The following is a 72,089-nucleotide window of genomic DNA, read 5'->3' on the forward strand; positions in this document are numbered from 1 at the left end:
ATTGAAAACTGTTGTTTGAAATATTCTACCAAACAGCCCCTTAGCTTTTGTAAAACATTTGAAGTTTAAATCTTCAATTACAAATTAAGAAAGAGAGAGGGGGGGGGGATTCACCATAAAACCGAGTTGAGTAATTTTTTTTTTTTTAATTCATTATATGGCAATTTGTAAAAACATTCGTGTGTATTTTTAGTAGCGTAACTTATTTAAAGAGTCATATGTCTTGTTTAACTAGTGTCTATGGACAATTTTATTAATCATTACATAATGGTGTTGATGTGTACTTTGGACAAAGGGCCTAACAGTAGAAGAAGCCCAACAATATAGAAAATGTGAGAAAGGGAAAATAGTAAGGGAATAAGGAAGCAAGCCTAGCAGGCTGAAATGGTAGAATTGATGGCTAACAAGCCCACAACAATAAAAAAGAGGTAAAGATGTAAACGGGCCGAGGAAGCCCAAAGAATTAAGTAGTAAGCCCATGGAATAAAAAAAGGTAAAGAAGGGATAAATGAGCCGAGGAAGCCTGGGAAATGAATTAGTAAACTCAATGGATCGGCTTAAAGGCCAATAAGCTCAAGAAGTAAAAAGAGGTAAGGATATGGTAATTGGGTCGAGGAAGCCTAAAAAATCTAGCAAACAACCCATGGGAGTAAAAGAGGTAAAGAGAAAGTAACGGATCGAGGAAGCTCGAGGAATGAAATAATGAAATGGGTTGGCACAGCAAGAATGTTAGCCAACAAAGCCTAAAAGAGGTAAAGATGTGAAAAGTGGGCCTAGGAAGCCTTGAGTAAAAGATTGACAAAGAAGTAGGCTGGCACGACAAGAACGTCAATGGACAAGTTTACGGGATAACATGAAGTAAAAAGGAGGGTAAAGCTATAGCAAGCATGATGAAGTGATATGGCTGGATCAATAGTCAAGAGGCCCACAGACACAAGAAAGAAAAACATGGGCTCGACAAGAAGATGAAGACCTTTACCCAAGCAACGCCCAATCCAAAGAAAGGATGAAGGGCAGGTAACATGAGCCTAAAAACCCACACTTCCTTTATGCCACAAGAGATAAACACTAACCAGAACGTACAACAAAATCAAACAAACAAGGAGGCAGCAGAAATGGTGTGAAGGACAAAAAGAAACAAATTCAGATAGAGTGGAGTATGCACAAAGGACCAAGGTACCACCTACTTGTATCCAACCAATACATGGGAGGTGGGTCATAGGTCAATGTATTCAGAATGTATGGTTTGGTGGTGGGGAGAAAGAAGGGGTCTATGTTGAGGTTCCCGCTCAAACTTTTTTGGGGAGAGATGTCCTGCTGGGATGGCATCTCACCCAAAAGAGGTAAATGTGGGTTTGGATCACTTGATGCATGCCATAGAGGTAGGTAATGGCGAGGTTTGATCCTTATCCAGATGAGGGAAGTGAAAAACAGAGAGAGGTAAGAAACAAAATAAGCAATTTTGTCTGGGAATGAAGAGTGGTGCAACCAACACATTCAAAGTAATGGTAGTGGTTGAGTAGCCGGCAGGCCAATGGGCAGTCTTGGAAGGATATCCGTAAGGAGCCAAATGCAGTTAATGGGTAAAAATGGTAAATCCCACCACGACAAATAGTATAAAAAGCGGTAGTTGTGAACAGTAAAGGGGGATGGAAGGAACAAAAAGAAGAAGAGGTAGAACAAGAAAGAAAAAAAGAGAAAAGAAAAGAAAATACAAAAACTAGAGAGACATGAGTGGTAGGAATAGAGGCATGCATCAATAGACTACCTTTTTTTCTCTCTTTCTTGACATACCCACTCTTTGAGAGATTGAGGATTGGAACTTAAACCATTTAGGCCATTTTTCCAAAGTGCGTAACTTTTGTGACAAAAGCCTTCTTTGAGGTTACTCACATTGGGGATCAGTTCCCTTCTTGGGCTTCCATTTGCTAAGAAGCTAATCTTACTTTTCTAGCAGATAAGTTTTTCTTTTATGCTTGTTAGGTGATTAGTTTACCGTTCAGTTATTAAACTGTTTGCTGTAGCGTTATTTTTACTATTGTACTCTTCTGCCATAACTTTATTAGGCCACTTTCCCTTGTTTAGGTGTTAATGTTATTTGTTTAGTATCATAGTTATTCTGCCATACCATATTCCTGTTATAACATTTATAACAGTTATTTCTACTATGGGCATGCCGTATACTCAATACCTCCGCTAGGTCGCGTACATATTGGGATGGCTGGACTTGTGCACAAACTGGCCTAAAGTGAGTTTCATTTAGGCCAGCCCCAACTCTCTTACCTCAGAAGGGACCAAAGCTCAACAACACAAAAAGGCCCACCACAAATGGGTTAAATGAGATTCCTTCAAACTAGCTTAGGGCAAAAAATTTGTTCCACAAAACTAAAAAAACTATCCTCGATATTTAACTATTTTATGAAATATTAGCTCTAAAATGAGATTTCATTGTTTAGGTAGAAAAAAATATTATGGAAAGTCGGTAAAAGTATTTACATCAGCTCGTGCAAAAATTGCTATCTATTTTAACATAAGAACTTACTCTTTTTATTTTACCTAACTACTTTTCAAAACATTCATATAAAATTATTTATTCTAAAAACTCTATTTAAAAAAAATCGAATTTTATTAATTTTTTAAATTGTTTCTCTCTGCATATATTATGGGTGTGTTTGGATAGAACTTATTTTGCTGAAACTGAAAACTGAAAACTGAAAATACTGTAGCAAAATAAATTTTAAAAGTGTGAATAGTACAGTGGGATCCATTTTTAATGAAAAAGTTGATAAAAAGTGTAATTTGTGGGTCCGTGAACAGTGCATATGTGCACTGTTCACTGCAGAAAGTCAACAATTGCGGTTACTGTTCATTGAACAGTAACCGCAATACTACAAATGAAAACGCGTGAAAAAAAAAAAAAAAAAAAAAAAAACAGAACGCAACGCAACGCAACTTAAGTCCAACCCAAACACACACTATAACTATCATCCACTCTCTACATTTATCTTGGGAAATGCAAAGAAAGGAAAAAAAATTTGAAATTCACAAATATTGTAGCAAAAATGCATTTTGGGGTTAGATTTGGCCTTGATGCCATTTTACAATAGTTGATGCCAATGAGATAAAAATAAACGGGTATGGTCAATATAAAAATAAACTCAAAATATACAGGGTCAAAATAAAAATTTTAAAACTTAAAAAGGACGAAATTAAATTAAAGCAAAAGCCAACTTTTAGTTTTAGATTTTAGATTGAACTGTGTGGAAAGTATAAAAGCTAAGGAAAAGTCTGTCCCAGTTTGGTGAGATTTTTTTTTCTACTCTTTCAAATCTCTCTGCTTCACTTTCACAGTTTCTCTCTATCTCTCTCTCTCTCAAACTTTTACTAATTTCACAGCAACCCTCGCAACAAGTTCAGTTTTCTCAGAAGAACTATGAGATACCTTAGTGCATTTAAGGTTCAATGGAGCCTTTTGTTAAGCACTACTACTTGAACTCTCAGTTAAAATTATATGCTTTGAGTTCCAAGTTGTCCTCTTTTGTAAATTCTCGGAGCTTTTATTTTTTGGGTACTTGGTATTCTTTTGAATATTCAGCTGGGTTCCTCTAATTTGTCGATATTAAGGTAATATTTGCAAGATCTTTATTTATTTTTGTTTTACTTTCTTGCCCTTTAGTTTTCAGTTCCGTTTAGGCAGTTTGAGTTTATATATCTGTGGTATTTAATGCTCTTAATTAGTTACTTAATTGATTTAATAAGTATGTTTCATTGTTATGCAAGTGTGTGATGTGTAAATGGTAAAATTTTCATGGAGATCTGGTTGATTTTTCATTTTTATGATTTTTATTTTCTTGTTTGTGGTTGAGATGTACAAAATTACAGTTTTGATATTTGAACTAAAAACATAATGATGTAGGGACTAAGGAAATTCTTAGGTAACATTTAACTTGATTATAGAAGTAAAATGGGGAAGGCATTTTTCTAGGTGAAGTTTGGATTTATTTATTTATTTTTTTATTCTTCCATTTTCTGTTTGTTGGATTAGGAAAACTAAATTTTCCTGAAGAGACTTATTTGGATGTTCTTTGCTTAACAATTTGCAGAGCGTTAAAGTTGATTAGAGTTACTGTGTTAGTGAGGGTAGAAATCTACTGGGACCTATGTGCTTGTTAGCGTGACAATAAATTTTAGCATAATGGGGCATTGCCATGAAAGTGGTGCCAATGTTGGTCCAATGGAGATAACTAACCTTTTATTTTTATTTTTAAAATTTTGAGTTAATTTCTGAATATCAGAGCATTGCATGGTTGGCAGAGTTGTTTGAATTTATTACTAAATTATACATTTTCTGTTTGACCTGATTTATGTGTGTGCATGTTTTTGAGTGGCAGTAAAATGTTTTACACCTTTTCAGCTGACCAGATAGTAAATAAAAGATATCATAATTTTCAAGTTTATCATTGTTAATCATACCCATAGAACCTATAATCTAAAAGAGGGCGACAGCTAAGAGATTGGAGAACTATACGAAATGACTGCACCATGTACAATCTACATGGGTAAAATCATGATATTTTCTATTTTCACTGCGAAGGGTTTAGTGTGTTCACCATCACTTGTGATTCTGTTACGAATCTTCTTGTTCCAGGTGAAAACTGCCTCATATCCAAAATTTAAGTATATGTGCCAACATTTTGACCTCAGTATAGACAACCTTATCTTCAGTTGGCGAATACCTGAGCTATCTGAGAAGATATGGTCAGCTTGCATTCAGCTGATATGAAGGCTATACAGGTTCTGCTGATAGACTACTTCACAATTTTCCTCTTTGGAACTAGCATGCAAATCTCTTTCTTATTTTTTCTTTAGCGTTTCTTCTATTGTCTAGTTTTGATTTGTCAATTTGCTATGCAATCATATTGCTAAAACCTGAACTTCACCACACAGCATTCCAAACCCCAACCTCAAATCATCAACCCCCCCCCCCCCCTCTCTTTTTGTACTGCATTCCCAAATGTAATATTCACTACATGTTTGTTCAGATCATGTTTTAAAATTATGTTAGTACCATTTCACTTCTGACAAGTGATGCACACATTTTTAACCACAGATAGACATCCATGAGACTTATTTATGATAAATTGTAGCGAATGATTTCATGTTGCTATAGAATCGATTTTTTATTTTTATGTATCGTGTATCATACAATACATGAATGCTCTATCAAATTCATAAAAATTTATAAAGGAAAATAACAAATACCTCCCTTGAGGTTTCAAGAAATGACACTCACCCTCAACCTTTTATAAAAAAGACAACCCCCCCCCCCCCTCCTGCTCCTCCCTTCGCAGTTTGTGATAAACCAAAACCAAAGAGATTAGTCCTGACCTTCTATCGTCAACAAAAAAATTCCTTTTATTTTATTTTATTTTTTATTATAAAGATTATAACCGTTGACCACTGAGAGCTTCCAATGATTGACAGCCTTTGCCACCCTGAATCTTTCCTTCTCCTTTGGAAACTTCACCACATTAGAATTAGCTTCCACCTCTTCCTCTTCAATTGAATTGTAATTCATGCGGATCCTGATGTGACTACCTAAGGCCTTCCCACATTGGTACCTCTTATTGCAGAACTTGCACACATATTGCTTCTTTTGCTCTTTTTTCATTGGATTAATTTGACCGGTCAAATAAAAAAGAAATTGATTAAAAAAAAAAAAAAAAACATAAAAAGGAAACTAAGTCTTACCTCAAATCTGCAAGAGTGCTACATTCCATGATATTGTTCCACCAAGAACACCAAAATGATGAAGCATAGGAAGTGAGAAGCCCAACCAGATGGGGAAGTTCAGCAACATATCAAACCCACATAAAGGGTCCTTTAAAATCCATTTTCATTCCATGTACTCTCTCTCCCCCTCCTGAATGTTAATGATTTAAAGCATTTGAAAAGATAGTTCAAAATGGGTTGCTAATGATGGCAAGAAAAAGAAGGCCTTTAGAAGAACAGTCAAAGCACAACCATGACTATTTCTCTCTCTTTTTGCTGAATGGTTTGGCCAACTCCCTTCCCTTTTCCTCTGTTCAAAATGACATTTTATGTGTTTCTGATGAAATATAAATTTAGTTCCACAATAACTCAATCTACACTTCAAACTTCATAGTCCCTCTTAGAGTTTAAAAAAAAGGTATGAATAAGCAAAAGAAAAGGTTCTTTATCCTCTCCCATTCATACACATCTGAAGAGAAGAAATTGGTGGATTGCCAAGTTCATTTTGCGCCATTGAACGTACACAAAGTGATGTAGGACAAGGGGGAACGACAAAATCTGATTTAGAACACCAGAGGCAGATCTGGTATAGCTTGGGTTTTGAAGAATTAGGGTTAGGTTTTGGTGGGGAACAGACTAGAAATAATAGGGAATATAGGTTTTAAAAGGGGACAAAGATTAGTAGGGTTTGGGAATGAAAACAAAGGCAAAAATCAAAATTTGGTTGGCTGTAAACAGTGATGTGAACAGTAATTGTGAATAGTAAAATTAAAGAAAATTGATAAATTCTAGGCACCACGCATAGACTTCTTTTTTTTTTTTGATAAGTAAGAATGTTATATATACGAATGGCTACTCTATGCATAAAAAAACATAGAGCAAACCCAGAAAGTACAAGGAGGAAACAAAGAAAAAGCAAAAAAGAAAACCAAACCACAAATTAATTACAAAGAGAAAGAGAGCTAATGAAAGAAGGGAGAGAATCACTAGTCGTGAGTCCTCAAGCCTGAGACCAATCAAAAAGAGTCCCACTAAAAGAAGCAAGCATCTGATCACCGGAGCTAATCAAATCTTCAAAAATCCGCCGATTCCATTCCTTCCAAATACACCAAAAGATACACAACGGAACTAAATTCCATATCTGAGACGAGTGTTTCCCCAACCAATTCCACCAGCCAAAAAGCAAATTTGGGATCGAACTAGGTACAACCCAAGACAGGCCAAAAGTTATAAAGACAAAGCTCCATAACCGATAAACCATCTCACAATGAAGAAGTAAATGATCTACCGACTCTCCACAATGTCTACACATAATGCACCAGTCCACAAAATGCACCAGTCTCCTCAATCTTAGATTATCACCCGTTAGGATCTTATTCCAAGCTACACACCAAACAAAAAATGAAACTCGCCTAGGGGCCTTTACTTTCCAAATAGCTTTCCAAGGAAAAACAATTGAAGGAGAATTCCTTAATTTGTTATAATATGACCGAATATCAAAATCCCCATTAACCTTCAACTTCCATCTCATCCGGTCTCCCACATCCATAGGAGGAGTATTAGCTCCCAACATACAAAGAAAATGCAGCCCTTCCTCCATCTCCCAATCATTAAATTCTCGAATAAAACGAACATCCCAAATTCGTCTGTCCTCCTCCCCCTGCCTTGGCAAGGAGGCTTCAACAGATATCTCCTTATCAATAGCAATACCATACAACCTTGGGAAGGCCAAGTGAAAAGGTTGACCCCCACACCACCCATCCTGCCAAAACCTCACTCTATTCCCTAACCCAACAACAAATTGACAATTTTTACTAAAATCCTCCCATCCCATGTGAATACCTCTCCACAAACCACACCCATGAACTCCCCTACCCAGTTTTGAGGTCCAACCCCCCCACTCTTCCCCATATTTTGAAGCCACCACCCTCCTCCATAGCTGATCCTCTTCCTTCCCAAACCGCCACAACCATTTCCCCAATAAGGCCTTATTGAAAGTAGTAAGTTTCCTTATCCCCAAACCACCATTAGCTATAGGCGCACAAACTTTGTCCCATCCTACCAGATGAGTTCTGCTATCACCCCAAAGAAAATCCCTTTGTAGCTTTTCAATTCTATTAGCCACATGAGTAGGAATTGTGAATAGCGATAGAAAATAGGTAGGAAGACTAGATAGTGTACTCTGGAGTAACATCAATCGACTCTCCTTAGACAAATATAGCTTCTTCCACCCGGCTAATCTCCGCTCAAATTTTTCCAAAATAGGATTCCAAATTGAAGGGGAATTATGTGAAGCCCCTAAAGGCATGCCAAGATAAGACATAGGCAACTTTCCGACTTTGCAACCCAAAATTTCAGCCAGGGCATGCACATCATCAACCTCCCCTATTGGAACCATTTCACTCTTATGCACATTAACCTTCAAACCTGTTACCACCTGCAAACTAAGTAACAACAACCGAATATGAAGGATTTGCTCCACATCCGCATCACAAAATACGATACTATCGTTTGCAAACAGTAGATGTGTAACACATTCCCCACCACCCCTCCTACCTTCAACTTTAAAACCACGAATCAAGCCGGCTTCCTCCACTCTTCTCAACATCCTACTAAACACCTCCATCATAATCAAAAACAGCATAGGAGATAGCGGATCCCCTTGTCTTAAACCTCTTGAACTGCCAAAAAAATCAACTGGAGACCCATTAATCAAAACAGAGAACTGGACTGTGGATATACAAGTACGGATCCATTTACACCACTTCACTCCAAAGCCCATTCTATGCAACAAATTCAACAAAGCCTCCCAATTCACATGATTGTAGGCTTTCTCAATATCAAGTTTACAAATGACTCCAGGAACCCTACTTTTCCCTTGACTATCCACACACTCATTCGCAATAAGAACCGAGTCAAGAATTTGTCTCCCACCCACAAAGCTATTTTGAGACTCAGAGATCAACTGATCTAAACCCACTCTCAATCGATTTGCCAAAACCTTAGACAAGATTTTATACACACTCCCCACCAAGCTAATAGGTCGGAAATCTCTAATATTAGAGTTCTTTTTAGGAATTAATGCAATGAAGGTAGCATTAAGGGATTTTTCAATCTTACAATGTTGAAAAAACTCTTCAAAGACCGCTAAGACGTCTTTCTCCACTACTCTCCAACAATGATGATAAAAAGCCATAGTAAACCCATCCGGACTTGGAGCTTTATCCCCTTCCAAATCACGTACAACTTGAAGTATCTCCTCCCTCTCAAACTTCCTTTCAAGCCAAACCCTCTCCACATCCCCAATACGATCAAATTCCAAACCCTCCACAAAAGGCCTCCATCCCTCAGTCTCCTTGTACAAAGTTTTATAAAATTGTACTACCTAATTAGACACCTCGGATTCCTCCTCAAAAACCACCCCATCCACCTCCAAAGTCCTTAGATGATTAAACCTTCTATGAGAATGAGCCATTTTGTGAAAAAACTTGGTGTTATTATCCCCTTCCTTGATATATAACATCCTAGATTTTTGTCTCCAGGAAATTTCTTCCAAGGAAAGAAGATGTTCCACCTGGGACCTCAAAGCTACTCTATGGCCTTTCTCCCCATCAGTGAGACCAAAGTCCCCTTCCTTGGCGTCTAATTTTTTCAGATCCTCCAATAATTGTTTCTTCTGACGCTCTACATTACCAAACTCTCGGCGATTCCATTGTACAATGTCCTCTTTCAGAGCCTTCAATTTTTTTGCAAGCATGAAACTAGGTGTACCCACAAAAGAATGCCGATTCCACTAGAACTGAACTCTATCCACAAATCCCTCCGTCTTCAACCACATATTTTCAAATCTGAACGGACTTTTCCCCCTTGCCATTCCCCCTGCCTCCAAAAGAATAGGACTGTGATCTGAGATAGGACGTGGTAAAATCCTTTGAAGAACATCTGGGAAGTGGTCCTCCCAATCTGGAGTGACCAATGCTCTATCAATCCTAGACATCGCTGGTTGATCAGTGCCACTAGACCATGTGTATCTACTTCCGTCTAAAGGCAAATCGACCAAGTTAAGATCCTCAATAAATTCAGAGAATTTTTCCATAGCCAATGTCAAACGTGCCTCACCCCTACGCTCACTAGGAAAGCGAACAATATTAAAATCCCCAAAGCAACACCACGGTAACCTCCAATATTGCTGAATACCCACAAACTCATCCCACATGTGACCCCTCTCAACATTCTCATTTGGGCCATAAACCCCTGAGCATGTCCATATAAAACCGTCCCCCACCCCTTGCCACTTAACCGAAACTGAGAAAATGCCAACCATAACCTCTACCTTCTCCAAAACCCTTTTATCCCACATAAGCAAGATACCACCAGCAGTTCGATCAGCCTCCAAAACAGCCCAATCCACATATGGACAGCCCCACAAACTACAAACCAACTGTCTATTCATGCTAGCAATTTTCGTCTCTTGTAAACAAACAACATTGCACTTCCACTCCCGCAACAAATTCTTCACCACAAGTCGTTTTTGAGGATCATTTAAACCTCTAACATTCCACGAAATCATTTTTATCTTCATAGACACTAAACTATCCCCAACTACTGACACCAACACAAAACCACCCTTTATCTCCTCTCATAATTCACCGAGCATATCAAGTTTTGCAACTCTCTACATCCCTTGTTTTTGGACTTAGCCACTTTTTTACTACTCATTTCTCTCTTGTGTAACACATTGGCTGCTTCCATCTCAGTTTCTAGCCTCTGTAAGAGAGCAATGCACAACTTCTCATGTCGAGTCGTTGACAACCCAACCAATTTACTGAGCCCAGGAATTCTGTGCTTCACCCAACTAGAAATATCTACCTTATTCTCAATACTCAATACCTCAGTGGCCTCCTCCAATTCTTCCAAATTTGTTGACACACCCGGATCAATGATTTGCAGAGGTAAACAAACTGACATTTCATTTTCACCAAAACCCACAGAAAAATCAACTGCATCCCTTGCAAGCATAACCTCCCGAGGAAAGCTTAAAAGCTCCTTACTAGAAAAAGTATTAACCTCCTGACCCGATACTCCAAAACCCATCGACCCAGCTCATAGAAACTCCAGAAACTAATCGGGAAAAGGAGTTCCGATTCATCTCGGCACAAAATCGAGAATTACTAACCTCTTAGCTTTAGAAATCAACCCACCCGACAGCTTAATATGTCCCAACAAACTGTTCCGATCAGAACTGAGCCTGAAACCCAGCTTCAGTAGAATCCCAGTGCACCTCGACTCTTCCACCGGCGAAACCCAACGCTGAGGAACAGACAAAACTCCTTCTGCTAGCTTTTGTACCGGGTCCCCTAAAGGCAACACCTTCGCCGGCTCCAGCGAGAGGCATGTCGGAGCTAAGGGTGATGAACCCAGCTCACAAGTGGCCTGGACCACTTCCGCTACTGATATCGGCAAGGTGGGGGGCTGGGTGAGCCAACTCGGGCTCACCTGGACGCAAGACCCACTCCCGCCATGAACTTCCAGTATCGATATGGGAGAGATTGAGCCCAAGTCAACCACCGGAACCATCGTCGCCCTCCGTGTCGGTAGAGAATCAATCGCCGAGCTCGCAGGTAGCACACAAGCACTCGTACCATATGATGTGGAGCTCGGGCCTGATATGTTTGCCTGAACCTTACCACCTTCCATAAATGGGCCCGTAGAACTTGGGCTGGGTTTATTATAGGAATGCTTGGAGCAAGCCCCTGCCTCAAAAGAAAAAGGGTAGGCAACAGTGGGCCTGAGCAGCTCTTATCAATACCCAAACAAGGTGCCTGGGCTTCAGAAAACCCATTGTCCATACCCTGAATGCCAACCTGGGTAGAAAGATCCTCCCGTGCCACCCACTTTACAGCTTGCTTATCACTCCTAAAACGTTGCCAAGACACCCGCCTCTTACCAAATTCATTTACTTCCACAATCAAACCTTTCCTTAACCAGCTAGACCTCCTAACTTGACGCTCCCTACCAGAATCAACCTCTTCCAAATTCAAATTATTCAATCTGAAATTATTTTGTTCCGGGATTTTCTCCTTAACCTTGGCATCTCCATTAATACCATGGTGACTCCCCTCCACACCACCCACGGCAATCGGTATAGCCTTATTAGTCGGAACTTCGAAAGCCACCACCTGAATCCCATCTTTGTCTCTTGGAGGCGGCATAGTGTTCTCCACTACTTGAATCTTCTCTGTCTCTTTAATGGGGGCTGGTGCGCATGCTTCCTTCCTTGCATAGACGCTTTTACCGTTTCAACAAAAGACCGAGAAGGGTGAATCTTTGAACCCAACTTAGACTTGTACGATAAAGCTTTTGGACCACCCAACGCATAATGAGAAGGTTCAAGCATTATCCTTAATTCAATACCAAAGGCCCTCCAACCTTGTTGTGCCTTGCCTGCAGGAATAATGACCGACCTTCTCATCCCGCCAACTTTTAACTCTGTTACTAACAAATATTGCCCAAATGAGTTAGAGCCCCGTAGCACTGTGTATGTAGTGTCTCCTTCCCTGAGCGTGAAGAAGTGTTTGGGGTTAATCTCAATCACTGTGTGTTCCAAGCTTTGCATTAACCATCGTGCTGCACTCTTACCCATAAAAACTGATTGCATGAAATACTTTCCCCGTTCATAAATCCTAAGGGAGAAAAAGTTCCCCCCTTCCTCAACCACCAATTGAAACAGCTTCGATTCAATAAAAAAAACTGTGAAATCCACCCATAACAATCCAAGACAGACGTAAAAAATAACCGGGAACAATATTTCTGACTAATTTGAGGTAGCCGGGCCTCTCACTTAGGGTTCCTTGGCATCACACCTTGGAGAAGGTTGCATCACACAAATCATAAAAGAAAGCTTCATAGGTCTTAAATTTAGAAAATATTAATCATTAACCAACTCAATAGAAAGTACTACAACTCTTTAAATGGAAAACTAATACCTAATCCTAGTTGAATTAGGATTTCTTAAAACCCTAATGAGACTTGGACTTGGACTCCTTAGGCTTCTACTACTAAGCCCGACTAAATAACCAACCTTAAAATAAAACTAAAGTAAGGCCTAGTGGACTATAGCACAGCCCATTCTTGAATATTAGGAAATTACAGAATTTCCCTTGATACATAAAATAAAATAAAATATAATAAATCCTTCTCATTGCCTCCTACATCACAAAGGCCAGAGCCATACCCTGATCTATGACCAGATATTAATATACATTGTTATGAAATTGGTATACATTATATACAATTAATAATCTATTTTATAATCATTTATGCAATTATATATAACAAATCTTACTAAATAAGGTAATTGGAAATATATAACATCTACATTCAAATTATTTACACTTTAAAAATAATAATATATAATGTAGAATAATATTCTTTTTCTTTCTCATTAGATTCAACATTGTGTCCAATAATCTTCATCTCCATAATCCAAATCAATGTTAGCATCATTTTTGTAATATTTAAACATCATCTCCATCATTGATAGCCTATTCTCCTTAGAAACAAATTAAAAGCTATATTATGTTGGTGGGCTCCACAATCTAGTTCAATCTCATAATTTTGCATGCATATTAGAAGATTCATATATCGTGTATTAAAAGCTATATTATTGAGTTGGTGGGCTTCACAATCTGGTTCAATCTCATAATTTTGCATGCATATTAGGAGATTCATATATAGTGTATCATCTAATATTAATTACCATGGGTGCTACCATATTTGTGTTATATTCCAAAATGACTTGTGTTACTAGGTTGGTTTTGATAACATTTGTTGGCTCTAATACCATTTGTCACTTGGGAAAGTGGCAACTACATTTGTGCCATACCTTGAAAGGGCTAGCCACAATTGAAGCTATCTGTAATCGCGTATATAATCCAAATCAACTTAGTATATGCTTGGAGTAAGACTCATTACACTGCAAAATTTATTGCAAATCCACACAATCTGGGTGCTTCAATAACCATGTGGAGCACACGCATGATTTGGTGCTCCTTTTGTTACTAGATGTGGTTGATATAAAATTATTTTCAAACCTTAGTTTGTTGTTTTGTTCTTGTATACTAGGGCTTTCTCCTTTTATGTTCGATAGAACTTTATTACATACAAAAGAAAATATATGGTAAATGGACTACATAATAACTTAGATGAGTTGGATATTAATCATAATGTTTTATTAATATATTTGCAAAATTCAATTAAGACGGATACTTTTTGCGCATACTTATAATGGTTGGTCAGAAATTATGGCAAGCAGTTTTTACTTACTAATTCTGGGACAGTAAACTCAATAAACTTCATCTTGCAAAAATCAAAATAGAGAACTTTGCTTTTCAACCCCAATAGTGGTGCGTGTCTGTTCCTTAGGTTTTATTAGTAGTAGCATGAGATATCTTGTCACTAAAATGAAAAGCACTTCTATGGATCCATAGAGCACGCAAGAAATACAAGCCTCAACGCAAGTCTCTCATGAGTCCCAAGTTGACCAACTGAACCACACAACTGAGGCTCCTGTAACAGATTCAGGTTCAGTATCTGCTTCAAGCAATGATAGCAAAAAAGTTTCTCGCCAAGATATTGAACTTGTAAGACAATCCATTCCTAGTTACATTTATCTGTTTTTTACTTTTCATATTTTTGTCTATTCAAATTATCTTTGAAATGGATCTCAACTAATCTATTTCTCATCTTTGTGTTGATAAATTCTGCAAATGGCCGTTGTAGGTTCAGAATCTAATAGAGCGGTGTCTACAATTATATATGAATAGAGATGAGGTGGTTAAAACCCTCTTGAATCGTGCAAGGATAGATCCTGGATTTACAACTCTGGGTAGGCAGCATGAATCCTCGCTACAAGTCTGTGACTTGTTTTTTATATGTTATATTAATAAGTTGTTATTGTAGCAGTGTTTGGTTATAAAAAATTATCATAATCAAGGATTTTCGATTTGTTATTTTCAGTGGAAGAGCTATAATTTTGTTTTGGGTTGCTACTAGTGGGGTGTGAGTTAATGAATTGGAAAATTGGTAATATTGTTATGACAAAAAATTAGAAATATTGTTCTCACTTTATGGTTTTATTTTTTGAAATAAGAATCTGACCTACAAAGTAATTAAAAAGTATTATCATTATTTTTACATCTTAAGCAGCACCATAGTCACTTCAGTACTATGTCAATTCACTTAAGAAACACCTTTATGTCAATTTTTTTTGTTTTATGTCAGATTTTTTACCAATTTTATAGGGTGTAGATCCAATAAAGCTGACTTTTTGAATTTCACTTGTCACTTCAGTACTATTTTCAGTCATCTTATCAATTCATACAAATTTTTTATTAGGTGGACCCCACAATAAATCATCATCCCTTTAATCATTATCTATTTCATTCAGTATGGCAGAAGTTGGAAGAAGAAAATGCTGATTTCTTCAGGGCCTATTACATACGGCTAAAATTGAAAAAACAAATTCTCCTCTTCAACCATCTGCTTGAGCATCAGTATCACCTGATGAAGTATCCTGTACCTCCAAAGGTTCCTTTGGCCCCTATACAAAATGGGATACATCCCATGCCCGGTAAGTTCTTACCTTACAGTGATATGGTTGTTTAAGAGCACAAATTACCCTGTTATATTAATGCAAGAGTAAACAGTGATTTTTCAGAAGCTATTTCTGCATTTCCACTTACTAATGAAATATAAGTTGATGACTATCTAATAACATTTCCTTAAATAAGTTTGTTGTAAGATGCTTTTGTTAATTCTTATCCTCTGCATGCTATTTTTGAAAACATAATTCCTGTCAGGAAACATTGTATTGTAGTGTCTGCTTTCCTTTATTTTTTCCCCTTGAATCTCTGGTTGATAAACAGGAATTGCCATTGGGGTTTCTTTTGCTTCATTAGAGTTTTGGGTAAAAACTTACTTTGCCCTTGAAAATGTGGTTCCTTGATGGTTTTCATAGGAGCATTTTAATTAATGGAAAGACAATGGTGGCTAAAGGTTCTGATCAAGACCAAGAGTCAACTGTAATATGTTATGTGGTTTTCTTGTATTATTGTTGTCATAGTTATTCAACACCACTTGTTTGCAGTGCAGTTAATAACTTGCCTATGGGATACCCCGTACTACAGCAACCTTCATTTCCAGCAGCAGGTCAACCCCATCTGGATCCAATGGGTTGTGGAATATCAAGCTGTCATGTGGTTAATGGAGTCCCTGCACCGAGCAATTTTCATCCCATTCGGATGAATTCTGGGAACGAGTGAGAACTTCGAGCTTCATGACAATTCATCATTGATTACCTATTCAATTAACAGTACTTATTATTGTTGGTCTATGTATTTCAATTTATTTGGGTTCCTTTTCTATGAATATTATTACATCAATTCTATGAAATTTCTAATGGTTTGATTAATAAACTATGAGTTGCATGTTCATGCAATGATGAGTTTGTGTGAGAGTTTTTTCAGGGAAAATAGACATGTTTGGAGTACATATCCATTTTGATGTTAAGTTTTTAGCTGAAACAACAACCCAATTAGAAAGGTTTCACACTTCCGTTTAAAATTACATTGGTCATGAACATTGGCCTGTCCATGATCAAATCTTATTAGACAATGAAGACTTAATCTCAATCTTCCTTCTTTCTAGATAAGCATTTTGCATGATATAAGTTCCACTAATGGTAGCTGCTTTTGTCCTTGTCGCAGTATGGTGATGGAGAACAGTGCTGCTGATGTGGCTCCTATTATTCCACCAAACAGCACCATGTCATCCATGTCAGAGATGCCTGTGAGTCCTGGATCAGTGGCGTCCAGTGGCCATTTCCCCTTTACTGCATCAGAAATATCAGGAATGGGGGTAGAAACATCAGCACTTGATACAGCATTTACATCAGATGTGGTAACTTCAGTAGGATTGCAACTAGCACCAGATGGCCCTGGAAATTCCAGGTCACTAGATCAGATTCAGTGGAATTTCAGTCTATCAGATCTAACAGCAGATTTGTCGAACTTAGGAGGTAATTTGTAGTTCATCTTTATTAGTTGAGAGATAATATCTTGTGGAAAAATTCCAATGGTTGAATGTATTACTGCTGCAGTAGATATTTATATCTTTTAATGGTTGCACACACAAGGTACAAAGAATATTCACATAAAAAAAAAAATTAAATAAAAAGAGGAATGCAATGAAGTTTCTCATATCTTTTGCAAAAATGCCAATGGTTGAATGCATTACTGCTATAGTAGATATTTATGTCTTTTAATGCTTGCACACACAAGGTAAAAAGAATATTCACATAAATAAATAAAATTAATAAAAAAGAGGAATGCAATGAAGTTTCTCAATAAAAAAAGCAGGTTTACATATTAAAATGTAGAGGTTCCTGAATTAATATGAACTATTTGTTACTCTCTTCCTTTTCTGAGTAGCATAAAGTCATTTTGTTATTAATTGAGACAAAATTTTGCACAATTCTTCTGGCTACTTGGTAATTATGTAACATCTTTCAAATCACATAATGTCTTGCAAACTCCAGTTTGCACCTATTAATGCTAATTGATTTTGTTAGGCCTGAATGATTGTGATTGATGCTGATTGAAATTGATTGATGCTATTAGATAGGATAAAGTATCGATTGTCCAAAAAACTTAAGCTACTGATTGATGCAATTAGAGAATTTGATTGCTATTTGATTTTTATTTTAATATGTGACGTAATTTCATTTTGAAATTTTTTTCTTTCCATGATTGGTGTAATTAGGGATCTTATTTTAAAGGGCCAAACATTTACTGTTGACAGTTGATCATGGATTTATACAATTATGGTTAGAAGTTTTCTTCTAGTGCTTGGTGCTGTATCCAAGCTACCCTAGGTGGTGATTTTTTGGTTTTCATCTCATGATGTTGATTCCAAGCAAGCCATTGGTGATAATTTTTAAGTTTTATCCCTTTATTTTGTTCTCTCTCTTCACAACACCCCCCCCCCCCCCTTCTCTCTCCCCTGCCCCCCAAAAAAAAAAAGTTCCACATGAAAGTTTATTGTCTTGCATCAGTTTTTGTATCATAGCAAACATTGACCCATCAACGACCGCCTCCCTAACACCAACAGCCAAGACACCATAGCTGACAACAATTGACCCATTTTGTTATGATCCTAGTTGCTAAGTGTAAACTTAAACATGTGTATATAAATTCTTGGACACTCCTCTTGCAAGCCGGTTTGGGTGAGTTATATCCATGAGTTTGTAACATTTTGTATCAGTGCCAGCCACCACCCTAAGTAATTGGGTGTAGCTCATTGAGTATGGGATCAAATGAGTTGTGGCTTTGTGGTCGGATCCTAGAGAGGGCAACCTAGAGGCTAGGTTAAAATTACTGATAGGTGAGTAGAGTCACCAAAAAAGAGAAAGAGCTACCATTGGGTCAATGTCGCTAGAGTGAGCCATCGTGGACGTTGGCTGCAGAGTATGATGGTATGTTATGATTCTAGTGTCTCACATTGCTTTAGTGTTAACTTAAATATGTGTATATAAGCTCTTGGACACCCTCCACTTGCAAGCCAGTTTTTAAGGGTGAGTTCTATTCATGGGTTTGTAAAACATTTCCTCACCTTTGATCAACTTTGCAGCCTCTGTGAGGCACCCAAATTAACCCACCATAGCCACCTTGACTTGGCCACCCTCTCACTGCAAATCCCAGGAAAATTGCCGTTCATCATGGCCATCATTGATTTCCTTCTACCAAAACCCATCATAACCCCCTAACTGCCTCAACAGTACCCCAAATCATCAAGCCCAGCCACCCATTCATATCACTAATCAGCTAGCATAGAATCAAACCATACCACGTTGAAATCGGCTAGTTCACTGTCAACACCATGTTTGTTGGAAACATCAAAATAAAAAAAAAAAAAAATATATATTTACAATATGTTGAGCTCTAATGGGTTTTGGGCTTTTTTGTCAACTCTTGACAGCCCAAAATTACCATTAATTATATTTAATACCACTATATAAATATGGCCTTATTAATAAATTATATTCCAAGACTTTATTATACATACAACCCTTTCATAAAATATTTGTAGTAATACAAAGTCATGAATGTTGACTGTCACTTTGAAAATCAATATATCTTAATCCTTGAGTACCCAGTTTAATTTTTTAAGTTATTCATCATATATTTATGAAATCCAATTTCATAAATATATACTTTAGTAACTCTTTACTAAAGTGATTAGCCATAACACTTTGAATAATCGAACCCATTAAATTTATCTTGAGGGAATATTTTACATCTCTGTTAAGAGATTATGAATTCTATCTTGAGAATATATGTTTCTTCAACACTAAATGTGGCTGTCCAACATACTGAGGTTTTGATCGTAACTTTAGATCTTACTCTTGATATATCAAAGCAATCTACACTTCATGATCACGTTCATTATTCTCTCAGGATTAAGAATTGATGTAAATAGAAGTCATGAGATTTATTATTCATTTGACAATTGTTAGTAGAATTATAAATCTCATAGTAATCTAGTTCAATATGTCTCAACACTTAAAACATATCAACATATCAACTAGAGGTCTCCACTTCCATGATCAAGACAAATCATCTTAGTTGATATGTTATAGTCTTCGCAGATGAAATGCCCAATTTTATGACTGATTACGAACTAAAATTCTAAGTTTACAAAGAACTTATGACTTATATCTTCTGTGACTAAATCATATACTATGCATCTCATGGACTTTATTACACAATGTTCAAATATTCATGTTATCATTATTTTAGATAATAATAAAATAACTTTATTAATCACGACATAATTTCGTAAATAATGTCATACATAGTATCATATAATAGGATTTAAAGGGCACATATCCTAACAATCTTCCACTTGCCCTAAAGACTATTGTGCACTAATCTAACTCCAATTCCCTTTAAATGTAACTCAAAAGTCCTTTGAGGCAAGACTTTGGTAAAGGGATTTGTTAGATTATTTGCACTATCTATTTTTTCTACTACTACATCTCCTCGAGCAACAATGTCTCGAATGATGTGGTACTTTCTTTCAATGTGCTTTTCTTTCTTGTGATTCCTTGGATCTTTAGATTGTGCAACCGCTTCACTATTGTTGCAAAACAATGTGATAGGAACTTGCTCCATTCTCACAATACCAAGATTAGAAAGGAATTTCTTGAGCCAAGTAGCCTCCTTTGCCGCTTCACAAGTAGCAACATATTCAGCTTCCATGGTGGATTCAGCAATACAAGATTGCTCAACACTCTTCCAACTTATGTGACTCAAAAGTCCTTTGAGGCAAGACTTTGGTAAAGGGATTTGTTAGATTATTTGCACTATCTATTTTTTCTACTACTACATCTCCTCGAGCAACAATGTCTCGAATGATGTGGTACTTTCTTTCAATGTGCTTTTCTTTCTTGTGATTTCTTGGATCTTTAGATTGTGCAACCGCTTCACTATTGTCGCAAAACAATGTGATAGGAGCTTGCTCCTTTCTCACAATACCAAGATCAGAAAGGAATTTCTTGAGCCAAGTAGCCTCCTTTGCCGCTTCACAAGTAGCAACATATTCAGCTTCCATGGTGGATTCAGCAATACAAGATTGCTCAACACTCTTCCAACTTATGGCTCCACCTCCCAAGGTGAAAACACAACCTGAAGTGGACTTTCTGAAATCAAGATCTGACTGAAAATCTGAATCCGTATAACCAATAAGTATCAAATCCTCATTATGGTAAACAAGCATATAATCTCTTGTTTTCCGTGGATACTTGAGAATATGCTTTACAGCTTGCCAATGTTTTGGTCCTGGATTTGATTGATATCGGTTGACCATGCCAACCAAATAACAGACATCTGGTCTAGTACAAAGCATGGCATACGAGACTTCCTACTGCAGAAGCATAGGGAATTTGTCTCATCATATTTTCTTCCTCAAGAGTCTTAGGCCTTTGGTCATCAGATAGAGGAACTCCATGTCTGAAAAGAAATAATCCTTTTTTGGAGTTTTGCATGCTAAACCGTTCTAGAACCTTATTTATATATATCTAGCTTGTGACAAATCTAACATTTTATTTTTTCGATCTCGCCAAAGCTTGATCCCTAGAATGTAGTTAGCTTCGCCCAAGTCTTTCATATCAAATTGGCTTGACAACCAAATCTTTATTGATGACATTACCCCTACATCATTTCCAATGAGTAGAAATATCATCAACATAAAGCACTAGGAACATTACTACGTTATCTTGATGTCTTTTGTACACACATGGTTCATTAAGATTTTGTTCAAAACCAAATGACTTGATTGCTTGATCAAATATGATATTCCATGACCTAAATGCTTGCTTAAGTCCATAAATGAACCTTTTTAACATGCATACCATATGCTTTTGGTTCTTTGCTATGAAACCTTCCGGTTGCATCATATAGATTTCTTTTTCAAGATTGCCATTAAGAAATGCAATATTGACATCCGTTTGTCAAATCTCATAATCATAATGAGTAGCAATGGATAAAAGAATTCTGATAGATTTAAGTATTGTTACTGATGAAAAGGTTTCCTCATAATCAATACTTTCTTTTTGTGTATACCATTTTGCCTCTAGCCTTGTTTTAAAGGTTCCAACCTTTCCATTTATTCCTCTCTTCCTCTTGTAAATCCATTTGTAACCAATAGGTTTAATGCCGTTAGACGCCTTTACAAGATCCCAAACTTGATTGGAATATATAGAATCCAATTTAGATTTCATAATTTTGACCTAATGATGTGCATCTATATTATTCATTGCCTCTTCATAAGTGTAAGAATCAGATTCAGCCTCTTTTGAGATAGCTTCAAAAGTTTCTCCTAGACCTATAAATCTTACAGGTGGTATAATCCTCCCACTACAACAAGGCACCTGTGTAAGTCATCTTATAAGTCATCTTATGAGTAGAATCTTGTGATGTATCTAATACATCCACATTATCCCTAGTTTCACCCATTGGTTGTTCAATTACAGATTCATCTAATTCAGCCAAGACAACTTTACTTCTAGGATTAAAGTTATTCACATAATCATCTTCCAAAAATTTGGCATTGGTGCTAACAAACACTTTGTTATCTTTATGATTATAGAATAAATAACCCCTAGTTTCTTTTGAATACCCTAAAATCATGCATACTTCTATTTTTACTTCCAACTTGTCAGACTTCCCTTTCAACACGTGCTGGACATCCCCGAATGTGGAGATATTTCATACTAGGCTTGTGCCCACTCCACAATTCCTTAGGTGTGTTGAGAACTGATTTTGATGGAACTAAATTTAAAATATGCATTGCAGTTTTTAGTGCATATCCCCAAAAGGAAATTGGTAAAGTTGAATAACTCATCATGGACCTAACCATTTCTAAAAGAGTCTAGTTCCTTCTTTCTGCTACACCATTTTGTTGGGGAGTTCTAAGTGTAGTTAATTGGGATACAATCCCATTTTGAGTTAAGTAATCCTTGAAATCCTCAAGAAGGTATTCGCCATCTCGATCAGATCGAATGACCTTTATGTGTTTACTCAATTGATTCTCAACTTTTGCTCTAAACTCTTTGAACTATTCAAAGGCTTCGAACTTCGGTCTCATTAGGTACACATAACCATATCTTTAGTAATCATCGGTAAAAGTGATGAAGTACTCATAATTTCATTTTGCTTGGGTTGACATAGGATCACATACATTCGTATAAACTACCATGATATAAACATAATAGATTGAGTTTGAGATCAAAATTGAATACCATTGATGCTATAGCCTTAAAGTTCAATTTAACATACTAAATATCAAACTTAAACAACATCATAACATCAATATCAGTTTTTATAAAATAGTAATTTCAACAACCATGTAGAAAATTGAATGTAGAATCTTCTAACATCATGAAATTACTATCTCTAATTTCAAAACTCACAAAACATTTTATAAAAATTCGAAAAAGAAGACCGCTTTGATACCAATTATAGAAAAAAAAAACATAGTTTGTATCACATACAAAATATAGCGAAAAATTAACGGATCTACTTTATTCGCAATTGATAACATGTATTATGTAAATTTCAGAATATAAGAACAAGAGAGCGTACTTTGGTGCAGTGAAATTTAAAACCAAAGATTAAAAGTACTTGAGAACACTCTTAACCTTCATTCCAATTCCACTTGTGCCCAAGAAGTGTGGTCTTTCAATCAGATTATATGTATGTGTTCAAGGGAAAATAAGAGAGGGGCTTACACTCATATACACCCCATTTCATTTCCATTCAAAATTCTGTATATTTCTCTCCTTATAATTGATTATCTAATTGGGTTAGCCTTTTGGACGATTCTAATTGGGCTTTAGTATGTGGCTTAAAGTGGAATCAAAAGGGAATAAATAGGACACTAGCTCCAATAGCTTTTGGGCTTTTCTGTCAACTCTTGACAAGCCCAAGATTACTATTAATTATATTTAATATCACTATATAAATATAATTGCATTTTAAGCCTTATTAATAAATTATATTCCAAAACTTTATTATACATACAATCCCTTCATAAAATATTCGTAATAATACAAAGTCATGAATGTTGACTGTTACTTTGAAGATCACTACATCTTAATTCTTGAGTACCATTTTTAATCTTTTAAGTTATTAATCATATATTTATGAAATCCAATTTCATAAATATATACTTTAGTAATTCCTTACTAAAGTGGTTAGACCTAATACTTTGAATAACCGAATCCATTAAACTTATCTCAAGGGAATATTTTATATCTCTGTTAAGAGATAAAGAATTCCATCTTGAGAATATATGTTCCTTCAATACTAAATGTGGCTGCCTAACATACTGAGGTTTTGATCGTAACTTTAGACCTCACTCCTGATATATCAAAATAATCTATACTTCATGATTAGGTTCATTATTCTTTCAAGATTAAGAGTTGATGTAAATAAAAGTCGTAAGATTTATTATTCATTTGACAGTCGTTAGTAGAATAATAAATCTCACAGCAGTCTAGTTCAATATGTCTTAACACTTAAAACATATCAACTTATTAACTAGAAGTCTCCACTTCTATGATCAAGACAAATTATCTTAGTTGATGATATGTTATAGTTTTTGCAGATGAAATGCCCAATTTCATCACTGATTACGAACTAAAATTCTAAGTTTACAAAGAACTTGTGACTTATATCTTTTGTAACTAAATCACATATTATGCATCTCATGGTCTTTATGACAATATCCAAATATTCATGTTATTATTATTTTAGATAATAATAAAACAACTTTATTAATCACAATATAATGTTATATATAGTTTCATACAATAGGATTTAGAAGGTACATATCCTAACAGTTGTGACCACTCAAAGTGACCCCAATCCATTCATGGATCAAACCCATCTGCACCAGCTGCCATTGAGCCAGACAGCTCCAATTGCTGTTGAGTTTGATCGCTGCTATTGTTACAACCTGCACAGGCTGCTGACCTCACCCTTTTGTCCTCATACCTGTTGCCAATGCCTCGCTAGGAAATCTGGCTCCTTGTACTGCTGCAAACACCCTCACTGGAGAGCCACTTTGCTTATCACTACTATATCCTGCCGAAGTTTCCTATTACAGGTACATGTCTTGAAGTCACAAACTCAAAGATACTTGGTTTTCTAAAGCTAAAGACCTAATCCATTATTAAAAAAAAAGTCAAGCAGCCCAGTTAGCCCATTGCATGATCCAATCCATACAAAACCCAAGCTTACACCTGACCCCACATATTAAGAACCAGTCCAACTCAATCCAACCCACCTTAAAAATATCCAAGTCCTTGAATCCACCCCACCTATTTTAAAAAATGAAAAAAAAAAGGTACAAGCCCAAGCATGTGCCAGTGGCATCTTTAAGTCGCACTCAATTGGAGGCCTATGACCCATCTAGTGTTACCATGAGCTACACTTGGCAAGGTCGAGTTTCTCCTAGACAGGAAAATTGGTGCAGGCTAGATTGGACTGATTAATTTTTTGGATTTCATTAATTCTGATTGATGCTATTAGAGAGATTTGATTGCTATTTTGTTTTTTATTTCCATATACACTGTAATCTCAATATGAGTATTTTTTTTCCCCTCATGCTTGATGTAATTTGGGGACTCTATTTAAAGGGCTCAAAATTCACTATTGTAGAAAATTGATCAGGGATGCATAAGATTTGGGTTGGAAGCTTTCTTCCAGTGCTTGGTGGTGATTATTAGGTTCCTATCCTTCTCCCATGCTTGGTGCTGATTCCAATAAACCCTAGCTGCTGATTCTCATGTTCTATTTTTCTGTTTTCATTGCTCGATACTGATTACAAGAGAACTCTGGGTGCTGATTCTTAAGTTCTATGCCTTTTCTTTATTCTTTTTTTCCCCAAACAAATGTTATCCTTTGGCCTTGAGAGTTCATTGTCCTGCATCATATAGATTTTGTTATTATGGCAAGAAACTTTCAGAACTTTTAATTTGTCATAAAGGACTTTGGATGGAGAAATTTTCATATCGATTTCAATACTGCATAGCATTTATGTCAAAACCTGTTCCAGACATGCTCTTGCTAATGTTCAAAATTCTTTTGCAGATTTAGGAGCCTTGGGAAATTACCCTGGTTCCCCCTTTTTGCCCTCGGACTCAGAAATTTTGCTTGATTCTCCTGAGCAAGAGGATATAGGTAATGAAAATTGCAGATCTTGTTTTTGATTCTGGTGATTAGTAATGGGAGAGCATGATGCAAAGTATACATTTCAACAACACATAGACATCTAAATGATAATCAGCTAGAACTTGAGCATTACATAAAGGTGATTTAATTCATTAAAATATCCATTGGGCGTCCACGCAAGGAAAGGATAGCTCTTTTATCGTAGTATCAAGTGTCAACATGGTTTGACCTGACCTGGCTTGCATTTAGGTCAAGGTTGATGTACTTTTAATTACAAATAAATTCTATATCTGAGTACCTCACATACTCTTTCAAGTTCTGTTTATGAGCAGTACCACATATCAATTATTTAATGGGATCAAGTGTACCCTGAGTTCCAATGAATTCCATAATTAAAATTTGGATGTGTTTCATGTGTTGCTGGTCATATGCTAATTGCTTTACCTGATTTCAGTGGAGGAGTTCTTTGTTGATTCTGTACCTGGACCACCATGCTCTCAATCAGATGAAGAGAAATCCTAGAGGTGAGGCACAACCCGTTTCAATTGAAATTGCTAGGATAGGATAAAGTCAGGTCAATAAATAAACATTTGCCATCCATTTACTTGGCATTTTGGGAGGTTTCTTTATTAACAAATTTGAACATTTTAGTTGGCTAGTTTATGACGCATTAGCGTGCAATACAAGTTATAATGTTCTTGTACTATCTTATCAAGCAGCTTTTATTATCTAGAAAGCTGAGGACCGTATTTGTTTGTAATCTTATATTTGGTTACATTCATGGGAACATTTCTATTTATAATGTGACAATTTCCCATGTTCCACTTCTACGTGACAAACCAACTAGACAATGGATGGATTTCTTATAGTCAACATACATATGCTTTGCTGTCTACTTTTAGTTATTGTTTGCAGTGGAGTTAATATTTTTTTTTTTATTGAATTAGCAGTGGAGTTAATATTGACAGACAGAGAATGATGTAAGCAATTGATTAATTTTATTTCGTACCTGTGCAAAGCTTGGTAAATAGTTTGATCTTTTTGGGAAGAACATAAAAGAAAGGCAGTTGTGGGATGGCGGAAGGTACATGCCTTGTTTGGCGAGTGCAGTGCGGTTCGGTCTGTCTTGCCCCGTTTTTCAGACCGAACTGCAATATGCAACAATCTATATTTAAAAAAAAAAAAAAAACCATTCACTGAAACTGACCAATCAAGCTGAAAGCCCGAAAGTGAAACCTTGCATCAGATCAGAACAGTGTGAATCGGTTTTGGACTTTTTGATAAATGTTTTTTGGGGCTTTTTGTAAGCCCAATGAAAAATGAACAAGCGAAGAGAATGAAATAATATAGAAAAGATAGGAACTCACAGCTTTATGATTTATGAATATGCATATCATATTCATGACTATGAGCGTCGCTACCGGTAGATACAATCCCAGTGTATAGAAGTGAGGGAAAACATTCTTATCTGCTCCATTATCATAAAAACGAGAGAGAGAACTAATAATTTAATAAGAAAATATAAAACAGAGGAAGAGAATGGGGGGACTTAACAGAACTATTGCTTCTTCTCGACCTTGAAGTTAAAGCTCTCGACTGTGCGACCTCTTCGGAGTCTGGACCCCATGAATTCAACGCCATTCCATAAACTCATAATAAAAACATGTGGCTACATATGCAATTGGAGGCGGTACATGAGGTGAAGTGCACTAGTTAGACTGTTCATTTTAATCGGCACTTTTACTGATTACCACAAAAAAGAAAAAAAGAAAAAAGAGAGGAGACAATCCCTAGAGATTACACTGCAATTCTAGGGCATTTGATGCTATCTAGTATAGTGTCGAAAGGGTCTTTACAAAGTACTTCCACATAAAGATTGATTGTGAAAATTGGTTTTAGAAAGATCTTACAAATAATTATTCCATTGTTGGAATGAAGAAATTTTTTTTTTTTTTGGAGAGAGTATGGACGGAATTCGAGACTAAAATTTTTTCCTCACTTTCTCGGCCTATCTCATCCCGTTTTGGCTAAAAGTAATGCTGGAAATAGGTTTTTGAATTTTTTTGCTATTTTTTTCGGAATTTTCTTGCCCGGGTCGAGTATGAACGGAATTTGGGACTAAAATTTTTTTCTCGCTTTCTCAGCCTATCTCGTCCCATTTTGGCAAAAAATAATGCCGGAGAGAGGTTTTTTAATTTTTTGAATTTTTTTGCGAATTTTTTCGTAATTTTCTTGCTCGGGTCGAATATGTACGAAATTCGGGACTAAAATTTTTTTCTCTTTCTCGGCCTATCTCATCCCGTTTTGACTAAAAATAATACCAGAAAGTGGTTTTTTAATTTTTTGAATTTTTTTGCAATTTCTTTCGGAATTTTCTTGCCCGGGTCGAGTATGGACGGAATTCGGGACTAAAATATTTTCCTCGCTTTCTCGGCCAATCTCATCCCGTTTTGGGTATAAATAATGCTGGAAAGAGGTTTTTTAATTTTGTGAATTTTTTTGCAATTTCTTTCGGAATTTTCTTGACCGGCTCGAGTATGGACGGAATTCGAGACTAAAATTTTTTCCTCGCTTTCTCGGCCTATCTCATCCCGTTTTGGCTAAAAATAATGCTGGAAAGAGGTTTTTTAGTCTTTTGAATTTTTTTGCAATTTCTTTCGGAATTTTCTTTCCTGGACCGAGTATGAACGAAATTCAGGACCAAATTTTTTTTTTCTCTTTCTCAGCCTATCTCATCCCGTTTCTGCTAAAAATAATGCTGGAAAGTGATTTTTTAGTTTTTTGAATTCTTTTGCTCTTTTTTTCGGAATTTTCTTGCCAGATTCGTGTAGGAACGGAATTCGGGGGTGAAATTTTCTTTCTTTCGTTCTTGACCTCTCTCAACCCTTCTTAGCTAGAAATAACGCCGGAATTATGTTTTTTAATTTTTTAATTTTTTTGCTATTTTTTTCAGAATTTTCTTGCCCGTGTCGAGTATGAACGGAATTCGGGACTAAAATTTTTTTTTCTCTTTCTCGGTCTATCCCATCCCAATTTGGCTAAAAATAATGCTGGAAAGAGGTTTTTTATTCTTTTGAATTTTTTTGCAATTTCTTTCGGAATTTTCTTTCTCGGACCGAGGATGAACGGAATTCAGGACCAAAATTTTTTTTTCTCTTTCTCAGCCTATCTCATCCCGTTTCTGCTAAAAATAATGCTGGAAAGTGATTTTTTAGTTTTTTGAATTCTTTTGCTCTTTTTTTCGGAATTTTCTTGCCAGATTCGTGTAGGAACGGAATTCGGGGGTGAAATTTTCTTTCTTTCGTTCTTGACCTCTCTCAACCCTTCTTAGCTAGAAATAACGACGGAATTATGTTTTTTAATTTTTTTGCTATTTTTTTCAGAATTTTCTTGCCCGTGTCGAGTATGAACGGAATTCGGGACTAAATTTTTTTTTTTCTCTTTCTCGGTCTATCCCATCCCGATTTGGCTAAAAATAATGCTGGAAAGAGGTTTTTTATTCTTTTGAATTTTTTTGCAATTTCTTTCGGAATTTTCTTTCTCGGACCGAGGATGAACGGAATTCAGGACCAAAATTTTTTTCTCTCTTTCTCAGCCTATCTCATCCCGTTTCTGCTAAAAATAATACTGGAAAGTGATTTTTTAGTTTTTTGAATTCTTTTGCTCTTTTTTTCGGAATTTTCTTGCCAGATTCGTGTAGGAACGGAATTCGGGGGTGAAATTTTTTTTCTCACTTTCTTGACCTCTCCCAACCCTTCTTAGATAGAAATAACACCGGAATTAAGTTTTTTAATTTCTTAATTTTTTTGCTATTTTTTTGGAATTTTCTTGCCCGGGTCGAGTATGAATGGAATTCGGGCCTAAATTTTTTTTTTCCCTTTCTCAGCCTATCCCATCCCGTTTTGGCTAAAAATAATGCTGGAAAGAGGTTTTTTAATTTTTTGAATTTTTTTGCAATTTCTTTCGGGATTTTCTTGCCCGGATCGAGTATGAACGGAATTCAGGACCAAAATTTTTTTCTCTCTTTCTCAGCCTATCTCATCCCATTTTGGCTAAAAATAATGCCGGAAAGTGATTTTTTAGTTTTTTGAATTCTTTTGCTCTTTTTTTCGGAATTTTCTTGCCAGATTCGTGTAGGAACGGAATTCGGGGGCGAAATTTTTTTTCTCTCTTTCTTGACCTCTCTCAACCCTTTTTAGATTGAAATAACGTCGGAATTATGTTTTTTAATTCGGGACTAATTTTTTTTTTTCCTCTTTCTCGGCCTATGTCATCCCGTTTTGGCTAAAAATAATACTAGAATGTGGTTTTTTAATTTTTTGAATTTTTTTGCAATTTCTTTCGGAATTTTCTTGCCCGGGTCGAGTATGGACGGAATTCGGGACTAAAATATTTTTCTCGCTTTCTCGGCCAATCTCATCCCATTTTGGCCATAAATAATGCTGGAAAGAGGTTTTTTAATTTTTTGAATTTTTTTGCAATTTCTTTCGGAATTTTCTTGACCGGGTCGAGTTTGGACGGAATTTGGGACTAAAAATTTTTCCTCGCTTTCTCGGCATATCTCATCCCATTTTGGCTAAAAATAATGCTGGAAAGAGGTTTTTTAATTTTTTGAATTTTTTTGCAATTTCTTTCGGAATTTTCTTGACCGGGTCGAGTCTGGACGGAATTTGGGACTAAAATATTTTTCCTCGCTTTCTCGGCCTATCTCATCCTCTTTTGGCTCCAAATAATGCTGGAAAGAGGTTTTTTAATTTTTTCGCTATTTTTTTCGGAATTTTCTTGCCAGATTCGTGTAGGAACGGAATTCGGGGGTGAAATTTTTTTTTTCTCTTTCTTGACCTCTCTCAACCCTTTTTAGATAGAAATAACGTCAGAATTAGGATTTTTAATTTTTTTGCTATTTTTTTCGGAATTTTCTAGCCCGGGTCGAGTATGGACGGAATTCTGGACTAAAATATTTCTCGCTTTCTCAGCCTATCTCATCCTCTTTTGGCTCCAAATAATGCTGGAAAGAGGTTTTTTTAATTTTTTCGCTATTTTTTACAGAATTTTCTTGCCCGGGTCGAGTATGAGCGGAATTCAGGACCAAATTTTTTTTTTCTCTTTCTCAGCCTATCTCATCCCGTTTTGGCTAAAAATAATACCGGAAAGTGATTTTTTAATTTTTTGAATTTTTTTACAATTTCTTTCGGAATTTTCTTGCCCGGGTCGAGCATGGACGGAATTCGGGACTAAAATATTTTCCTTACTTTCTCGGCCTATCTCATCCCGTTTTGGCTAAAAGTAATACCGGAAAGTGGTTTTTTAATTTTTTGAATTTTTTTGCAATTTCTTTCGAAATTTTCTTGCCCGGGTCGAGTATGGACGGAATTCAGGACTAAAATATTTTCCTCGCTTTCTCAGCCTATCTCATCCTCTTTTGGCTCCAAATAATGCTGGAAAGCGGTTTTTTAATTTTTTTTTTCGCTATTTTTTTCGGAATTTTCTTGCCAGATTCGTGTAGGAACGGAATTCGGGGGTGAAATTTTTTTTCTCTCTTTCTTGACCTCTCTCAACCCTTTTTAGATAGAAATAACGTCGGAATTAGGTTTTTTAATTTTTTAATTTTTTTGCTATTTTTTTCGGAATTTTCTTGCCCGGGTCGAGTATGAACGGAATTCGGGACTAAATTTTTTTTTTCTCTTTCTCGGCCTATCCCATCCCGTTTTGGCTAAAAATAATGCTGGAAAGAGATTTTTCAATTTTTTGAATTTTTTTGCAATTTCTTTCGGAATTTTCTTACCCGGGTCGAGTATAAACGGAATTCGGGACTAAAATTTTTCTCTCACTTTCTCGGCCTATCACATTCCGTTTTGGCTAAAAATAAAGCTGGAAATAGGTTTTTGAATTTTTTGAATTTTTTAGCAATTTCTTTCGGAATTTTTTTGACCGGGTCGAGTATGGACGGAATTTGGGACTAAAATTTTTTCCTCACTTTCTCGGCCTATCTCATCCAGTTTTGGCAAAAAAGAATGCCGGATAGAGGTTTTTTAACTTTTTTGAATTTTTTTGCGAACTTTTTCGTAATTTTCTTGCCCGGGTCAAATATGTACGGAATTCGGGACTAAAATTTTTTTTTTCTCTTTCTCAGCCTATCTCATCCCGTTTTGGCTAAAAATAATGCTGCAAAGAGATTTTTCAATTTTTTGAATTTTTTTGCAATTTCTTTCGGAATTTTCTTACCTGGGTCGAGTATAAACGGAATTCGGGACTAAAATTTTTCTCTCACTTTCTCGGCCTATCCCATCTCGTTTTGGCCATAAATAATGCTGGAAAGAGATTTTTTAATTTTTTGAATTTTTTAGCAATTTCTTTCGGAATTTTTTTGACCGGGTCAAGTATGGACGGAATTCGGGACTAAAATTTTTTCCTTACTTTCTCGGCCTATCTCATCCCGTTTTGGTTAAAAATAATGCTGGAAAGAGGTTTTTTAATTTTTTGAATTTTTTTGCAATTTCTTTCGGAATTGTCTTGCCCGGACCGAGTATGAACGGAATTCAGTACCAAAATTTTTTTTTCTCTTTCTCAGCCTATCTCATCCCGTTTTGGCTAAAAATAATGCCGGAAAGTGATTTTTTAATTTTTTTGAATTATTTTTCTATTTTTTTCGGAATTTTCTTGCCAGATTCGTGTAGGAACGGAATTCGGGGGTGAAATTTTCTTTCTTTCGTTCTTGACCTCTCTCAACCCTTCTTAGGTAGAAATAACGCCGGAATTAAGTTTTTTAATTTTTTAATTTTTTTGCTATTTTTTTCAGAATTTTCTTGCCCGGGTCTAGTATGAACAGAATTCGGGTCTAAATTTTTTTTTTTTCTCTTTCTCAGCCTATCCCATCCCGTTTTGGCTAAAAATAATGCTGGAAAGAGGTTTTTTAATTTTTTGAATTTTTTTGCAATTTCTTTTGGAATTTTCTTACCCGGGCCGAGTATGAACGGAATTCGGGACTAAAATTTTTTTCTCGCTTTCTCGGCCTATCTCATCCCGTTTGGCTAAAAGTAATGCTGGAAAGAGGTTTTTTAATTTTTTGAATTTTTTTGGAGTTTCTTTCGGAATTTTCTTACCCGGGCCGAGTATGAACGGAATTCGGGACTAAAATTTTTTTCTCGCTTTCTCGGCCTATCTCATCCCGTCTTGGCTAAAAGTAATGCCGGAATCAGGTTTTTGAATTTTTTTGCTATTTTTTTCCGAATTTTCTTGCCCAGGTCGAGTATGAACGGAATTCGGGACTAAAATTTTTTTCTCGCTTTCTCGGCCTATCTTATCCCGTTTTGGCTACAAATAATGCCGGAGAAACGTTTTTTAATTTTTTGAATTTTTTTTCGAATTTTTTCGGAATGTTCTTGCCCTGGTCTAGTATTAACGGGATTCGGGACTAAATTTTTTTTCTCACTTTCTCGGCCTATCTCTCCCCCGTTTTGGCAAAAATAATGGCGGAGTGAGGTTTCTTAATTTTTTGAATTTTTTTGCGAATTTTCTCGTAATTTTCTTGCCCGGGTCGAATATGAACGGAATTCGGGACTAAAATTTGTTTCTCTCTTTCTCGGCCGATCTCATCCCGTTTTGGCTAAAAATAACACCGGAAAGTGGTTTTTTAATTTTTTGAATTTTTTTGCAATTTCTTTCGGAATTTTCTTGCCCGGGTCGAGTATGGACAGAATTTGGGACTAAAATATTTTCCTCGCTTTCTCAGCCTATCTCATCCCGTTTTGGCTCCAAATAATGCTGGAAAAAGGTTTTTTAATTTTTTTCTATTTTTTTCGGAATTTTCTTGCCCGGGTCGACTATGGACGGAATTCGGGACTAAAATATTTTCCTCGCTTTCTCGGCCAATCTCATCCCGTTTTGGGTATAAATAATGCTGGAAAGAGGTTTTTTAATTTTGTGAATTTTTTTGCAATTTCTTTCGGAATTTTCTTGACCGGCTCGAGTATGGACGGAATTCGGGACTAAAATTTTTTCCCCGCTTTCTCGGCCTATCTCATCCCGTTTTGGCTAAAAATAATGCTGGAAAGAGGTTTTTTATTCTTTTGAATTTTTTTGCAAATTCTTTCGAAATTTTCTAACCCGGACCGAGTATGAGCGAAATTTTTTAGTTTTTTGAATTCTTTTGCTCTTTTTTTCGGAAATATCTTGCCAGATTCGTGTAGGAACAGAATTCGGGGGTGAAATTTTTTTTCTCTCTTTCTTGACCTCTCTCAACCCTACTTAGATAGAAATAACACCGGCATTAAATTTTTTAATTTTTTAATCTTTTTGCTATTTTTTTGGAATTTTCTTGCCCCGGTCGAGTATGAACGGAATTCGGGACTAAATTTTTTTTTTTTTCACTTTCTCGGCCTATCCCATCCCGTTTTGGCTAAAATTAATGCTGGAAAGAGGTTTTTTAATTTTTTGAATTTTTTTGCAATTTCTTTCGGAATTTTCTTCTCCGGATCGAGTATGAACGGAATTCAGAACCAAAATTTTTTTTTCTCTTTCTCAGCCTATCTCATCCTGTTTTGGCTAAAAATAATGTCGGAAAGTGATTTTTTAGTTTTTTGAATTCTTTTGCTATTTTTTTGGAATTTTCTTGCCCGGGTCGAGTATGAACGGAATTCGGGACTAAAATTTTTTTTTTTCTCTTTCTCGGCAATCTCGTTTTGGCTAAAAATAATGCTGGAAAGAGGTTTTTTAATTTTTTTTGCAATTTCTTTCGGAATTTTCTTACTCGGGTCGAGTATAAACGGAATTCAGGACTAAAATTTTTTTCTCGCTTTCTCGGCCTATCTCAACCCGTTTTGGCTAAAAGTAATGCTGGAAATAGGTTTTTGAATTTTTTTGCTATTTTTTTTGGAATTTTTTTGCCCGGGTCGAGTATGAACGGAATTTGGGACTAAAATTTTTTTCTTGCTTTCTCGGCCAATCTCATCCAGTTTTGGCAAAAAATAATGCCGGAGAGAGGTTTTTTTATTTTTTGAATTTTTTTGTGAATTTTTTCGTAATTTTCTTGCCCGGGTCGAATATGAATGGAATTCGGAACTAAAATTTTTTTTCTCTCTTTCTCGGCCTATCTCATCCCGTTTTAGCTAAAAATAATACAGGAAAGTGGTTTTTTAATTTTTTGAATTTTTTTGCAATTTCATTCGAAATTTTTTTGCCCGGGTTGAGTACTGTCGGAATTCGGGACTAAAATTTTTTCCTTGCTTTCTCGGCGTATCTCATCCCGTTTTGGCTAAAAGTAATGCTGGAAATAGGTTTTTGAATTTTGTTGCTATTTTTTTCGGAATTTTGTTGCTCGGGTCGAGTATGAACGAAATTTGGGACTAAAATTTTTTCCTCGCTTTCTCGGCCTATCTCATCCCGTTTTGGCAAAAAATAATGCCGGAGAGTGGTTTTTTAATTTTTTGAATTTTTTTGCGAATTTTTTCGTAATTTTCTTGCCCGGGTCGAATATGTACGGAATTCGGGACTAAAATTTTTTTTTCTCTTTCTCGGCCTATTTTATCCCGTTTTGGCTAAAAATAATACTGGAAAGTGGTTTTTTAATTTTTTGAATTTTTTTGCAATTTCTTTCGGAATTTTCTTGCCCGGGTCGAGTATGGACGGAATTCGGGACTAAAATATTTTCCTCGCTTTCTCAGCCAATCTCATCCCATTTTGGCCATAAATAATGCTGGAAAGAGGTTTTTTTAATTTTTTGAATTTTTTTTGCAATTTCTTTCGGAATTTTCTTGACCGGGTCGAGTCTGGACGGAATTCGGGACTAAAATTTTTTTCTCGCTTTCTCGGCCTATCTCATCCCGTTTTGGCTAAAAATAATGCTGGAAAGAGGTTTTTTAATTTTTTGAATTTTTTTGCAATTTCTTTCGGAATTTTCTTGCCCGGACCGAGTATGAACGGAATTCAGGACCAAAATTTTTTTTTCTCTTTCTCAGCCTATCTCATCCCGTTTTGGTTAAAAATAATGCCGGAAAGTGATTTCTGAATTTTTTTGCAATTTCTTTCAGAATTTTCTTTCCTGGGTCGAGTATGGACGAAATTCGGGATTAAAATATTTTCCTCGCTTTCCCAGCCTATCTCATCCCGTTTTTGGCTCCAAATAATGCTGGAAAGAGGTTTTTTTAATTTTTTTACTATTTTTTTCGGAATTTTCTTGCCCGGGTCGTGTATGGACGGAATTCGGGACTAAAATATTTTTCTCGCTTTCTCGGCCTATCTCATCCCATTTTCGCAAAAAATAATGCAGGTGAGACGTTTTTTAATTTTTTGAATTTTTTTTCGAATTTTGTCGTAGTTTTCTTGCCCGGGTCGAATATGAACGGAATTTGAGACTAAAATTTTTTCCTCGCTTTCTGGGCCTATCTCATCCCGTTTTGGCTAGAAATAATGCTGGAAATAGGGTTTTTAATTTTTTGAATTTTTTTGCAATTTCTTTCGGAATTTTCTTGCCCAGACCGAGTATGAGCGGAATCCTGGACCAAAATTTTTTTCTCTCTTTCTCAGCCTATCTCATCCCATTTTGGCTAAAAATAATACCAGAAAGTGATTTTTTAATTTTTTGAATTTTTTTGCAATTTCTTTCGGAATTTTCTTGCCCGGGTCGAGTATGGACGGAATTCGGGACTAAAATATTTTCCTTGCTTTCTCGGCCTATCTCATCTCGTTTTGGCTAAAAATAATACCGGAAAGTGGTTTTTTAATTTTTTTGCAATTTCTTTCGAAATTTTCTTGCCCGGGTCGTGTGCGGACGGAATTCGGGACTAAAATATTTTCCTTGCTTTCTCAGCCTATCTCATCCTCTTTTGGCTCCAAATAATGCTGGAAAGAGGTTTTTTAATTTTTTCGCTATTTTTTTCGGAATTTTCTTGCCAGATTCGTGTAGGAATGGAATTCAGGGGTGAAATTTTTTTTTTTTCTCTTTCTTGACCTCTCTCAACCCTTTTTAGATAGAAATAACGTCGGAATTAGGTTTTTTAATTTTTTAATTTTTTTGCTATTTTTTTCGGAACTTTCTTGCCCGGGTCGAGTATGAACGGAATTCGGGACTAAAATTTTTTTTTTTTCTCTTTCTCGGCCTATCCCATCCCGTTTTGGCTAAAAATAATGCTGGAAAGAGGTTTTTCAATTTTTTGAATTTTTTTGCAATTTCTTTCGGAATTTTCTTACTCGAGTCGAGTATAAACGGAATTCAGGACTGAAATTTTTCTCTCGCTTTCTTGGCATCATCCCGTTTTGGCTAAAAATAAAGCTGGAAATAGGTTTTTGAATTTTTTTACTATTTTTTTTGAAATTTTCTTGCTCGGGTCGAGTATGAACGGAATTCGGGACTAAAATTTTTTTCTCGCTTTCTCGGCCTTTCTCAACCCGTTTTGGCTGAAAATAATGCCGGAGAGAGGTTTTTTAATTTTTTGATTTTTTTTACGAATTTTTTCGGAATGTTCTTGACCTGGTCGAGTATGAACGGAATTCGGGACTAAATTTTTTTTTTCTCCTTCTCAGCCTATCCCGTCCCGTTTTGGCTAAAAATAATGCTGGAAAGAGGTTTTTCAATTTTTTGAATTTTTTTGCAATTTCTTTCGGAATTTTCTTACCCGAGTCGAGTATAAACGGAATTCGGGACTAAAATTTTTCTCACGCTTTCTTGGCATATCTCATTCCATTTTCGCTAAAAATAATGCTGGAAATAGGTTTTTGAATTTTTTTGCTTTTTTTTTTTCGGAATTTTCTTGCCCGAGTCGAGTATGAACGGAATTCGGGGCTAAAATTTTTTTCTCGCTTTCTCGGCCTCTCTTAACCCATTTTGTTTAGAAATAATGATGGAATTAACTTTTTTAATTTTTTGATTTTTTTTGCTATTTTTTTTTTAATTTTCTAACTTGTGTTGGGCAGTAACAGAATTCGGGACTAAAATTTTTTCCCTCTTTCTCGTCCTATCTCATCCCTTTTTGGCTAAAAATAATACCGAAATGAGGTTTTTTAATTTTTTGAATTTTTTTGCAATTTCTTTCGAACTTCTCTTGCCCGGGTCGAGTATGGACGGAATTCGGGACTAAATTTTTTTTCTCGCTTTCTTTGCCTATCTCATCCCGTTTTGGCTAAAAATAATGCCGGAAATAGGTTTTTTTAATTTTTTTTGTTATTTTTTTTCGGAATTTTCTTGCCCGGCTTGGGTACGAACGGAATTCGGTACTAAATTTTTTTTTTTTTCTCTTTCTCGGCCTCTCTCAACCCTTTCCGGATAGAAGTAATGCTTGAGTTAACTTTTTTAATTTTTTAAATTTTTTTGCAATTTTTTTTGGAATTTTCTTGCCCGGGTCCAGTATAAACGGAATTCGGGACTAAAATTTTTCTCCCTCTTTCCCTTGCAATCTCATCCCCTTTTGGCTAAAAATAATACTAGAAAGAGGTTTTTAAATTTTTTGAAATTTTTTCCTTTTTTATTTTGAAATTTTCTATCTTGGGTTGGGCAGAATTCGGGACTAAAATTTTTTTTCTCACTTTCTCGGCCTATCTCATCCCGTTTAGGCTAAAAATAATAACAGAAAGAGGTTTTTGAATTTTTTGAATTTTTTTTACAATTTCTTTCGGATTTTTCTTGCCCGGATCGAGTATGAACGGAATTCAGTGCCAAAATTTTTTTCTCTCTTTCTCAGCCTATCTCAACCCGTTTTGGCTAAAAATAATGCCGGAAAGTGATTTTTTAATTTTTTGAATTCTATTGCTATTTTTTTCGGAATTTTCTTGCCAGATTCGTGTAGGAACGGAATTCGGGGGTGAAATTTTTTTTCTCTCTTTCTTGACCTCTCTCAACCCTTTTTTGATAGAAATAACGTCGGAATTAGGTTCTTTAATTTTTTTGCTATTTTTATTCGGAATTTTCTTACCCGGGTCGAGTATGAACGGAATTCGGGACTAAATTTTTTTTGTTTCTTTCTCAGCCTATCCCATCCCGTTTTGGCTATGAAATAATGCTGGAAAGAGGTTTTTTAATTTTTTGAATTTTTTTGTAATTTCCTTCGGAATTTTCTTACCCGGGTCGAGTATAAACGGAATTCGGGACTAAAATTTTTCTCTCGCTTTCTTGGCCTATCAAATCCCGTTTTGGCTAAAAATAAAGCTGGAAATAGGTTTTTGAATTTTTTTGCTATTTTTTTCGGAATTTTCTTGCCCGGGTCGAGTATGAACTGAATTCGGGACTATAATTTTTTTCTCGCTTTCTCGGCCTATCTCATCCCGTTTTGGCTGCAAATAATGCTGGAAAGAGGTTTTTCAATTTTTTGAATTTTTTTGCAATTTCTTTCGGAATTTTCTTGACCGGGTCGAGTATTGACGGAATTCGGGACTAAAATTTTTTCCTCGCTTTCTCGGCCTATCTCATCCCGTTTTGGCTAAAAATAATGCTGGAAAGTGGTTTTTTATTTTTTTGCAATTTCATTCGGAATTTTCTTGCCCGGGTCGAGCATGGACAGAATTCGGGAATAAAATTTTTTCCTAGCTTTCTCGGCCGATCTCATTCCGTTTTGGCCACAAATAATGCTGGAAAGAGGTTTTTTAATTTTTTGAATTTTTTTGCAATTTTTTTCGGAATTTTCTTTCGGAATTTTCTTACCCGGGTCGAGTATGAACGGAATTCAGGACTAAAATTTTTTTCTCGCTTTCTTGGCATATCTCATCCCGTTTTGGCTAAAAATAATGCTGGAAATAGGTTTTTTAAATTTTTTGCTATTTTTTTCGGAATTTTCTCGCCCGGCTCGGGTACGAACGGAATTCGGGACAAAATTTTTTTTTTTCTCTTTCTCGGCCTCTCTCAACCCTTTTCGGATAGAAATAATGCTTGAGTTAACTTTTTTAACTTTTTAAATTTTTTGCAATTTTTTTTGGAATTTTCTTGCCCAGCTCCAGTGTGATTGGAATTCTGGACAAAAATTTTCTCTCTCTTGGAGCTCTCTTATCCCCGTTTGGCTGCAAAATAATACTGTAAAGAGGTTTTTTAATTTTTTAAAAATTTTTTACTTTTTTTTTTTTGAAATTTTCTATCTTGGGTTGGGTAGGAACAGAATTCGGGGCTAAAAATAATACCGGAAAGTGGTTTTTTAATTTTTTTGCAATTTCTTTCGAAATTTTCTTGCCCGGGTCGAGTATGGACGGAATTTGGGACTAAAATATTTTCCTTGCTTTCTCAGCCTATCTCATCCTCTTTTGGCTCCAAATAATGCTGGAAAGAGGTTTTTTAATTTTTTCGCTATTTTTTTCGGAATTTTCTTGCCAGATTCGTGTAGGAATGGAATTCAGGGGTGAAATTTTTTTTTTTCTCTTTCTTGACCTCTCTCAACCCTTTTTAGATAGAAATAACGTCGGAATTAGGTTTTTTAATTTTTTAATTTTTTTGCTATTTTTTTCGGAATTTTCTTGCTCGGGTCGAGTATGAACGGAATTCGGGACTAAAATTTTTTTTTTCTCTTTCTCGGCCTATCCCATCCCGTTTTGGCTAAAAATAATGCTGGAAAGAGGTTTTTGAATTTTTTGAATTTTTTTGCAATTTCGTTTGTAATTTTCTTACCCGGGTCGAGTGTAAACGGAATTCGGGACTAAAATTTTTTTTCTCGCTTTCTCGGCCTATCTCATCCCGTTTTCGCTAAAAATAATGCTGGAAATAGATTTTTGAATTTTTTTGCTATTTTTTTTGAAATTTTCTTGCCCGGGTCGAGTATGAACGGAATTCGGGACTGAAATTTTTTTCTCCCTTTCTCAGCCTATCTCATCCCGTTTTGGCTAAAAATAATGTCGGAGAGAGGTTTTTTAATTTTTTGAATTTCTTTGCGAATTTTTTCGGAATGTTCTTGCCATGGTCGAGTATTAACGGGATTCGGGACTAAAATTTTTTTCTCACTTTCTCGGTCTATCTCACCCCGTTTTGGCTAAAAATAATGCCGGAGAGAGGTTTTTTAATTTTTGAATTTTTTTGCAAAATTTTTGGGAATTTTCTTGCCCGGGTCAAATATGAACAGAATTCGGGACTAAAATTTTTTTCTCGCTTTCTTGGCCTATCTCATCCCGTTTTGGCTAAAAATAATACCAAAAAGTGGTTTTTTAATTTTATGAATTTTTTTTGTAGTTTCTTTCGTAATTTTCTTGACCGGGTCGAGTATGGACGGAATTCGGGACTAAAATTTTTTCCTCGCTTTCTCAGCCTATCTCATCCCGTTTTGGCTAAAAATAATACCGGAAATTGGTTTTTTAATTTTTGTAATTTTTTTGCAATTTCTTCCTGAATTTTCTTGCCCGGGTCGAGTATGGTCGGAATTCGGGACTAAAATTTTTTTCTCGCTTTCTCGGCCGATTTCATCCCGTGTTTTCTATAAATAATGCTGGAAAGAGGTTTTTTAATTTTTTGAATTTTTTTGCAATTTCTTTCTGAATTTTCTTACCCGGGTCGAGTATGAACGGAATTCAGGACCAAAATTTTTTTCTCGCTTTCTTGGCATATCTCATCCCGTTTTGGCTAAAAATAATGCTGAAAATAGGTTTTTTAATTTTTTTGCTATTTTTTTGGGAATTTTCTTGTTCGGCTCGGGTACGAACGGAATTCGGGATAAAATTTTTTTTTTTTCTCTTTCTCGGCCTCTCCCAACCCTTTTCAGATAGAAATGCTTGAGTTAATTTTTTTAATTTTTTAAATTTTTTGCAATTTCTTTTAGAATTTTGTTGCCCAGGTCCAGTGTAAACAGAATTCGGGACTAAAATTTTTCTCTCTTTCCCTGGCTATCTCATCCCCTTTTGGCTAAAAATACTGTAAAGAGATTTTTAAATTTTTTAAAAATTTTTTCCTTTTTTTTTTTGAAATTTTCTATCTTGAGTTGGTAGGAACAGAATTCGGGATTAAAATTTTTTTTTTCTCACTTTCTCGGCCTATCTCATCCCGTTTAGGCTAAAAATAATAACAGAAAGAGGTTTTTTAATTTTTTGAATTTTTTTAGAATTTCTCTCGGAATTTTCTTGCCCGGATTGAGTATGAACGGAATTCAGTACCAAAATTTTTTCTCTCTTTCTCAATCTATCTCATCCCCGTTTTGGCTAAAAATAATGCCAGAAAGTGATTTTTTAATTTTTTGAATTCTTTTGCTATTTTTTTCGGAATTTTCTTGCCAGATTCGTGTGGGAACGGAATTCGGGGGTGAAATTTTTTTTTCTCTCTTTCTTGACCTCTCTCAACCCTTTTTAGATTGAAATAACGTCGGAATTAGGTTTTTTAATTTTTTAAATTTTTTGCAATTTTTTTTGGAATTTTCTTGCCCGGGTCCAGTGTGATCAGAATTCGGGACTAAAATTTTTCACTCTTTTTCCCTGGCTATCTCATCCCCTTTTCGCTAAAAATAATACTGGAAAGAGGTTTTTAAATTTTTTCAAATTTTTTGCTTTTTTTTTTTTTTTTTAAATTTTCTATCTTGGGTTGGGTAGGAACAGAGTTCGGGATTAAAATTTTTTTTCTCACTTTCTCGGCCTATCTCATCCCGTTTAGGCTAAAAATAATTACAGAAAGAGGTTTTTTAATTTTTTAAATTTTTTTAGAATTTCTCTCGAAATTTTCTTGCCCGGATTGAGTATGAACGGAATTCAGTACCAAAATTTTTTTTTCTCTTTCTCAGCCTATCTCATCTCGTTTTGGCTAAAAATAATGCCGGAATGTGATTTTTTAATTTTTTGAACTCTTTTGCTATTTTTTTCGGAATTTTCTTGCCAGATTCGTGTAGGAACGGAATTCGGGGGTGAAATTTTTTTTCTCTCTTTCTTGACCTCTCTCAACCCTTTTTAGATTGAAATAACGTTGGAATTAGGTTTTTTAATTTTTTTTATTCTTTTGCTATTTTTTTCGGAATTTTCTTGCCCGGGTCCAGTGTAAACGGAATTCGGGACTAAAATTTTTTTCTCGCTTTCTCGGCCCAGCTCATCCTGTTTTGGCTAAAAATAATGCTGGAAATAGGTTTTTGAATTTTTTTGCTATTTTTTTCGGAATTTTCTTGCCCAGGTCGAGTATGAACGGAATTCGGGACTAAAATTTTTTTCTCCCTTTCTCGGCCTATCTCATCCAGTTTTGGCTAAAAATAATGCCAGAGAGAGGTTTTTTAATTTTTTGAATTTCTTTGCGAATTTTTTCGGAATGTTCTTACGCTGGTCAAGTATTAACGGGATTCGGGACTAAAATTTTTTTCTCACTTTCTTGGCCTATCTCGTCCCGTTTTGGCTAAAAATAATGCCGGAGAGAGGTTTTTTAATTTTTAAATTTTTTTGCAAATTTTTTCCGAATTTTTTTGCCCGGGTCGAATATGAACGGAATTCGGGTCTAAAATATTTTTTTCTCTTTCTCGGCCTATCTCATCCCATTTTGGATACAAATAATGCTGGAAAGTGGTTTTTTAATTTTTTGAATTTTTTTGCAATTTCTTTCGGAATTTTCTTGACCGGGTCGAGTATGGACGGAATTTGGGACTAAAATATTTTCCTCGCTTTCTCGGCGTCATCCTGTTTTGGCTAAAAATAATACAGGAAATTGGTTTTTTAATATTTATAATTTTTTTGCAATTTCTTTCGGAATTTTCTTTCGGAATTTTTTTTCTCTCTTTCTCAGCCTATCTCATCCTGTTTTGGCTTAAATTAATGCCAGAAAGTGATTTTTTAATTTTTTGAATTCTTTTGCTATTTTTTTCGGAATTTTCTTGCCAGATTCGTGTAGGAACGGAATTCGGGGGTGAAATTTTTTTTCTCTCTTTCTTTACCTCTCTCAACACTTTTTAGATAGAAATAACGTCGGAATTAGGTTTTTTAATTTTTTAATTTTTTTACTATTTTTTTCGGAATTTTCTTGCCTGGGTTGAGTATGAACGAAATTCGGGACTAAAATTTTTTTTTTTTTCTCTTTCTCGGCCTATCCCATCCGGTTTGGCTACAAATAATGCTGGAAAGAGATTTTTTACTTTTTTGATTTTTTTTTGCAATTTCATTCGGAATTTTCTTACCCGGGTCGAGTATTAACGGAATTCGGGACTAAAATTTTTTTCTCGCTTTCTCGGCCTATCTCATCCCGTTTTGGCTAAAAATAATGCTGGAAATAGGTTTTTGAATTTTTTTGCTATATTTTTCGGAATTTTCTTGCCCAGGTCGAGTAAGAACGGAATTCGGGACTAAAATTTTTTTCTCGCTTTCTCGCCCTATCTCATTCCATTTTGGCTAATAATAATGCCGGAGAGAGGTTTTTTAATTTTTTGAATTTTTTTACGAATTTTTTTCGGAATGTTCATGCCCTGGTCGAGTATTGACGGGATTCGGGGCTAAAATTGTTTTCTAACTTTCTCAGTCTATCTCACCCCGTTTTGGCTGAAAATAATGCCGGAGAGAGGTTTTTTAATTTTTTGAATTTTTCTGCGAATTTTTTCGGAATTTTTTTGCCCGGGTCGAATATGAACGGAATTCGGGACGAAATTTTTTTTCTCATTCTCGGCCTCTCTAATCCCGTTTTGGCTAAAAATAATACCAGAAAGAGGTTTTTTAATTTTTTGAATTTTTTTGCAATTTCTTTCGGAATTTTCTTACCCGGGTCGAGTATGAACGGAATTCAGGACTAAAATTTTTTTCTCGCTTTCTTGGCATATCTCATCCCGTTTTGGCTAAAAATAATGCCGAAAATAGGTTTTTTAATTTTTTTGCTATTTTTTTCGGAATTTTCTTGTCCGGCCGGGTACGAACGGAATTCGGGATAAATTTTTTTTTTTTTCTCTTTCTCGGCTTCTCTCAACCCTTTTCAGATAGAAATAATGCTTGAGTTAATTTTTTTAATTTTTTGCAATTTCTTTTAGAATTTTGTTGCCCAGGTCCAGTGTGAACGGAATTCGGGACTAAAATTTTTCTCTCTTTCCCTGGCTATCTCATCCCCTTTTGGCTAAAAATAATGCTGGAAAGAGGTTCTTTAATTTTTTTTCAATTTTTTTGCAATTTCTTTCGGAATTTTCTTACCCGGGTCAAGTATGAATGGAATTCAGGACTAAAATTTTTTTCTCGCTTTCTTGGTATATCTCATCCCGTTTTGGCTAAAAATAATGCTGGAAAGAGGTTTTTTAATTTTTTGAATTTTTTTGCAATTTCTTTCGGAATTTTCTTACCCGGGTCAAGTATGAACGGAATTCAGGACTAAAATTTTTTTCTCGCTTTCTTGGCATATCTCATCCCGTTTTGGCTAAAAATAATGCTGGAAGGAGGTTTTTTAATTTTTTGAATTTTTTTGCAATTTTTTTCAAAATTTTCTTACCAGGGTCGAGTCTGGACGGAATTTGGGACTAAAATTTTTTCCTCGCTTTCTTGGCCTACCTCATCCCGTTTTGGCTAACAATAATGCTGGAAATAGTTTTTTGATTTTTTTTGCTATTTTTTTTCGGAATTTTGTTGCCCAGGTCGTGTATGAATGGAATTCGGGACCAAAATTTTTTTCCCTCTTTCTCAGCCTATCTCATCCCATTGTGGCTAAAAAAAATGCCGGATAGAGGTTTTTTAATTTTTTGAATTTTTTTGCTTTTTTTTAGGAATTTACTTGCCCGGGTCGAGTATGAACGGAATTCGGGCTAAAATTTTTTTCCTTATTTTTCGGCCTATCTCATCCCGTTTTGGCTAAAAATAATGCCGGAGAGGGGGTTTTTTTTTTTTTTTGAATTTTTTTGCGAGTTTTTTTCGGAATTTTCTTGCCGGGGTCGAGTATGAACTTGATTCGGGACTAATTTTTTTTTTTCCTTTCTCGGCCTATCTCACCCCGTTTTGGCTAAAAATAATACGGGAGAGAGGTTTTTAATTTTTTGAATTTTTTTGCAATTTCTTTCGGAATTTACCTGCCCGGGTCGAGTATTAACGGAATTCGGGACTAAAATTGTTTTTCTCTCTTTCCCTGGCTATCTCATCCCATTTTGACTAAAAATAATACTGGAAAGAGGTTTCTTAATTTTTTGAAATTTTTGCTATTTTTTTCGGAATTTTCTTACTGGGGTCAAGTATGAACGGAATTCAGGACTAAAATTTTTTTCTCGTTTTCACGGCCTATCTCATCCCGTTTTGGCTAAAAATAATGCCGGAGAGAGATTTTTTAATTTTTTGAAATTTTTTACAATTTCTTTCGGAATTTTCTTGCCCAGGTCGAGTCTTGACGGAATTCGGGACTAAAATTTTTTCCTTGATTTCTCGGCCTATCTCATCCCGTTTTGGCTAAAAATAATGCTGGAAACAGGTCTTTTAATTTTTTGAATTCCTTTGCAATTTCTTTTGGAGTTTTATTAGCGGGTCGAGTGTGATCGGAATTCGGGACTATAATCTTTCTCTCTTTCTTGGCCTATCTCAACCTGTTTTGGCTAAAAATAATACCAGAAAGAGGTTTTGTAATTTTCTTAATTTTTTTGCTATTTTTTTTTCGAAATTTTCTTACCAGGGTCGAGTATTAACGGAATTCGGGACAAAAAATTGTGTCTCATTTTCTCGGCCTATCTAATCCCGTTTTGGCTAGAAATCATGCCGGAAAGCGGTTTTTTAATTTTTTGAATTTTTTTACTTTGTTTTTTAGAAATTTTCTTGCCCAGGTTGAGTATGAACGGAATTCGGGACTAAAATTTTTTTCTCTCCTTTTCGGTCTCCCTCAACCCGTTTTGGATAGAAATAATGCTGGAATTAACTTTTTTAATTTTTTGAATTTTTTTACTATTTTATTTTGGAATTTTCTAACTTGGGTTGGGCAGGAACGAAATTCGGGACTAAAATTTTTTTCTCTTTTTTTTCGCCTATCTCATCCCGTTTTGGCTAAAAATAATGCTGGAGAGAGGTTTTTTAAATTGTTGAATTTTTTTGCGAATTTTTTCAGAATTTTCTTGCCCGGGTCGAGTATGAACGGAATTCGGGAAAAAATTTTCTTTTTTCTCTTTCCCGGCCTATCTTATCCCGTTTTGGCTAAAAATAATGCCGGAGTTAGCTTTTTTAACTTTTTTTGCTATTTTTTTTTTTATTTTCTTGCCCGGGTCGAGTGTGAACAGAATTCGGGACTAAAATTCTTTTCTCTCTATCCCTGGCTATCTGATCCTGTTTTGGCTAAAAATAATACTGGAAAGAGGTTTTTTAATTTTTTGAAATTTTTTACTGTTTGTTTTGGAATTTTCTATCTTGGGTTGGGTAGGAACAGAATTCGGGACTAAAATTTTTTTCTCACTTTCTCGGCCTATCTCATCCTATTTAGGCTAAAAATAATACCGGAAAGAGGATTTTTAATTTTTTGAATTTTTTTGCAATTTCTTTTGGAATTTTCTTGCCCGGGTCGAGTATGAACGGAATTCGGGACTAAAATTTTTTTCTAGCTTTCTCGGACTATCTCATCCCGTTTTGGCTAACAAAAATGCCGGGTAGAGGTTTTTTAATTTTTTTTCTTTTTCTTTAGGAATTTTCTTGCCCGGGTCGAGTATGAACTGAATTCGGGACTAAAATTTTTTTCTCTCTTTCTCGGTCTCCCTCAACCTGTTTCTGATAGAAATAAAGCTGGAATTAACTTGTTTAATTTTTTGAATTTGTTCGCAATTTTTTTTTTGGAATTTTCTAACTTGGGTTGGGCAGGAACAGAATTCGGGACTAAAATTTTTTTTCTCTCTTTCTCATCCTATCTCATCTCGTTTCGGATAGAAATAATGCCTGAGTTAACTTTTTTAATTTTTTTTATTTTTTTGCTATTTTTTTTGGAATTTTCTTGCCCGGGTCGAGTGTGAACGGAATTCGGGACTAAATTTTTTTTCTCTCTTTCCGTGGCTATCTCATCCCGTTTTGGCTAAAAATAATACTGGAAAGAGGTTTTTTAATTTTTTGAAATTTTTTTCGGAATTTTCTTGCCCGGCTTGGGTAGTAACGGCAGTCGGGACTAAAATTTTTTTTCTCTTTCTCGGCCTCTCTCAACCCTTTTCGGATAGAAATAATGCCTCAGTTATCTTTTTAAATTTTTTAAATTTTTTTGCTATTGTTTTGGAATTTTCTTGCCCAGGTTGAGTGTGAACAAAATTCGGGACTAAAATTCTTCTCTCATTCCCTGGCTATCTCATCCCGTTTTGGCTAAAAATAGTACTGGAAAGAGGTTTTTTAATTTTTTGAAGTTTTTTACTTTTTGTTTTGGAATTGTCTATCTTGGGTTGGGTGGGAACAGAATTCAGGACTAAATTTTTTTTTTCTCACTTTCTTGGCCTATCTCATCCCGATTAGGCTAAAAATAATGCCGGAAAGAGATTATTTAATTTTTTGAATTTTTTTGCAATTTCTTTCGGAATTTTCTTTCCCAGGTCGAGTATGAACGGAATTCGGGACTAAAATTTTTTTCTCACTTTCTCGGCCTATCTCATCCCGTTTTGGCTAAAAATAATGCAGGAAATAGGTTTTTTAATTTTTTTTGCTATTTTTTTAGGAATTTTCTTGCTCGGCTCGGGTAGGAACGGAATTGAGGACTAAATTTTTTTTTTTCTCTTTCTCGGCCTCTCTCAACCCCTTTCAGATAGAAATAATGCCTGAGTTATCTTTTTTAATTTTTAAATTTTTTTTTGCTATTTTTTTTGGAATTTTCTTGCCCAGGTCTTGTGTGAACAGAATTCGGGGCTAAAATTCTTTTCTCTCTTTCCCTGGCTATCTCATCCCGTTTTGGCTAAAAATAATACGGGAAAGAGGTTTTTTAATTTTTTTGAAATTTTTTACATTTTTTTTTGGAATTTTCTATCTTGGGTTGGGTAGGAACAGAATTCGGGACTAAATTTTTTTTCTCACTTTCTCGGCCTATCTCATCCCATGTAGGCTAAAAATAATACCGGAAAGAGGTTTTTAATTTTTTGAATTTTTTTGCAATTTCTTTCGGAATTTTCTTACCCGGGTCGAGTATGAACGGAATTCGGGATTAAAATTTTTTTCTCACTTTCTCGGCCTATCTCATCCTCCGTTTTGGCTAAAAATAATGCAGGAAATAGGTTTTTTAATTTTTTTTGATATTTTTTTCTGAATTTTCTTTCCCGGCTCGGGTAGGAACGGAATTCGGGACTAAAATTTTTTTTTCTGTTTCTCGGCCTCTCTCAACCCTTTTCGGATAGAAATAATGCCTGAGTTAACTTTTTTAATTTTTAAAATTTTTTTGCTATTTTTTTTGGAATTTTCTCGCCCGGGTTGTGTGTGAACGGAATTCGGGGCTAAATTTTTTTTCTTTCTTTCCACGGCTATCTCATCCCGTTTTGGCTAAAAATAATACTGGAAAGAGGTTTTTTAATTTTTTGAAATTTTTTACGTTTTTTTTTGGAATTTTCTATCTTGGGTTGGGTAGGAACAGAAATCGGGACTAAATTTTTTTTCTCACTTTCTCGGCCTATCTCATCCCGTTTAGACTAAAAATAATACCGGAAAGAGGTTTTTAATTTTTTGAATTTTTTTGCAATTTCTTTCGGAATTTTCTTACCCGGTTCGAGTATGAACGGAATTCAGGACTAAAATTTTTTTCTCGCTTTCTCGGCCTATCTCATCCAGTTTTGGCTAAAAATAATGCAGGAAATAGGTTTTTTAATTTTTTTTGCTATTTTTTTCGGAATTTTCATGCTCGGCTCAGGTAGGAACGGAATTCGGGACAAAATTTTTTTTCTCTCTTTCTCGGCCTCTATCAACCCTTTTCGGATAGACATAATGCCTGAGTTATCTTTTTTAATTTTTAAATTTTTTTTGCTATTTTTTTTGGAATTTTCTTTCCCAGGTCGAGTGTGAACAGAATTGGGGACTTAAATTGTTTTCTCTCTTTCCTTGGCTATCTCATCCCGTTTTGGCTAAAAATAATACTGGAAAGAGGTTTTTTAATTTTTTGAAATTTTTTACTTTTTGTTTTGGAATTTTCTATCTTGGGTTGGGTAGGAACAGAATTCAGGACTAAAATTTTTTTCTCACTTTCTCGGCCTATCTCATCCCGTTTAGGCTAAAAATAATACCGGAAAGAGGTTTTTAATTTTTGAATTTTTTTGCAATTTCTTTCGAAATTTTCTTGCCCGGGTCGAGTATGAACGGAATTCGGGAATAAAATTTTTTTCTAGCTTTCTCAGACTATCTCATCCCGTTTTGGCTAACAAAAATGCCGGGCAGAGGTTTTTAAATTTTTTTTCTTTTTCTTTAGGAATTTTCCTGCCCGGGTCGTGTATGAACGGGATTCGGAACTAAAATTTTTTTCTCTCTTTCTCGGTCTCCCTCAACCCGTTTTTGATAGAAATAATGCTGGAATTAACTTTTTTAATTTTTTCAATTTTTTTGCAATTTTTTCTTGAATTTTCTAACTTGGGTTGGGCAGGAACAGAATTCGGGACTAAAATTTTTTTCTCTCTTTCTCGTCCTATCTCATCTCGTTTCGGATAGAAATAATGCCTGAGTTAACTTTTTTAATTTTTTTAATTTTTTTGCTATTTTTTTTGGAATTTTCTTGCCCGGGTCGAGTGTGAACGGAATTCGGGACTAAAATTTTTTTCTCTCTTTCCATGGCTATCTCATCCCGTTTTGGCTAAAAATAATACTGGAAAGAGGTTTTTTAATTTTTTGAAATTTTTTACTTTTTTTTTGGAATTTTCTATCTTGGGTTGTGTAGGAACAGAATTCGGGACTAAATTTTTTTTCTCACTTTCTCACCCTATCTCATCCCGTTTAAGCTAAAAATTATACCGGAAAGAGGTTTTTAATTTTTTGAATTTTTTTGCAATTTCTTTCGGAATTTTCTTACTCGGGTCGAGTATGAACGGAATTCGGGATTAAAATTTTTTTCTCGCTTTCTCAGCCTATCTCATCCCGTTTTGGCTTAAAATAATGCAGGAAATAGGTTTTTTAATTTTTTCTGCAATTTTTTTCGTAATTTTCTTGCCCGGCTTGGGTAGGAACGGCAGTCGGGACTAAAATTTTTTTCTCTCTTTCTCGGCCTCTCTCAACCCTTTTCGGATAGAAATAATGCCTCAGTTATCTTTTTTTAATTTTTTTAATTTTTTTGCTATTTTTTTTGGAATTTTCTTGCCCAGGTTGAGTGTGAACAAAATTCGGGACTAAAATTCTTCTCTCTCTTTCCCTGGCTATCTCATCCCGTTTTGGCTAAAAATAGTACTGGAAAGAGGTTTTTTAATTTTTTGAAACTTTTTACTTTTTCTTTTGGAATTTTCTATCTTGGGTTGGGTGGGAACAGAATTCGGGACTAAAATTTTTTTTCTCACTTTCTCGGCCTGTCTCATCCCGATTAGGCTAAAAATAATGCCGGAAAGAGATTATTTAATTTTTTGAATTTTTTTGCAATTTCTTTCGGAATTTTCTTTCCCAAGTCGAGTATGAACGGAATTCGGGACTAAAATTTTTTTCTAGCTTTCTCGGACTATCTCATCCCGTTTTGGCTAACAAAAAAGCCGGGCAGTGGTTTTTTAATTTTTTTTTCTTTTTCTTTAGGAATTTTCTTGCCCGGGTCGAGTATGAACGGAATTCGGGACTAAAATTTCTTTCTCTCTGTGTCAGTCTCCCTAAACCCGTCTCTGATAGAAATAATGCTGAAATTAACTTTTTTAATTTTTTGAATTTTTTTCCATTTTTTTTTTGGAATTTTCTAACATGGGTTGGGCGGGTACAGAATTCGGGGCTAAAATTTTTTTCTCTCTTTCTCGTCCTATCTCATCCCATTTTGGCTAAAAATAATACCGAAATGTGGTTTTTTGAATTTTATTGCAAGTTCTTTTGGAATTTTCTTGCCCGGGTCGAGTATGGACGGAATTCGGAACTAAAATTTTTTTCTCGCTTTCTTGGGGTATCTCATCCCGTTTTGGCTAAAAATAATGCCGGAAACAGGTTTTTTAATTTTTTGAATTTTTTTGCAATTTCTTTCATAATTTTTTTCTATCTTTCTCAGCCCATCTCATCCCGTTTTGGCTTAAATTAATTCCAGAAAGTGATTTTTTAATTTTTTGAATTCTTTTCCTATTTTTTTTCGGAATTTTCTTGCCTGATTCGTGTAGGAACGGAATTCGGGGCTGAAATTTTTTTTCTCTCTTTCTTGACCTCCCTCAACCCTTTTTAGATAGAAATAACGTCGGAATTAAGTTTTTTAATTTTTTAATTTTTTTGCTATTTTATTCGGAATTTTCTTGCCTGGGTCGAGTATGAACGGAATTCGGGGCTAAATTTTTTTTTTCTCTTTCTCGGCCTATCCCACCCAGTTTGGCTAAAAATAATGCTGGAAAGAGGTTTTTTAATTTTTTGAATTTTTTTGCAATTTCTTTCGGAATTTTATTACCCGGGTCGAGTATGAACGGAATTCGGGACTAAAATTTTTTTTTCGCTTTCTCGGCCTATCTCATCCCGTTTTGGCTAAAAATAATGCTGGAAATAGGTTTTTGAATTTTTTTGCTATTTTTTTCGGAATTTTCTGACCCGGGTCGAGTATGAACGGAATTCGTGAATAAATTTTTTTCTCGCTTTCTCGGGATATCTCATCCCGTTTTGGCTAAAAATAATGCTGGAAATAGGTTTTTGAATTTTTTTGCTATTTTTTTTGGAATTTTCTTCCCCGGGTCGAGTATGAACGGAATTCGGGACTAACATTTTTTTCTCGTCTTCTCGGCCTACCTCATCCCGTTTTGGCTAAAAATAATGCCGGAGAGAGGTTTTTTAATTTTTTGAATTTTTTTACGAATTTTGTCGGAATGTTCTTGCCCTGGTCGAGTATTAACGGGATTCGGGATTAAAATTTTTTTTTCTAACTTTCTCGGTCTATCTCGTCCCGTTTTGGCTAAAAATAATGCTGGAGAGAGGTTTTTGAATTTTTTTGCTATTTTTTTCGGAATTTTCTTACCCGAGTCGAGTAAGAACGGAATTCGTGAATAAATTTTTTTCTCGCTTTCTCGGCATATCTCATCCCGTTTTTGCTAAAAATAATACTGGAAATAGGTTTTTGAATTTTTCTGCGAATTTTTTCGGAATTTTCTTGTCCGGGTCGAATATGAACGGAATTCGGGACTAAAATTTTTTTCTCTCTTCGTCGGCCTATCTCATCCCGTTTTGGCTAAAAATAATACCGGAAAGTGGTTTTTTAATTTTTTGAATTTTTTTGCAATTTCTTTCAGAATTTTCTTGCCCGTGTCAACCATGGACGGAATTCGGGACTAAAATTTTTTCCTCGCTTTCTAGGCCTATCTCCTCCCGTTTTGGCAAACAATAATTCTGGAAATAGGTTTTTGAATTTTTTTGCTATTTTTTTCGGAATTTTATTGCCCGGGTCGAGTATGAATGGAATTCGGGACTAAAATTTTTTTCCCTCTTTCTCGGCCTGTCTCATCCCGTTTTGGCTAAAAAAAAATGCCGGATAGAGGTTTTTTAATTTTTTGAATTTTTTTGCAATTTCTTTCGGAATTTTCTTGCCTGTGTCAACCATGGACGGAATTCGGGACTAAAATTTTTTCCTCGCTTTCTCGGCCTATCTCCTCCCGTTTTGGCTAAAAAATAATGCTGGAAAGGGGTTTTTTAATTTTTTGAATTTTTTTGCAATTTCATTCGGAATTTTCTTACCCGGGTCGAGTATGAACGGAATTTAGGACTAAATTTTTTTTTTCTCGCTTTCTTGGCATATCTCATCCCGTTTTGCTAAAAATAATGCTGGAAAGAGGTTTTTGCAATTTCTTTCGGAATTTTCTTGCCCGGGTCGAGTACGGACGGAATTCGGGTTTAAAATTTTTTCCTCGCTTTCTCGGCCTATCTCATCCCGTTTTGGCTAAAAATAATGCTGCAAAGTGGTCTTTTAATTTTTTGAATTTTTTTGCAATTTCTTTTGGAATTTTCTTACCCGGGTCGAGTATGAACGGAATTCGGGACTAAAATTTTTTTCTCGCTTTCTCTGCCTATCTCATCCCGTTTTGGCAAACAATAATTCTGGAAATAGGTTTTTGAATTTTTTTGCTATTTTTTTCGGAATTTTGTTGCCCGGGTCGAGTATGAATGGAATTCGGGACTAAAATTTTTTTCCCTCTTTCTCGACCTATCTCATCCCGTTTTGGCTAAAAAAAAATGCCGGATAGAGGTTTTTTAATTTTTTGAAATTTTTTGCTTTTTTTTAGGAATTTTCTTGCCCGGGTCGAATATGAACGGAATTCGGGACTAAAATTTTTTTCTTCCTTTCTCAGTTTCCCTCAACCCGTTTTGGATAGAAATAAGGCTGGAATTAAATTTTTTAATTTTTTAATTTTTTTGCTATTTTTTTTTTGGAATTTTCTAGCTTGGGTTTGGTAGGAACGGAATTCGGGCTAAAATTTTTTCTCTATTTTTCGGCCTATCTCATCCCGTTTTGGCTAAAAATAATGCCAGAGAGATGTTTTTTTTTTATTTTTTGAATTTTTTTGCGATTTTTTTCGGAATATTTTTGCCCGGGTCGAGTATGAACGGGATTCGGGACTAAAATTTTTTTTTCCCTTTCTCGGCCTATCTCACCCCGTTTTGGCTAAAAATAATACCGGAAAGAGGTTTTTAATTTGTTGAATTCTTTTGCAATTTCTTTCGGAATTTTCCGCCCGGGTCGAGTATGAACGGAATTCGGGACTAAAATTGTTTTTCTCGCTTTCCTGGCTATCTCATCCCGTTTTGGATAAAAATAATACTGGAAAGTGGTTTCTTAATTTTTTGAAATTTTTGCTATTTTTTTTGGAGTTTTCTTGCCTAGGTCGAGTATGATCGGAATTCGGGACTATAATCTTTTTCTCTCTTTCATGGTCTATCTCAACCTGTTTTGGCTAAAAATAATACCAAAAAGAGGTTTTGTAATTTTCTGAATTTTTTTGCTATTTTTTTTCGAAATTTTCTTACCAGGGTCGAGTATTAAAGGAATTCGAGACAAAAAATTGTTTCTCGTTTTCTCGGCCTATCTAATCCTGTTTTGGCTAGAAATCATGCAGGAAAGCGGTTTTTTAATTTTTTGAATTTTTTTACTTTTTTTTTAGGAATTTTCTTGCCCTGGTTGAGTATGAACGGAATTCGGGACTAAAATTTTTTTCTCTCCTTCTCGGTCTCCCTCAACCCATTTTGGATAGAAATAATGCTGTAATTTACTTTTTTAATTTTTTTAATTTTTTTGCTTTTTTTTTTTTTTTGGAATTTTCTAACTTGGGTTGGGCGGGAACGGAATTCGGGACTAAAATTTTTTTCTCTCTTTTTTCGCCTATCTCATCCCGTTTCAGGTAAAAATAATGCTGGAGAGAGGTTTTTTTAATTTTTTTAATTTTTTTGCGAATTTTTTCAGAATTTTCTTGCCCGGGTCGAGTATAAACGGAATTCGGGACAAATTTTTTTTTTTTTTCTCTTTCTCGCTTATCTCATCCCGTTTTGGCTAAAAATAATGCCGGAAATAGGTTTTTTTTTTCAGTTTTTCAATTTTTTTGCTATTTTTTTCTGAATTTTCTTGCCCGGTCGCGTATAAACGGAATTCGGGACTAAAATTTTTTTCTAGCTTTCTCGGCATATCTAATCCCGTTTTGGCTGAAAAAAATGCCGGGCAGAGGTTTTTTAATTTTTTTGCCTTTTTTTTAGGAATTTTCTTGCACGGGTCGAGTATGAACGGAATTCGGGACTAAAATTTTTTTCTCACTTTTTCGGTCTCCCTCAACCCGTTTTGGATAGAAATAATGCTGGAATTAACTTTCTGAATTTTTTTGCTATTTTTTTTGAATTTTTTAACTTGGGTTGGGCAGGAACAGAATTCGGGACAAAAATATTTTTTTCCTCTTTTTCGGTCTATCTCATCCCTTTTTGGCTAAAAATAATGCCGGAGGGAGGTTTTTTAATTTTTTGAATTCTTTTGCAAATTTTTTCGGAATTTTCTTGCCCGGATCCAATATGAACGGAATTCGGGACTAAAATTTTTTTCTAGCTTTCTCGGACTATCTCATCCCGTTTTGGCTAAAAAAAAATGCCGGGCAGAGGTTTTTTAATTTTTTTGGTTTTTTTTTAGGTATTTCCACGCTCGGGTTGAGAATAAACGGAATTCGGGACTAAAATTTTTTTCCCTCTTTCTCGGTCTCCCTCAACCCGTTTTGGATAAAAATAATGCTGGAATTAGCTTTTTTAATTTTTTTAATTTTTTTGCTATTTATTTTTTGAATTTTCTAACTTGGGTTGGGCAGGAACAGAATTCGGGACTAAAACTTTTTTCTCACTTTCTCAGCCTATCTCATCCCGTTTTGAGTAAAAATAATGCTGGAGAGAGGTTTTTTGAATTTTTTTGCGAATTTTTTCAAAATCTTCTTGCCCGGGTCGAGTATGAACGGAATTCGGGACAAATTTTTTTTTTCTCTTTCTCATCCTATCTCATCCCGTTTTGGCTAAAAATAATGCAGGAAATAGGTTTTTTAATTTTTTTTGCTATTTTTTTCGGAATTTTCTGGCCCGGCTAGGGTAGGAACGGAATTCGGGACTAAAATTTCTTTTTTCTCTTTCTCGGCCTCTCTCTACCCTTTTCGGATAGAAATAATGCCTGAGTTATCTTTTTTAATTTTTTAAATTTTTTTGCTATTTTTTTTTTGGAATTTTCTTGCCCGGGTCGTGTATGAACGGAATTCGGGACTAAATTTTTTTTCTCTCTTTCCACGGCTATCTCATCCCGTTTTGGCTAAAAATAATACTGGAAAGAGGTTTTTTAATTTTTTGAAATTTTTTTCTATTTTTTTTTTGGAATTTTCTATCTTGGGTTGGGTAGGAACAGAATTCGGGACTAAATTTTTTTTCTCACTTTCTCGGCCTATCTCATCCCGTTTAGGCTAAAAATAATACCGGAAAGAGGTTTTTAATTTTTTGAATTTTTTTGCAATTTCTTTCGGAATTTTCTTACCCGAGTCGAGTATGAACGGAATTCGGGACTAAAATTTTTTTCTCGCTTTCTCGGCCTATCTCATGCCGTTTTGGCTAAAAATAATGCAGGAAATAGGTTTTTTTAATTTTTTTCGGAATTTTCTTGCCCGGCTCGGGTAGGAACGGAATTCGGGACTAAAATTTTTTTCTCTCTTTCTCGGCCTCTCTCAATCCTTTTCGGATAGAAATAAGGCCTGAGTTAACTTTTTTAATTTTTAAAATTTTTTTGCTCTTTTTTTTGGAATTTTCTCTCGCCCGGGTTGTGTGTGAACGGAATTCGGGACTAAATTTTTTTTCTTTCTTTCCACGGCTATCTCATTCCGTTTTGGCTAAAAATAATACTGGAAAGAGGTTTTTTAATTTTTTGAAATTTTTTACTTTTTGTTTTGGAATTTTCTATCTTGGGTTGGGCAGGAACAGAATTTAGGACTAAAATTTTTTTCTCACTTTCTCGGCCTATCTCATCCCGTTTAGGCTAAAAATAATACCGGAAAGGGGTTTTTAATTTTTGAATTTTTTTGCAATTTCTTTCGAAATTTTCTTGCCCGGGTCGAGTATGAACAGAATTCGGGAATAAAATTTTTTTCTAGCTTTCTCAGACTATCTCATCCCATTTTGGCTAACAAAAAAGCCGGGAAGAGGTTTTTTAATTTTTTTTTCTTTTTCTTTAGGAATTTTCTTGCCCGGGTCGAGTATGAACGGAATTCGGGACTAAAATTTCTTTCTCCCTTTGTCAGTCTCCCCTAAACCCGTTTCTGATAGAAATAATGCTGAAATTAACTTTTTTAATTTTTTGAATTTTTTTCCATTTTTTTTTTGGAATTTTCTAACTTGGGTTGGGCAGTTTTTTTTTTTTTGGAATTTTCTTGCCCGGGTCGAGTATGGACGGAATTCGGAACTAAAATTTTTTTCTCGCTTTCTCGGGCTATCTCATCCCGTTTTGGCTAAAAATAATGCCGGAAACAGGTTTTTTAATTTTTTGAATTTTTTTGTAATTTCTTTCGTAATTTTTTTTCTGTCTTTCTCAGCCTATCTCATCCCGTTTTGGCTTAAATTAATTCCAGAAAGTGATTTTTTAATTTTTTTGAATTCTTTTGCTATTTTTTTTGGAATTTTCTTGCCTGATTCGTGTAGGAACGGAATTCGGGGGTGAAATTTTTTTTTCTCTCTTTCTTGACCTCCCTCAACCCTTTTTAGATAGAAATAACGTCGGAATTAAGTTTTATAATTTTTTAATTTTTTTGCTATTTTATTCGGAATTTTCTTGCCTGGGTCGAGTATGAACGGAATTCGGGACTAAATTTTTTTTTTCTCTTTCTCGGCCTATCCCACCCAGTTTGGCTAAAAATAATGCTGGAAAGAGGTTTTTTAATTTTTTGAATTTTTTTGCAATTTCTTTCGGAATTTTCTTACCCGGGTCGAGTATGAACGGAATTCGGGACTAAAATTTTTTTTTCGCTTTCTCGGCCGATCTCATCCCGTTTTGGCTAAAAATAATACCGGAAAGAGGTTTTTAATTTTTTGCAATTTATTTCGGAATTTTCTTACCCGGGTAGAGTATGAACGGAATTCGGGACTAAAATTTTTTTCTTACTTTCTCGGCCTATCTCATCCCGTTTTGGCTAAAAATAATGCAGGAAATAGGTTTTTTAATTTTTTTTGCTATTTTTTTAGGAATTTTATTGCTCGGCTCGGGTAGGAACGGAATTCAGGACTAAAATTTTTTTTTTCTCTTTCTCGGCCTCTCTCAACCCTTTTCAGATAGAAATAATGCCTGAGTTATCTTTTTTAATTTTTAAAATTTTTTTTGCTATTTTTTTTGGAATTTTCTTACCCAGGTCTTGTGTGAACAGAATTCGGGACTAAAATTCTTTTCTCTCTTTCCCTGGCTATCTCATCCCGTTTTGGCTAAAAATAATACGGGAAAGAGGTTTTTTAATTTTTTTGAAATTTTTTACATTTTTTTTTTTGAATTTTCTATCTTGGGTTGGGTAGGAACAGAATTCGGGACGAAATTTTTTTTCTCACTTTCTCGGCCTATCTCATCCCGTGTAGGCTAAAAATAATACTGGAAAGAGGTTTTTAATTTTTTGAATTTTTTTGCAATTTCTTTCGGAATTTTCTTACCCGGGTCGAGTATGAACGGAATTCGGGACTAAAATTTTTTTCTCGCTTTCTCGGCCTATCTCATGCCGTTTTGGCTAAAAATAATGCAGGAAATAGGTTTTTTTAGTTTTTTTTTATATTTTTTTCGGAATTTTCTTGCCCGGCTCGGGTAGGAACAGAATTCGGGACTAAAATTTTTTTCTCTCTTTCTCGGCCTCTCTCAACCCTTTTTGGATAGAAATAATGCCTGAGTTAACTTTTTAAATTTTTAAAAATTTTTTGCTATTTTTTTTGGAATTTTCTTGCCCGGGTCGTGTGTGAACGGAATTCGGTACTAAATTTTTTTTCTCTCTTTCCACGGCTATCTCATTCCATTTTGGCTAAAAATAATACTGGAATGAGGTTTTTTAATTTTTTGAAATTTTTTACTTTTTTTTTTTGGAATTTTCTATCTTTGGTTGGGTAGGAACAGAATTCGGGACTAAATTTTTTTTCTCACTTTCTCGGCCTATCTCATCCCCGTTTAGGCAAAAAATAATACCGGAAAGAGGTTTTTAATTCTTTGCAATTTCTTTCGGAATTTTCTTACCCGGGTCGAGTATGAACGGAATTCGGGACTAAAATTTTTTTCTCACTTTCTTGGCCTATCTCATCCCGTTTAGGCTAAAAATAATGCAGGAAATAGGTTTTTTAATTTTTTTTGCTATTTTTTTAGGAATTTTCTTGCTCGGCTCGGGTAGGAACGGAATTCAGGACTAAAATTTTTTTTTTCTCTTTCTCGGCCGCTCTCAACCATTTTCAGATAGAAATAATGCCTGAGTTATCTTTTTTAATTTTTAAAATTTTTTTTGCTATTTTTTTTGGAATTTTCTTGCCCAGGTCTTGTGTGAACAGAATTCGGGACTAAAATCATTTTCTCTCTTTTCCTGGCTATCTCATCCCGTTTTGGCTAAAAATAATACGGGAAAGAGGTTTTTTAATTTTTTTTGAAATTTTTTACATTTTTTTTTGGAATTTTCTATCTTGGGTTGGGTAGGAACAGAATTTGGGACTAAATTTTTTTTCTCACTTTCTCGGCCTATCTCATCCCGTGTAGGCTAAAAATAATACCGGAAAGAGGTTTTTAATTTTTTGAATTCTTTTGCAATTTCTTTCGGAATTTTCTTACCCAGGTCGAGTATGAACGGAATTCAGGATTAAAATTTTTTTCACACTTACTCGCCCTATCTCATCCTCCGTTTTGGCTAAAAATAATGCAGGAAATAGGTTTTTTTATTTTTTTTGATATTTTTTTCTGAATTTTCTTTCCCGGCTCGGGTAGGAACGGAATTCAGGACTAAAATTTTTTTTTTTCTGTTTCTCGGCCTCTCTCAACCCTTTTCGGATAGAAATAATGCCAGAGTTAACTTTTTAAATTTTTAAAATTTTTTTGCTATTTTTTTTGGAATTTTCTCGCCCGGGTTGTGTGTGAACGGAATTCGGGACTAAATTTTTTTTCTTTCTTTCCACGGCTATCTCATCCCATTTCGGCTAAAAATAATACTGGAAAGAGGTTTTTTAATTTTTTGAAATTTTTTACTTTTTTTTTGGAATTTTCTATCTTGGGTTGAGCAGGAACAGAATTCGGGACTAAAATTTGTTTCTCTCTTTCTCGACCTATCTCATCTCGTTTCGGATAGAAATAATGCCTGAGTTAATTTTTTTAATTTTTTTGCCATTTTTTTTGGAATTTTCTTGCCCGGGTCAAGTGTGAACGGAATTTGGGACTAAAATTTTTTTCTCTCTTTCCATGGCTATCTCATCCCGGTTTGGCTAAAAATAATACTGGAAAGAGGTTTTTTAATTTTTTGAAATTTTTTACTTTTTTTTTGGAATTTTCTATCTTGGGTTGAGCAGGAACAGAATTCGGGACTAAAATTTGTTTCTCTCTTTCTCGACCTATCTCATCTCGTTTCGGATAGAAATAATGCCTGGTTAATTTTTTTAATTTTTTTGCCATTTTTTTTGGAATTTTCTTGCCCGGGTCAGTGTGAACGGAATTTGGGACTAAAATTTTTTTCTCTCTTTCCATGGCTATCTCATCCCGGTTTGGCTAAAAATAATACTGGAAAGAGGTTTTTTAATTTTTTGAAATTTTTTATTTTTTTTTGGAATTTTCTTCCCGGCTCGCAGGAACGGAATTCGGGACTAAAATTTTTTTCTCTCTTTCTCGACCTCTCTCATCCCTTTTCGGATAGAAATAATGCCTGAGTTAACTTTTTTAATTTTTAAAATTGCTATTTTTTTTGGAATTTTCTTGCCCGGGTCGTGTGTGAACGGAATTCGGGACTAAAATTTTTTTCTCTCTTTCCACGGCTATCTCATCCCGTTTTGGCTAAAAATAATACTGGAAAGAGGTTTTTTAATTTTTTGAAATTTTTTACTTTTTTTTTGGAATTTTCTATCTTTGGTTGGGTAGGAACAGAATTCGGGACTAAATTTTTTTTCTCACTTTCTCGGCCTATCTCATCCCCGTTTAGGCAAAAAATAATACCGGAAAGAGGTTTTTAATTTTTTGCAATTTCTTTCGGAATTTTCTTACCCGGGTCGAGTATGAACGGAATTCGGGACTAAAATTTTTTTCTCACTTTCTCGGCCTATCTCATCCCGTTTTGGCTAAAAATAATGCAGGAAATAGGTTTTTTTAATTTTTTTTGCTATTTTTTTTAGGAATTTTCTTGCTCGGCTCGGGTAGAAACGGAATTCAGGACTAAAATTTTTTTTTTCTCTTTCTCGGCCTCTCTCAACCCTTTTCAGATAGAAATAATGCCTGAGTTATCTTTTTTAATTTTTAAAATTTTTTTTGCTATTTTTTTTGGAATTTTCTTGCCCAGGACTTGTGTGAACAGAATTCGGGACTAAAATTCTTTTCTCTCTTTCCCTGGCTTTCTCATCCCGTTTTGGCTAAAAATAATACGGGAAAGAGGTTTTTTAATTTTTTTGAAATTTTTTACAATTTTTTTTGGAATTTTCTATCTTGGGTTGGATAGGAACAGAATTTGGGACGAAATTTTTTTTTCTCACTTTCTCGGCCTATCTCATCCCGTGTAGGCTAAAAATAATACCGGAAAGAGGTTTTTAATTTTTTGAATTTTTTTGCAATTTCTTTCGGAATTTTCTTACCCAGGTAGAGTATGAACGGAATTCGGGATTAAAATTTTTTTCTCACTTTCTCGGCCTATCTCATCCTCCGTTTTGGCTAAAAATAATGCAGGAAATAGGTTTTTTAATTTTTTTTGATATTTTTTTCTGAATTTTCTTTCCCGGCTCGGGTAGGAACGGAATTCGGGACTAAAATTTTTTTTTCTGTTTCTCGGCCTCTCTCAACCCTTTTCGGATAGAAATAATGCCTGAGTTAACTTTTTTAATTTTTAAAATTTTTTTGCTATTTTTTTTGGAATTTTCTCGCCCGGCTTGTGTGTGAACGGAATTCGGGACTAAATTTTTTTTCTTTCTTTCCACGGCTATCTCATCCCGTTTTGGCTAAAAATAATACTGGAAAGAGGTTTTTTAATTTTTTGAAATTTTTTACTTTTTTTTTTGGGAATTTTCTATCTTGGGTTGGGTAGGAACAGAATTCAGGACTAAATTTTTTTTCTCACTTTCTCGACCTATCTCATCCCGTTTAGACTAAAAATAATACCGGAAAGAGGTTTTTAATTTTTTGAATTTTTTTGCAATTTCTTTCGGAATTTTCTTACCCGGGTTGAGTATGAACGGAATTCGGGACTAAAATTTTTTTCTCGCTTTCTCGGCCTATCTCATCCAGTTTTGGCTAAAAATAATGCAGGAAATAGGTTTTTTAATTTTTTTGCTATTTTTTTCGGAATTTTCTTGCTCGGCTCAGGCAGGAACGGAATTCGGGACATAATTTTTTTTTTTCTCTTTCTCGGCCTCTATCAACCCTTTTCGGATAGAAATAATGCCTGAGTTATCTTTTTTAATTTTTAAAATTTTTTTTGCTATTTTTTTTGGAATTTTCTTTCCCAGGTCGAGTGTGAACAGAATTGGGGACTTAAATTCTTTTCTCTCCTTCCTTGGCTATCTCATCCCGTTTTGGCTAAAAATAATACTGGAAAGAGGTTTTTTAATTTTTTGAAATTTTTTACTTTTTGTTTTGGAATTTTCTATCTTGGGTTGGGTAGGAACAGAATTCAGGACTAAAATTTTTTTCTCACTTTCTCGGCCTATCTCATCCCGTTTAGGCTAAAAATAACACCGGAAAGAGGTTTTTAATTTTTGAATTTTTTTGCAATTTCTTTCGAAATTTTCTTGCCCGGGTCGAGTATGAACGGAATTCGGGAATAAAATTTTTTTCTAGCTTTCTCAGACTATCTCATCCCGTTTTGGCTAACAAAAATGCCGGGCAGAGGTTTTTAAATTTTTTTTCCTTTTCTTTAGGAATTTTCTTGCCCGGGTCGTGTATGAACGGGATTCGGAACTAAAATTTTTTTTTCTCTTTCTCGGTCTCCCTCAACCCGTTTCTGATAGAAATAATGCTGGAATTAACTTTTTTAATTTTTTCAATTTTTTTGCAATTTTTTCTTGAATTTTCTAACTTGGGTTGGGCAGGAACAGAATTCGGGACTAAAATTTTTTTCTCTCTTTCTCGACCTATCTCATCTCGTTTCGGATAGAAATAATGCCTGAGTTAACTTTTTTAATTTTTTTAATTTTTTTGCTATTTTTTTTGGAATTTTCTATCTTGGTTTGGGTAGGAACAGAATTCGGGACTAAATTTTTTTTCTCTCACTTTCTTGCCCTATCTCATCCCGATTAGGCTAAAAATAATACCGGAAAGAGGTTTTTAATTTTTTGAATTCTTTCGGAATTTTCTTACTCGGGTCGAGTATGAACGGAATTCGGGACTAAAATTTTTTTCTCACTTTCTCGGCCTATCTCATCCCGTTTTGGCTAAAAATAATGCAGGAAATAGGTTTTTTAATTCTTTCTGCAATTTTTTTCGGAATTTTCTTGCCCGGCTTGGGTAGGAACGGCAGTCGGGACTAAAATTTTTTTTTCTGTTTCTCGGCCTCTCTCAACCCTTTTCGGATAGAAATAATTCCTCAGTTATCTTTTTTAATTTTTTAAATTTTTTTGCTATTGTTTTTGGAATTTTCTTGCCCAGGTTGAGTGTGAACAAAATTCGGGACTAAAATTCTTCTCTCTCTTTCCCTGGCTATCTCATCCCGTTTTGGCTAAAAATAGCACTGGAAAGAGGTTTTTTAATTTTTTGAAATTTTTTACTTTTTGTTTTGGAATTTTCTATCTTGGGTTGGGTGGGAACAGAATTCGGGACTAAAATTTTTTTTCTCACTTTCTCAGCCTATCTCATCCCGATTAGGCTAAAAATAATGCCGGAAAGAGATTATTTAATTTTTTGAATTTTTTTGCAATTTCTTTCGGAATTTTCTTTCCCAGGTCGAGTATGAACGGAATTCGGGACTAAAATTTTTTTCTAGCTTTCTCGGACTATCTCATCCCGTTTTGGCTAACAAAAAAGCCGGGCAGAGGTTTTTTAATTTTTTTTCTTTTTCTTTAGGAATTTTCTTGCCCGGGTCGAGTATGAACGGAATTCTGGACTAAAATTTCTCTCTCTCTTTGTCAGTCTCCCTAAACCCGTTTCTGATAGAAATAAAGCTGAAATTAACTTTTTTAATTTTTTGAATTTTTTTCCATTTTTTTTTTGGAATTTTGTAAATTGGGTTGGGCAGGTACAGAATTCGGGGCTAAATTTTTTTTCTCTCTTTCTCGTCCTATCTCATCCCATTTTGGCTAAAAATAATACCGAAATGAGGTTTTTTGAATTTTTTTGCAAGTTCTTTTGGAATTTTCTTGCCCGGGTCGAGTATGGACGGAATTCGGAACTAAAATTTTTTTCTCGCTTTCTCGGGCTATCTCATCCCGTTTTGGCTAAAAATAATGCCGGAAACAGGTTTTTTAATTTTTTGAATTTTTTTGCAATTTCTTTCGTAATTTTTTTTCTGTCTTTCTCAGCCTATCTCATCCCGTTTTGGCTTAAATTAATTCCAGAAAGTGATTTTTTAATTTTTTGAATTCTTTTGCTATTTTTTTTTGGAATTTTCTTGCCTGATTCGTGTAGGAACGGAATTCGGGGGTGAAATTTTTTTTCTCTCTTTCATGACCTCCCTCAACCCTTTTTAGATAGAAATAACGTCGGAATTAAGTTTTTTAATTTTTTAATTTTTTGCTATTTTATTCGGAATTTTCTTGCCTGGGTCGAGTATGAATGGAATTCGGGACTAAATTTTTTTTTTCTCTTTCTCGGCCTATCCCACCCAGTTTGGCTAAAAATAATGCTGGAAAGAGGTTTTTTAATTTTTTGAATTTTTTTGCAATTTCTTTCGGAATTTTCTTACCCGGGTCGAGTATGAACGGAATTCGGGACTAAAATTTTTTTTTCGCTATCGCAGCCTATCTCATCCCGTTTTGGCTAAAAATAATGCTGGAAATAGGTTTTCGAATTTTTTTGCTATTTTTTTCGGAATTTTCTGACCCGGGTCGAGTATGAACGGAATTCGTGAATAAATTTTTTTCTCACTTTCTCGACATATCTCATCCCGTTTTGGCTAAAAATAATGCTGGAAATAGGTTTTTGAATTTTTTTGCTATTTTTTTTGGAATTTTCTTGCCCGGGTCGAGTATGAACGGAATTCGGGACTAACATTTTTTTCTCGTCTTCTCGGCCTACCTCATCCCGTTTTGGCTAAAAATAATGCCGGAGAGAGGTTTTTTAATTTTTTTAATTTTTTTACGAATTTTTTCGGAATGTTCTTGCCCTGGTCGAGTATTAACGGGATTCGGGATTAAAATTTTTTTTTCTTAACTTTCTCGGTCTATCTCGCCCCGTTTTGGCTAAAAATAATGCCAGAGAGAGGTTTTTAAATTTTTTTGCTATTTTTTTCGGAATTTTCTTACCCGAGTCGAGTATGAACGGAATTCGTGAATAAATTTTTTTCTCTCTTTCTCGGCATATCTCATCCCGTTTTTGCTAAAAATAATGCTGGAAATAGGTTTTTGAATTTTTCTGCGAATTTTTTCGGAATTTTCTTGTCCGGGTCGAATATGAACGGAATTCGGGACTAAAATTTTTTTCTCTCTTCGTCGGCCTATCTCATCCCGTTTTGGCTAAAAATAATACCGGAAAGTGGTTTTTTAATTTTTTTAATTTTTTTGCAATTTCTTTCGGAATTTTCTTGCCCGTGTCAACCATGGACGGAATTCGGGACTAAAATTTTTTCCTCGCTTTCTCGGCCTATCTCCTCCCCTTTTGGCAAACAATAATTCTGGAAATAGGTTTTTGAATTTTTTTGCTATTTTTTTCGGAATTTTATTGCCCGGGTCGAGTATGAATGGAATTCGGGACTAAAATTTTTTTCCCTCTTTCTCGGCCTATCTCATCCCGTTTTGGCTAAAAAAAAATGCCGGATAGAGGTTTTTTAATTTTTTGAATTTTTTTGCAATTTCTTTCGGAATTTTCTTGCCTGTGTCAACCATGGACGGAATTCGGGACTGAAATTTTTTCCTCGCTTTCTCGGCCTATCTCCTCCCGTTTTGGCTAAAAATAATGCTGGAAAGGGGTTTTTTAATTTTTTGAATGGAATTCGGGACTAAAATTTTTTTCCCTCTTTCTCGACCTATCTCATCCCGTTTTGGCTAAAAAAAAATGCCGTATAGAGGTTTTTTAATTGTTTGAAATTTTTTGCTTTTTTTTAGGAATTTTCTTGCCCGGGTCGAGTATGAACGGAATTCGGGACTAAAATTTTTTTCTCCCTTTCTCATTTTCCCTCAACCCGTTTTGGATAGAAATAAGGCTGGAATTAAATTTTTTAATTTTTTTGCTATTTTTTTTTTGGAATTTTCTAGCTTGGGTTTGGTAGGAACGGAATTCGGGCTAAAATTTTTTCTCTATTTTTCGGCCTATCTCATCCCGTTTTGGCTAAAAATAATGCCGGAGAGATGTTTTTTTTTATTTTTTGAATTTTTTTGCGATTTTTTTCAGAATTTTCTTGCCCGGGTCGAGTATGAACGGGATTCGGGACTAAAATTTTTTTTTTCCCTTTCTCGGCCTATCTCACCCCGTTTTGGCTAAAAATAATACCGGAAAGAGGTTTTTAATTTTTTGAATTTTTTTGCAATTTCTTTCGGAATTTTCCGCCCGAGTCGAGTATGAACGGAATTCGGGACTAAAATTGTTTTTCTCGCTTTCCCTGGCTATCTCATCCCGTTTTGGATAAAAATAATACTGGAAAGTGGTTTCTTAATTTTTTGAAATTTTTGCTATTTTTTTTGGAGTTTTCTTGCCTGGGTCGAGTATGATCGGAATTCGGGACTATAATCTTTTTCTCTCTTTCTTGGACTAAAATTTTTTTTCCTGTTTCTTGGCCTCTCTCAACCCTTTTCGTATAGAAATAATGACTGAGTTAACTTTTTTAATTTTTAAAACTTTTTTGCTATTTTTTTTGGAATTTTCTCGCCCGGGTTGTGTGTGAACGGAATTCGGGACTAAATTTTTTTTCTTTCTTTCCACGGCTATCTCATCCCGTTTTGGCTAAAAATAATACTGGAAAGAGGTTTTTTAATTTTTTGAAATTTTTTACTTTTTTTTTTGGGAATTTTCTATCTTGGGTTGGGTAGGAACAGAATTCGGGACTAAATTTTTTTTCTCACTTTCTCGGCCTATCTCATCCCGTTTAGACTAAAAATAATACCGGAAAGAGGTTTTTAATTTTTTGAATTTTTTTGCAATTTCTTTCGGAATTTTCTTACCCGAGTATGAACGGAATTCGGGACTAAAATTTTTTTCTCGCTTTCTCGGCCTATCTCATCCAGTTTTGGCTAAAAATAATGCAGGAAATAGGTTTTTTATTTTTTTGCTATTTTTTTCGGAATTTTCTTGCTCGGCTCAGGCAGGAACGGAATTCGGGACATAATTTTTTTTTTTCTCTTTCTAGGCCTCTATCAACCCTTTTCGGATAGAAATAATGCCTGAGTTATCTTTTTTAATTTTTAAAATTTTTTTTGCTATTTTTTTTGGAATTTTCTTGCCCGGGTCGAGTTTGAACAGAATTGGGGACTTAAATTCTTTTCTCTCTTTCCTTGGCTATCTCATCCCGTTTTGGCTAAAAATAATACTGGAAAGAGGTTTTTTAATTTTTTGAAATTTTTTACTTTTTGTTTTGGAATTTTCTATCTTGGGTTGGGTAGGAACAGAATTCAGGACTAAAATTTTTTTCTCACTTTCTCGGCCTATCTCATCCCGTTTAGGCTAAAAATAATACCGGAAAGAGGTTTTTAATTTTTGAATTTTTTTGCAATTTCTTTCGAAATTTTCTTGCCCGGGTCGAGTATGAACGGAATTCGGGAATAAAATTTTTTTCTAGCTTTCTCAGACTATCTCATCCCGTTTTGCCTAACAAAAATGCCGGGCAGAGGTTTTTAAATTTTTTTTTCTTTTTCTTTAGGAATTTTCTTGCCCGGGTCGTGTATGAACGGGATTCGGAACTAAAATTTTTTTCTCTCTTTCTCGGTCTCCCTCAACCCGTTTCTGATAGAAATAATGCTGGAATTAACTTTTTTAATTTTTTCAATTTTTTTGCAATTTTTTCTTGAATTTTCTAACTTGGGTTGGGCAGGAACAGAATTCGGGACTAAAATTTTTTTCTCTCTTTCTCGACCTATCTCATCTCGTTTCGGATAGAAATAATGCCTGAGTTAACTTTTTTAATTTTTTTAATTTTTTTGCAATTTTTTGGAATTTTCTATCTTGGGTTGGGTAGGAACAGAATTCGAGACTAAATTTTTTTTTCTCACTTTCTTGCCCTATCTCATCCCGTTTAGGCTAAAAATAATACCGGAAAGAGGTTTTTAATTTTTTGAATTTTTTTGCAATTTCTTTCGGAATTTTCTTACTCGGGTCGAGTATGAACGGAATTCGGGACTAAAATTTTTTTCTCGCTTTCTCGGCCTATCTCATCCCGTTTTGGCTAAAAATAATGCAGGAAATAGGTTTTTTAATTTTTTCTGCAATTTTTTTCGAAATTTTCTTGCCCGGCTTGGGTAGGAACGGCAGTCGGGACTAAAATTTTTTTTTCTCTTTCTCGGCCTCCCTCAACCCTTTTCGGATAGAAATAATGCCTCAGTTATCTTTTTTAATTTTTTTAATTTTTTTGCTATTGTTTTTGGAATTTTCTTGCCCAGGTTGAGTGTGAACAAAATTCGGGACTAAAATTCTTCTCTCTCTTTCCCTGGCTATCTCATGCCGTTTTGGCTAAATATAATGCAGGAAATAGGTTTTTTTAATTTTTTTTTTATATTTTTTTCGGAATTTTCTTGCCCGGCTCGGGTAGGAACGGAATTCGGGACTAAAATTTTTTTTTCTCTTTCTCGGCCTCTCTCAACCCTTTTCGGATAGAAATAATGCCTGAGTTAACTTTTTAAATTTTTAAAATTTTTTTGCTATTTTTTTTGGAATTTTCTTGCCTGGGTCGTGTGTGAACGGAATTCGGTACTAAATTTTTTTTCTCTCTTTCCACGGCTATCTCATTCCGTTTTGGCTAACAAAAATGCCGGGCAGAGGTTTTTAAATTTTTTTTCTTTTTCTTTAGGAATTTTCTTGCCCGGGTCGTGTATGAACGGGATTCGGAACTAAAATTTTTTTCTCTCTTTCTCGGTCTCCCTCAACCCGTTTCTTTAGGTTTTTTTAATTTTTTTTTTATATTTTTTTCGGAATTTTCTTGCCCGGCTCGGGTAGGAACGGAATTCGGGACTAAAATTTTTTTCTCTCTTTCTCGACCTCTCTCAACCCTTTTCGGATAGAAATAATGCCTGAGTTATCCTTTTTAATTTTTTAATTTTTTTTGCTATTTTTTTTTTGGAATTTTCTTGCCCGGGTCGTGTATGAACGGAATTCGGGACTAAATTTTTTTTCTCTCTTTCCAAGGCTATCTCATCCCGTTTTGGCTAAAAATAATACTGGAAAGAGGTTTTTTAATTTTTTGAAATTTTTTACTTTTTTTTTTTTGGAATTTTCTATCTTGGGTTGGGTAGGAACAGAATTCGGGACTAAATTTTTTTTCTCACTTTCTCGGCCTATCTCATCCCGTTTAGGCTAAAAATAATACCGGAAAGAGGTTTTTAATTTTTTGAATTTTTTTACAATTTCTTTCGGAATTTTCTTACCCGGGTTGAGTATGAACGGAATTCCGGACTAAAATTTTTTTCTCGCTTTCTCGGCCTATCTCATGCCGTTTTGGCTAAAAATAATGCAGGAAATAGGTTTTTTTAAATTTTTTTTATATTTTTTTCGGAATTTTCTTGCCCGGCTCGGGTAGGAACGGAATTCGGGACTATAATTTTTTTATCTCTTTCTCGGCCTCTCTCAACCCTTTTCGGATAGAAATAATGCCTGAGTTAAATTTTTAAATTTTTAAAATTTTTTTGCTATTTTTTTTGGAATTTTCTTGCCCAGGTCGTGTGTGAACTGAATTCGGTACTAAATTTTTTTTCTCTCTTTCCACGGCTATCTCATTCCGTTTTGGCTAACAAAAATGCCGGGCAGAGGTTTTTAAATTTTTTTTCTTTTTCTTTAGGAATTTTCTTGCCCGGGTCGTGTATGAACGGGATTCGGAACTAAAATTTTTTTCTCTCTTTCTCGGTCTCCCTCAACCCGTTTCTGATAGAAATAATGCTGGAATTAACTTTTTTAATTTTTTGAATTTTTTTGCTATTTTTTTTGAATTTTTTAACTTGGGTTGGGCAGGAACAGAATTCGGGACAAAAATATTTTTTTCCTCTTTTTCGGTCTATCTCATCCCTTTTTGGCTAAAAATAATGCTGGAGAGAGGTTTTTTAGTTTTTTGAATTCTTTTGCAAATTTTTTCAGAATTTTCTTGCCCGGATCCAATATGAACGGAATTCGGGACTAAAATTTTTTTCTAGCTTTCTCGGACTATCTCATCCCGTTTTGGCTAAAAAAAAATGCCGGGCAGAGGTTTTTTAATTTTTTTGGTTTTTTTTTAGGAATTTCCACGCTCGGGTTGAGAATGAACGAAATTCGGGACTAAAATTTTTTTCCCTCTTTCTCGGTCTCCCTGAACCCGTTTTGGATAAAAATAATGCTGGAATTAGCTTTTTTAATTTTTTTAATTTTTTTGCTATTTATTTTTGGAATTCTCTAACTTGGGTTGGGCAGGAACAGAATTCGGGACTAAAACTTTTTTCTCACTTTCTCGGCCTATCTCATCCCGTTTTGGCTAAAAATAATGCTGGAGAGAGGTTTTTTGAATTTTTTTGCGAATTTTTTCAAAATCTTCTTGCCCGGGTCGAGTATGAACGGAATTCGGGACAAAATTTTTTTTTCTCTTTCTCGGCCTATCTCATCCCGTTTTGGCTAAAAATAATGCAGGAAATAGGTTTTTTAATTTTTTTTGCTATTTTTTTTCGGAATTTTCTTGCCCGGCTCGGGTAGGAACGGAATTCGGGACTAAAATTTCTTTTTTCTCTTTCTCGGCCTCTCTCTATCCTTTTCGGATAGAAATAATGCTTGAGTTATCTTTTTTAATTTTTTAATTTTTTTTGCTATTTTTTTTTTGGAATTTTCTTGCCCGGGTCGTGTATGAACAGAATTCGGGACTAAATTTTTTTTCTCTCTTTCCACGGCTATCTCATCCCGTTTTGGCTAAAAATAATACTGGAAAAAGGTTTTTTAATTTTTTGAAATTTTTTACTTTTTTTTTTTGGAATTTTCTATCTTGGGTTGGGTAGGAACAGAATTCGGGACTAAATTTTTTTTCTCACTTTCTCGGCCTATCTCATCCCGTTTAGGCTAAAAATAATACCGGAAAGAGGTTTTTAATTTTTTGAATTTTTTTGCAATTTCTTTCGGAATTTTCTTACCCGGGTTGAGTATGAACGGAATTCGGGACTAAAATTTTTTTCTCGCTTTCTCGGCCTATCTCATGCCGTTTTGGCTAAAAATAATGCAGGAAATAGGTTTTTTTTTAATTTTTTTAATATTTTTTTCGGAATTTTCTTGCCCGGCTCGGGTAGGAACGAAATTCGGGACTATAATTTTTTTATCTCTTTCTCGGCCTCTCTCAACCCTTTTCGGATAGAAATAATGCCTGAGTTAAATTTTTAAATTTTTAAAATTTTTTTGGTATTTTTTTTGGAATTTTCTTGCCCGGGTCGTGTGTGAACGGAATTCGGTACTAAATTTTTTTTCTCTCTTTCCACGGCTATCTCATTCCGTTTTGGCTAAAAATAATACCGGAATGAGGTTTTTTAATTTTTTGAAATTTTTTACTTTTTTTTTTGGAATTTTGTATCTTTGGTTGGGTAGGAACAGAATTCGGGATTAAAATTTTTTTCTCACTTTCTCGGCCTATCTCATCCCCGTTTAGGCAAAAAATAATACCG

The 72,089-nt window shown here is 35.0% G+C and overlaps 1 protein-coding gene across 2 annotated transcripts; it reads left to right on the top strand.

Moving 5' to 3' along the window:
- Positions 1-3,276: 3,276 nt before the first annotated feature.
- On the top strand, positions 3,277-26,466 carry LOC115986627. 2 transcript variants are annotated; one of them, XM_031109837.1, is made up of 9 exons: positions 3,283-3,624; positions 4,649-4,794; positions 14,262-14,414; positions 14,554-14,659; positions 15,221-15,403; positions 15,925-16,090; positions 16,539-16,849; positions 25,485-25,574; positions 26,020-26,466. In XM_031109837.1, exons 2-9 carry the CDS (start codon positions 4,756-4,758, stop codon positions 26,085-26,087), a joined length of 1,116 nt encoding a protein of 371 aa, XP_030965697.1. In that variant the 5' UTR covers positions 3,283-3,624; positions 4,649-4,755; the 3' UTR covers positions 26,088-26,466. The 2 variants fall into 2 exon arrangements, with proteins under 2 accessions (XP_030965698.1, XP_030965697.1); XM_031109838.1 differs by lacking the exons at positions 25,485-25,574; positions 26,020-26,466 and adding an exon at positions 19,991-20,197 and having other exon boundaries at positions 3,277-3,624.
- Positions 26,467-72,089: the final 45,623 nt, after the last annotated feature.

Source organism: Quercus lobata, chromosome 4 (genome assembly GCF_001633185.2).
Source record: "Quercus lobata isolate SW786 chromosome 4, ValleyOak3.0 Primary Assembly, whole genome shotgun sequence".
NCBI classification, from domain to species: domain Eukaryota; kingdom Viridiplantae; phylum Streptophyta; class Magnoliopsida; order Fagales; family Fagaceae; genus Quercus; species Quercus lobata.

What these genes read in the sequence shown, in the direction of transcription:
- LOC115986627 (XM_031109837.1), top strand. Translation starts at nt 4,756, where the DNA reads ATGGTCAGCTTGCATTCAGCTGATATGAAGGCTATACAG. An exon ending in CTGATATGAAGGCTATACAG is followed by an intron (nt 4,795 to 14,261) that starts GTTCTGCTGATA and finishes ATGGATCCATAG; the next exon opens with AGCACGCAAGAAATACAAGC. An exon ending in TGGGATACATCCCATGCCCG is followed by an intron (nt 15,404 to 15,924) that starts GTAAGTTCTTAC and finishes TTTGCAGTGCAG; the next exon opens with TTAATAACTTGCCTATGGGA.